Source organism: Hesperophylax consimilis, chromosome 26 (genome assembly GCF_061612785.1).
Source record: "Hesperophylax consimilis isolate HC1 chromosome 26, BYU_Hcon_1.0, whole genome shotgun sequence".
Classification (NCBI taxonomy): Eukaryota; Metazoa; Arthropoda; class Insecta; order Trichoptera; family Limnephilidae; genus Hesperophylax; species Hesperophylax consimilis.
This window is the reverse complement of record NC_142861.1, coordinates 16716766-16788854: the sequence shown is the minus strand read 5'-3', so window position 1 is coordinate 16788854 and position 72089 is coordinate 16716766. Positions and strand designations below refer to the sequence as shown.

The following is a 72089-nucleotide window of genomic DNA, read 5'->3' as shown; positions in this document are numbered from 1 at the left end:
TTTAATTTTTTTTGGAACTTAAAATCTTAAGGAGTTAAAGAGAAACTTGTTATAAATTGGTAAAAATTGGGTATGCGGTAGAGGTGAGGCGTATTTATCGTACCCAATAAAAGTAATGGGTATTTTTATGCGATACTTTGTACTTGTGACAAATATAAGAATTACCTGGTTTCAATATACTCACAAGTATTTTATACAGGGACTAAATATTTTTAATAGGTACTTTTACAAGGTATTTTTGGTAGGTATTTTTGATAGGAAAAATAGGGGAATCTTTCGACAGGGAATTTCGCAGCCCCATGGATTTCGAATAATTATTGGGGGAATCAAGTTTAGGTAAGAAAATTTGTTTGGATTCTGTGGGTAGAATTTATGTGAGTCCAGTTTAGAAATTACTTATTTTTAATCAATCTTCAGGTCGGTATTAAATACTTGAGTATTTTGTCACCGGTATTATTTTGTACCTGTACTCATTGTACCCAGTAACGAAAAGTAGTTACAGGACCCGCCTCTAGTATGCGGGGGCTTAAGTAACCATCACACAACAGGAAGAAAGGACGGACTGTCAAACATATTTGTCTCTAAAAATATTGATGAAACGGAAACAAGATATCGTTAGATGAGCTTTTCACAACGTTTGGAGACTTAGCAGCATTGCCCGGGTTTATGGGGTGAGGTTTATCCAGGTCTTGACGGCGGAGGCATCTGACCACCAGCTGCGTGACAAGTAGGATCGGGTGAGGATGCTTGAGGGAGTAAGTTTTTGACGTATTCGCAGTGTCACTCCTCGACATCCTGACCCTCAGATTCAAACTCACGCCTCATACAATATTGCTTCCCAAAATTTGTTATGCTTCCTTTCCTTAAAAAGCCCTGCCACATGTCATAGCATCCCCAAAGACAACATAGGCCCTGGAAGAAATTATTTTCCTCAGGGTTCATACTCCTGTGCGGGGTTAATGTAAAAAGGGTAATTTTTGGCTTAACTAAGAGCTTGCTTAGTTTTTTTGGCGAAGTGGTAATTTTTTTGCTAACATACAGGGTGTATCGGCACTTACCCGACAAACTTTAACCAGCTATTCCTTAGCATATTTGGAGTAAAAAATCTTATGTGCACTTTGCTGTCCGGTAACGTTTTTTTTTTAATAAAAAAAATATTATTCATATTTTCACCACATGTCACCACTGTTTTATCCTTTGTCAAAGTTTGAAAACCCATCTGGCAATATTTTATTCGAATTCCGTTGAATAATGCACGTGTGTACCTATATTGGCGCACTTTTACAATCACAACGAAATGGCACGGCACCATTCGTCTCATTTTTAACTATTATTATTTAGTGTGTGCGAAAGAGCGAAGACGCTTTTCGACATACTTGCTTATAACAGCTGTTGAATACGAAAAGCAATGCCAATGACAGTGATGTAGTGTGGAAATTTTTATGTTTTTAATTGAAAAAAAATTGCTACCGGACAGCAAAGTGCCCATAACATTTTTTACTCCAAATGTGCTAAGGAATAGCTGGTTAAAGTTTGTCGGGTTAGTGCCGATACACCCTGTATATTATCGAATATATAGCAACACAAGAAGTCATTGACCCATCGAAGGATAGTTCTTCTGTTCTAGATAGGCATGTAATAAATATTTACATTCTAGAACAGCTGGCAAATATCCAATTATTTAAATTTGACACATACATGTACTGGTTTAACAACTTTTAGGTAGACGATTAGATACAATTATGTAAGAAGTTATTTAAATATTTAACATTACTTTTAACATTATTAGGCTCGTCCACGTGACTTGCCACACTAGCAAAAGGGCAAAATAAATTATACGTATTTAAGTATTAAATAACTTATTGCTAATTCTCGCGGTTCAACTCGTTATGTGGACCTCATACAGATAAAAGCGACATACTTTATATTGACGTTAATTTAATTGTTTTATTAAAATTCACTCTTTGCCAGTTATGCTCTAAAATATTAGGATGAATTAGTTATTTGCGCCCGTGTACATGTAATGTGAATATGAATAAATAGTTTTGTCCGTATAAAAGCTCAATTCTTTCAAAAGAGGCATACAAAAAAATTGTCTTGCTAAGGATTGTACCTTTCTTTCCTAGGGACTAGAGTCAGCCTCGTTAATATCTTCGTCAAATATGATTATTTTCTATATTAACGGCTGTTTAGTATTGAAACAGTTTTTTTGATATTACCTACCATTTTTCCCATCATATACTATCCATCTCCTTCCCTAAAAACAGCCTTACCCACATCGGAGATAATGAAGATTTATGTTGCACTAATTGTCGCAAGTCAGTCAAATTCGTGTCGTATAACAAGAAGGTGCCACCTTAGTTTCTTCGTTGTATTATTCACATACAAATATCAAAATTCACTCGTTTTCTCGTTTATCTCGTTGTGGAGGAAATTTCACCCACTGCAAGTGCATCGAGAGCCCTTATTGCATTTATTCATTACACTTTTCCCGTGATTTATTCAGAACCAATTGAATGAGCTCTCTACTGTCGTTTTTTAATATAAATTTGATTTACAGTTCACTTTAATGTGTAATAGAACACGTTACAACGGCTGTAATTTCATTCGATTTTAGAAAAATGCTGACAATGTCCGCGTATTCGTACGCGATTGCCGCCAAATATCACCAATTATCATCGACAACGAGTCTACCTGCCAAGTTACAGTTCGATCGGATGTCGAGAAGTGGGTCAATTTCCACTTCACGCATTCATTAGCTCCCGAAAACAAAAATTAAAATTAATCGAAAAAGATATACCTGCCGTAAGTAACACTTAAAAACAAACTGATTTCATTTTCTTCCAAATCCAGAGATGTTTCCTTTTCGCTATGGCCGATTGGCAAGAAATGTTTCCCAGTATCTGCAAAGTATTGACTATGTATCCACCAGGCATAGTCGATAAGACTTAACGTAAAAATAATTTCTGCAAGCTGCCCGGGCGGGCAGAACAAGTCTTAGCATGTGACATTCCTACCGGACCTACTACTGCAATCTGAATATATGCTATCTACTTACTATGCATACATAAATATATACACACTTCTAACTTATTATTTAATACACTTACCGGGGGAAGGCCCGTCCTAATACTATGTAAAAACCAGTGTTAAAGGCACAAATTTAATGTTATTAATATTTAAATTAGCATACAATTAGTTTCAATTTTGAAGCAAATTTTAGTTAATTGCACCAGATTTCACATTTAACTTAGTAATATTTCACAACCACGCACAGGTAACCGAAATTAGTATGTTTGACTAGCGCAGACCCATGAAAAATCACGGGATATTATCTATAATTGTAGGATTTTTGAAGCTGAAAGTGTATAAAATATTGCCCTCAGCATCACATTGACTATCGAACACTTAAAAAAAAAAATTGTCAATTTTCCGTAGAATATAAATAATATGACGTATTTTTATTTATTCTAATGAACACAATAGTAAATTTTACAAAACATTAGTGATTCAGATTAAGATCTAGCAAAACAAAAGAAATACACATTTTAAGAATAGAATTATAATTATAGTGTTTTAAATAAAATAATTTTAATTTTATAAATAGATAATTAATACATAACTGGCGCAGACCCGTGAAAAATCACGGGATACGTGGATTTTGTCTACGTCTTTCAGAATGAAAAGCATCATATATGTGTTGTGTGTGGCAAATCAATAAGAGATTTGTCAAATATAGTAAAAAAATATATATATGTTAGCGAAGGTAATCGATTCCCGATTTTTAGCGATTGCTTGGCAACTATGCTATTGTGATAACGGCGGCATAAATATTGGTTACATGTACTGAAAAGAATATATTTTTTAAATCTTAGAATGTTACGTATCGAAGAAATCCGAAATTATATTATTTACGTATCCGAAATTATATTATTTGAGTATTTTTGATTTCAACAAAATACGCTTAGTTTTCATCAAAAATACTATTTTCGGTTGTGTGTCTGTACTGCGTAACTCTGGTTCAATGAACACATAATTGCTTTGAATTTAAGTGTCATTTTCAAAATTGGAACCCATTGTGTGAAGGATTCAGACAAGCGATAGTGTATCTAGGAACCTACCTGTAATATGATATTTCAACAGAAAATTATTTTGATCGTCTTTTTCAAAATTGAAACTGATTTGTCAAAAAATATTGGTGTGTGCTTGCAAAAGAGCGTGGTGTTCATACACCAGGGCGATACTAAGAGTATCTATCTCATCGTAAGCCACCAGATGAAGCAGTGATATTTCAGGAAAATAATAATGGAAAACGTAATGGAGGAAAGTTGCAGCATTTCCTGACTTCGGAAGTGACTGGTTCGAGTACAGTTCCGCAAGTTCATGATAAACAAACCCTGATGTGAGATATTATGGTACCAGAAAAGGAAGAAGACGACTGAATTCCAACAATAGGAATCAAATTTAACAAAAAAAATGAAAACCAATAAAACTAATGAGTTAACTAACAAATTGTTCAGGTTTTTAATTAATTCCTAAGATATCCATCGTACGTTTCGAAATGTATATCTTGTTCATGTCCAGAGCAAATAAATCAGTAATGGGTCACCGAACTTATAAAAATAAGAGTAAGTATAAGTGGAGGTTCAAGAAGTCGGGGTCGTCTGACCGGTTTGGGAAGATATAGGAGATTTAGAAAGAGGGAATGTGGAGAGATGAAACAAAACATAGGCGCGAATGCAAAGAATGTGGAGATGCTGCAACATGTAACCACACGCGAGAAAATAATATCTTACCCACATATTTATTTAATAGGCGTTATAAGAAGCGTGGTTAACGTTACTTGCACCAACGCCGAAAAATCGCCTCATCTGTATTAAGCCTTATTTTAAACTAGACTAGTGAAAATGTTTGTGAAGTGAAATTATTAGGATTTCTGAAGTTGAAAGCATTTAGAAAAAAAAACATTTGCCTTAAGAATAAACAATGTCAATTTTAGAGACGATCAGAAATTTAGCTTTCGAATGAATACCGTTAGTAAACGTGAAAAAATGAAATGTAATACACTTATAGTGATTTGTTTTGGGGGTATTATGCCGTGTTGCGCTAGCTCCTTAAGAGCCAACGTTTCGGATGTAATAATGTAATACACATTTCATATGTAGAATTATTAATCAATTTTAATTTTGAAATAATTTTAGCACCTACTTTATTGCTAGTCTGAATCGTTCACACAGTCAGTTCCAATTTTTTAATTGAATTCAAAGCAAGTCCATATTCGAGAGTTCATAGAACCGGAGTTACAAACAGAATCACAACAGAATTTAATATTTTTGTAATAACTTTTACAGAGGAACTCGTGGAATATTTTATCTACATATAAAAATCACATGTCGCTGTGTTCGTAAACGCTAATCTCCGAAACCGCCTAACCGATTTCAATGAAATTTTGTGAATGTGTTTGGTTGGTTTAGGATAGTTTTGGACCCGATAGGCTAATCCCCAAAAAATGCAAAAAAATTTTAACTTCCCTGTAAAGAAAGCGATTTGTTCGCAAAACCGAACAAAAATGTTCGGTTTTGTATTCACACAAACTGTCTCGTAAACCATAAAAAAAAGGTTTTGCTGTCATAGATATCTCATAACCCACACAGATGCATTGCTTTCGTACAGTATATCTCAAACTTGTTTTTAGATAAAAATCCAGTGAAGTTTAAAACAATTCATTTTTTTAATACATATAGTAAAAAAGATAAAAGTAGATTGAATGCTGTTGAAATGAGATCCCTGAGACGTATGTGTGGTAAAACCATGTTTGATCGTGTGAGGAATGTGGAGATCCGCAAAGAGGGCAAGGCTGATTTAAGTGTAATGAGTAAGATTAAGAAAGGGACGCTTAGATGGTTTGGGCATGTAGAGCAAATGAGCGAAGAAAGGAGTGTAAGGAGGATATATGATACAAATGCGAATGGTAGCATTTATAAGTCGGGGACGCCCGAGGAAGACATGGCACGATCAAGTGAATCAGATACTCGAGTCGGGCCATGTCAAATGTCAGAATAATAGAAGAGTATGTATGAGACGATGTGTGAATGTGAATGAGGCAAGGAGTGTGTGCCAAGACCGAGTTTTTGGGCGGTCCGTCCTCTCTGCCTACCCCTGCGGGGAAAGGCGTGATGGTTAGTTAGTTAGTTAGTTAGTTATAGTAAAAATGGGCGCCCTGTAAAACTTTTCAAATAGTCAAATACATCAACTTTTAAGTACACTCATTGTCCGTAAAAACACAAAGTACGGTTAACAAGGCAAAAGGCTGTTTCTCAGTGACGCGTACAAGTGTACAATCTAAGTTTGTGATGTTTGGATCAATTATAATTGCGCCAACGTCAACTAATAACCTTACACAGTTTCGTAATCGACTTTCCAAAGTTCTTTTTCTTTTTTCTATTTATTTTTATTATGATATTGTAAAATTTGTAAAATAAAATAAGATTCTTTTCTTACTTGAATAGGCAATTTCAACTGGCTTGAAGAGTGCGTGATTTCTCCCAAATTTCAAGGTCATTTCTGAAGCACCTTAGTTTAAATGTAAGATCAAAAAATTACCATTACGCCACATAGGTCATCTTGAGATGATTTTTCACAAAAAAAACAGCGCAATATAACTCATTCAAATATAATTATTATTATTTGTCTTTCCCAGTAAACAAAAATTGGTTGAAAATGCCATAGCACTAAACACTTTTACGTATTCCAAATATTTATGAACACATCAATTATTATCAAATTTACACATCACGATTTGACGATGAATTTCAAAAAACCTTCTGGAAGCCAGTGGAAAGGGAACGGATGATAATTACAACTGTGAAATAATATTGTGAGGTAAAGTTGATGACCACTTCACAAACAAAATATTATCTAGACTGTTTGCAGATTTGAAAAAACGTCCTTGTCGCCAATTAACGTAACACATATTGACTAAGGTGCGTGAATTTGATTATTGATGATGATTATTTTATTTTACAAACTATGTATACCGTTAAAAATGCGTGGAAGATTAAGTGAATTTTTCTGATTGTGATTATCGTACTAAAAATATATAATTTTTACATATTCATTTATAATTACTAATGTTATCCAAATTGACCCTGGTAATAAATTACATCTTTGCGATTCTTTCAAGGATAAAGAAACCATCTTGTCACTTCGAATGCAATCAACAATGTTCTCAAAATTTGTTTTGACAGCATCGCCATTCCATTGTAAGAATATTATTTATTTTTATTTATTTATTTATTTAACGCCCAGAGGGCTTTTACATGTAGGTGGTACAATTTTAATGACAGTTTTGATATATGAGAAAGAAATATTAAAAAATACAGCGATTTGAATGGCTTACAAAAATATAACTTCCATTTAGGAATAGTGTTTAAATAAGTCTTTTACGTAATCCACAAAATTCGTAAAGTTAATATTAAATATATCGACATCACCTAAGTATTGGTTTCCCATAGTGTGAAACCGTTGTATCGGGGAGTTCGCAATGTAATTGCGCTTATGTGTGTTGCAGTGGAATAGTGTATTTTTTCGTGTTGTTATTGTAGGTATTCGTAAGTTTATGAGTTGCAGAAGTTCGCAACAGTCGAATTTAGAATTTTTAATTATTTACTAAATACACAATTTGGCTGTCCTGAAACGGGGATCCTTCCCAGTTGGACAGACAAAGGTTCATTTTGTTTTGTATTGTTTTTAATTTATATATATATTATATTATTTTTTTAATAATAAACTAATGTTTTTAAGACAAGGTTTTGTATGCATGGCACAAAGGATAACAAATTATTACAATTACAATAATATCAATACAAATTGAAAATATAATAAGCAGTAAGTGTTGATTGACGCACTAGTACATATTGAATTATTTGGCGTGTTGGAAATAAGTCGACGTAGCTCAGTGGTCCAGAGCACCTGACCAGACATCAGAAGGTGCGTATTCAATTCCCGTCGGCGGCATTTATTTTTACTCGGGAGATATTTTCAATTTGTATTGATATTTCAGGCGGCGAATTATTGCTTATAATTATTATTACATTACGAAACGATTCCAACTGGCTACATCTTTATGATATAGAAAACGCCAATACCTGGTAAGACGGCTGTCACCAACGTTGCTTGCATGACGTCAATACCGCCGAATTCACGAATAAAAACGAACATGTCGTTTTGGCGGCAAATCAAAATCAAAATCAAATGACAAATTTTAAATCCTTATAGAAAATTTTATTTTTATTTTGTATTTTTTTTTCGAGATTAAAAAAATAGTAAAATACCCTAAATTGTAACAGAATTAAGAGATCAAATTAATTTTAATTCGGACACACATACACACAATAACACACTTCAATAAGTTTATATCTCTTCGTGGTTTTCTTTATACAAAGGTTTAGAATCAATTACATTCAAATCGTGATAGAAGACAGAAAAAGTTTTAGATCTAGTAAATAAATATCGATGCACATACGGGAAAACACAATATCAAATAATAGGTGCCAACGAACAACGAACTTGTATTTTCCGCAAATTAGACGACTGTTCAAAACCATTGAGCTTTCGAGACAACCAACAACCGCGCCGTAAAAATATCATAAAATGGTAATAATTCCGGTAATTTTTTGACACAAAATCCCTGCTAGGATGCTTCTATGAAATCGTTTCAAATTAATATGCAAATTTTGTTGTGCAATATAGGTTATTTATCCAGTTTCAGTACAAGGATTCTTATTATCAAATTGCTAGAATATCTGTTCTGCCCTGTGGTATCATGAAAAAAGTTGTAGTGACGACTATGGCTAAAGTTTTCAGGCACGTTTAAGCCATATTATAGTGTTTTTACGTAAGATAAGCAGTGTTAATTGATTTTGTAATTATAATTATTTTATAGTTAAAACTGACTGCACCATAAATGGCAGTCACGCGTAAAATTGATGACGTTAATTTTTGTTAATGTTTCATCAGCATTATTCAAGATCCCAGCCAAAGTTCTCAATTGGCTACTGTTAGTTCAACAATTCTTTTCCTGTCCTCAAGCTTTCCCAATCTTCTTCCAAGCGTGGACCTCTTCGAGGAGGACCTCTCGTGCTTCTATTCACCTCCACAAAGACGAAGTCATTATATTCGGCGCCCTGTGATCAGCCATTCGTTTCACAAGTCCAGCCTCATCGCACAGAATCTTACGATGGTTATACATACAGGGTGTATCGGCAAGTACCCGACAAACTTTAACCAGCTATTCCTCAGCACATTTGGAGTAAAAAATGTTATGGGCGCTTTGCTGTCCGGTAACATTTTTTTCCATTAAAAACAAAAAATAAATAAAAAATCCACACTCCGTCACTGTCATTTGCATTGTTTCTCGCGTTCAACAGCTGTTATTAGCAAGTGTATCAAAAAGTGTCCTCGCTCTTTCGTACACACTAAATAATAATAGTTAAAAATGAGACGAATGGTGCCGTACCATTTCGTTGTGATTGTAAAAGCGCGCCAACGTAGCCTACGTACGTACATTATTCAACGAAACTCGAACAAAATATTGCCAGATGGGTTTTCAAACTTTGACAAAGGATAAAACATTGGTGACATGTGGTGAAAATATGAATAATAATTTTTTTATTAAAAAAAAAATGTTACCGGACAGCAAAGTGTCCATAACATTTTTTACTCCAAATGTGCTATAGTCCAGTCAGTGGGGAGTTTTACCTTGCAAAAGGTTAGGTAGTAGCGATTTTGATATATGTTGTTAAGATTGGGACTCTAAAGAAAAAAAAAAGTTTTCGACCTTGGGAGGGTCGAGCTCGATCCGCCATCTTGGATTGAAGGTGCCAAAATTTGTTTTTTTCAAAATAATTGTGAAGTGGTCGTTTTTACAACCAAATTGTTAAACGCAAACTTAAAGACAACTAAATTACCTACATTTTTTGTAGAAAGTTTTTTTTTGTAAGTCTAATAGGTAACGAGTTACAGTGGCGGAAATGTGAATATTTTTCAAAAAAGTGATGAAATTCCCAACTTTGTAATTTTTGCGGGTTATTCATTACATAATTATAATAATTTTGTTAACTCATTTCCACACCACCATGAGGTAGAGAACATTGCGCATTTTTTTTATTGTGGTATCCCCAGTAGGTCAACTCCACAGATATACCTGCGTTATGCTACAGTAAATTATGTTACATTACTGTGAATTATGTTACATTACTGTGAATTATGTTACTATAAATTATGTTACTTAATAACAGTCTTCGTCATCAATGTCATCATCTAACTCATTGCCTGTGATATTTGGGCTTCCATTGACAAAAGCTCTTCTTCTTCGTCCTCGACATCGATGTGAACCTCTGGTGAATTTCGGCATGTTTGACCATTACAGCACCCACATACAATAGAACACTTCAATCCAGCTTTCCTGCAGCCACATGCAACGCCGCATCCTTTTTTACAATTGCATGAAATAAATTTTAATAAAGTCTCGGGTGCTGGTTTCTTTGTCATTCTTACTGGAACAAGCCCGTTGATGTCACGTTTCCAGGCCCAGTTTTCTGGATTTTTTTGGATTCCATACCATTTTTGGACTTGATGGTACGTTCTAAATGCATGGTACCGTGTAGCGTCGTTCGTTAGTGGCAAAGAGGCAAGATTGAATTTGCTTTTTGTTGTCGACTTTGCGAAACGTTTGTAGAGGACTTCTTCCAAGGTTTCCTTATCCATGTCACCCCCGTATAAAGCAACAAGAAAGCGTGTTCCTGCAACTGCTATGTCTTCTGGTGTTGCATCATGTTGTTTGAAGATTCTTATCATGGCATTGAGTCTTGTGTCGTTTTGCACAAGCGAACAAAATTTATTTTTTCCTTGGTTGAAGAAGGACGATGTTGTATCGCAGCCGCTAAAGGCATGAAGAAACAGAATATTCTCAGCCGCCTCTTTGTATTTCACACTATTCGCGGAATACAATCTTTCAAAAGTTTTGCCTCTACCGGGTTTGCGAAGATATATACTATTTTTTTGTGGTGCTAATGCTGTCATGCTGTCAGCAGAACTAGGAGATCAACGTCTTCGCCAATAATGAAAACAGCGTCATATGATGAACACAAGGAAATCGCAGTATTGACAATCAACTCATCAGCATCTTCTTCAGCCTGCTTAACTGTAAAATCATCCTGTATAAATTGCTTTGTAAGCATCGAAATCAGACGGACTTTGTTATTTTCATTGGCTAAAAATCGTTCTTGTGAAACTTGAACTGGCATTGTTTCATCGAAAAGAACATCTGCAGACATGTGCTTCTTCGATCGGCGAAGTCTTTCTGCGGTTTTCGTATTTTTTTCACCATCATCAAGCGGATATCCATCGAAAACAATGACTGCATATGATCCATAGTGATTTCTTACATAGTGAACGTACTTCTCGCAAATTGACCCAAAATAATCATTCCGATTCCATACAACTTTATGTAAAAGATATCCTCCATCTACAACATTAATTTTGCTACCTTCAAGTTGCACGCCTTCTGGAAGTTGTTCGAAAACACCATAAAATGATGATTTCGTACCTTTGCGCACGAGCACACTGAGTGACCGAGCATCCAGGCAACGTCCTGTAACCACCCCGACTCAATCAGTGTTGCCAAGTCAGCTGTAGACTAGGATCCCACTATAACAAATCAACGTCATCGAGCACACGGATGATGCTATATAAGTATATTGTAACGTAGAAATACGTTAAAATGATATTGTGTAATATGTTCGTACAAAATTTATCAAGAAAACTGGAGTTTTACAATTTTTTGTCAAAATTTTCTTCTTTCAACCGCTGTAACTCGTTACCTATTAGACTTACAAAAAAAAACTTTCTACAAAAAATGTAGGTAATTTAGTTGTCTTTAAGTTTGCGTTCAACAATTTGGTTGTAAAAACGACCACTTCACAATTATTTTGAAAAAAACAAATTTTGGCACCTTCAATCCAAGATGGCGGATCGAGCTCGACCCTCCCAAGGTCGAAAACTTTTTTTTTTCTTTAGAGTCCCAATCTTAACAACATATGTGAAAATCGCTACTACCTAACCTTTTGCAAGGTGGAGCCCTTTTTTATCCCCCACTGACTGGACTACTAAGGAATAGCTGGTTAAAGTTTGTCGGGTACGTGCCGATACACCCTGTATATTAAATTTAGAAAAATTTGGTTTAAAGTTGACCAGTATCTTATGTGATTATCAGATTGCCAATAAACATAAGCATTTTTGTTAGAAATCTTTGAATGAATGAAAACAACCGTTAAGTCGTTTGCATATCCTGTTTGACTTTATCGCTAATAAATATTTATACATTTTTAAGCATTCTGACGTCGCGTCGCTACGTCTTGAGTTCGTATAACACTTTAAAAGTTCCCAATAAAAGAGATATTTTACAGTTTTTGTCTTTGTTCTGAGATGTTTTCTATCGCTTTGATTAAACGCAATCAATCCTTCCATTATTTTCTCATATAGTAGTAAAATCACGTAGTAGGGGAAGGGAGGGCAAGATGGAAGGCTTAACGTTAAGATGTAAAAAAAATATAACAACATAATATCAATAATTTATTTTAATAAGTCTTCAGAGAGATCTTACATGCTTATAAAATTGAGTTATTAAAAATAATTAAAATTGAGTGTAAAATCTGTTACGACCCATAAAACAAAAACAGAAAATATTCCATCTTGCCCTAACCCTGAGGGCAGGATGGAAAGCTTATAAGGGCAAGATGAAATGAATAGGATATCCTTACATTTTACAGTTGACACATAAAAGACAACCGTTTTCTATGTCTGAACATAGTTCATGTGCCCAACCACAACACTGTGGAAACTGTACCAAGTCCTCTGTGGGCGGTTCCACATATGCTTCTCCACATAATACACACAACACATCGTCTTGTGTTGACTGCTCCGGATGTTGTAGTATGTTCTCATCTTTTTCTGTCATTTTCCCCTTTTTTTTACCCTTTCCTTTGCCCTTACCTTTGTTTTCCTTGCCATTGATGACCGGATTAAGGACTAATTTTGGTTTCGCTTTCAGCTCCTTATTTTTTTCAATAGTTTCTTGGAATGAAGAACTAGTTAGGGTTTCTGATTTTTTACATCTCAATTTTCGCTTCTTTATTGTAGGAGTAACTTTTGGTGATGGAAATATTTTAATTGGAGAAATTTAGTACGAGGTGGATGGTTGTTCCAAACTCTTATCAATAACACCTAAACTTGTTTTAAATATACTGTCTTCTCACATCGTATTCTGTGTATTATCAAAATTAAGTTGCACTTCTTCATCCTGTTTTTTTTCATAACCATCATGGACAGTAGATGTTTCATTGGTAATATTGTCTACAATATTGACGTTTATTGACGAATAATCATTTGTGTCGCCATTTTAGTCTCCCTCATCAGTCACAATGAGATTTTGTTCGCCTTCAATTACTGGAGCGTTTTCATAAAAAGTGGCCGATGCAAAGTCTAAATCTGTAAACAAAAGTCTATATATGGGAAGATGCCAGCCTTTCTGAACCCACTAGTAGCATTTTGCACAGTAGCACTTTTGTTCATAGGCGATGCATACTAGCCTAGCTATATCAAACTGATTTTATCTTCTTCCAGGATGATTCTTTTGAAAAGTGTCAGGGCTTGCTCAAAAGCCACTTTCAAGAGACGTCCAATGGTTGCAGCTTGTGGCTTAGTGGGGGGGGGAATACTGAGCATGAATATATATTTTTCTCGAGCTAAATTTAAAGCTTCTAGATTTTGATGAGTAACATGATTATCTGGAATTATTTAAACAAGTCTAACTGCTGTTGGTCTTGTTTTCTCAATAAATATTTGTAGCTGTAAGCTGCGCGTATTGTAGTAGTTACAGCTTCGTCCATCACTATCAGCATTGTTTCTTCAGTTCAAGATCCTATGTTTCTCTTTGTAATATACTTGAACACCATCTATAAAGAGAATCATTCTCAATTAGTTGAAAAAAATTAAAACAGAAATCAAAATAATTGCACGCGGGCAAAATGGAAACTATTCCATCTTGCCCTAAAATGCAATTTTCCATCTTGCCCACAAGCTAACTTCCAATAATAATATCAATTTCTTAGAAAATCCTTTAATTTTTTTCCTCTTTAAATATCGATTCATAAATCTATTCCTTATAGTTAGTGTTTATAAAAACAAAATGGTAGTATTACTTACTTTCTATGCGTAATCACATTTTTAAAGTCCACTGATTTTGTAAGAATTCGTCGCGAAAATACAAAACACGCGTGTAAGTCGCTTGGTGGCGCGAGCCGAACCGAGTCACCGGACATAAATACAACATGGCCGCTTATATCTGTGTGCGTAGAGACACGGGCACTTTGTCGCGTGGTTGGCGATAGGTAGATAGTTTCCATCTTGTCCGCTCCTTCCATCTTGCCCTCCCTTCCCCTAAGCAGAATTTAGAAATCAGAATCTTCGCAGATTTCGACGGTAGCGTTAAGCACTTTGCAGCTGGACCCAGAGATCCTTGGTTCAAAACCAAGTAATTTTACTTACATTTTTGTACAATTAAGAAATATCCTAAATCTTTCAAATATTAAAATGGTTTACTTTGCTCTTGTACAGTCAGTGTTGCAGTACGGAATAATCGCATGGGGAGGTATCTATAAGAATAATCTGTATTCGATAGTAACAACACAAAAAATGATAATCAAAGTCATTATTAAAAAACCAAGAATTTTTCCAACCAACGAACTTTTTGAAAAATTTAAGGTCCTACCGATTTCAAAACTATTTCAAAGAAATGCTATTTTAAAAGTTTTTAAATATTCTGAAAGGTCCTCAACGCGAAGTATAAGACCTAGAACATCTGGGAACATGTTCGTACATAGATGCAATACGACAGCTGCACAACACCATCATTAATATATAGGCCCAAAGTTATTTAACGATTTACCGGATACAATAAAATGTGAGAAAAATTATTTTTAATTTAAAAAAAAACTTTCGTTGTATTTTTACAGAGAAGATTGACTTACTTTTATCGATGATTTTCAGATACATTCTGTTGCTTATTTCTGTTGCTTATATTGTTGCTTATATTTTTGTTGATATTCTGTTTCTATAATTATATGTAATTTTCTTATTGTACAATATTTCGTAGTATTTTACAGTATTTTTGAAAATATTATTTTTCCATTTTTGTAACTATACATATTATTATATATATATATATATAAGCACATAGACTAGCTCCCCAGTTTGACTCGAGAATATTTCTCTACAAATTGGGTAAACAAAAAAAGTGATGTCTGATATGAAATGTAATATATTTTTATCTCTTGTGAATATTTACTTTTTTTCTAAATAAATAAATAAATAAAAAATATATATTTTTGTAGTGTATTGCCGTGTTGCGCTTCTTCCTGTATTGATCAACGTTTCACCTACATCTGCACTGATTATGAACACTGTAACGCTGTCCGTTACGTTGGTTAAAAGAGTAATTGCAATACGGTATAATAGCCCAAAAATTAATCACGATAATACTATTGGCAGTAAAAAATTACAAATCAAAGACAAGTGAAGGGCAAAAATTGAACAATTCATCAATTTTCAAAGTTGATATTCAAATTCTGTGAAAATCCTATTCGAGTTCTGTTATTATTAACTAGCTGATGTTTTTCCGGCGTTGCTGGGAGTTATCCTTGGCGACTTTTCTTTAGGCCTTTTTAAGATATACAATTCCGTAGTAGATTATTTTAATGTATCTCATAAGGTTTAGCCAGCTTTAGCAATGTAAGCGCCCAAAGTAAACATGGACTTTTATCTACTTTTTATAAATATAATATGCATGTTTTAAGGAAGAAATTCTCTATATGATAGTGAAAATTTTATCAAAATCTATTGCGTAGTTAAGAAGAACTAAACCCACAAACAGACAGACGCGGGAAGCGACTTTATTTCATACTATTTAGAGAAGTACTGCGAAACAATAAGCCCATGATTGAATAATAACAAAAGTTGCATAGAACTTGAATATCAACTTTGAAAATTGATTAATTGTTCAAATTCTGCGAAATAACCGGTCCCCTATGCATGTGACATTTTTCAGGTTGACCACGAATGATTGAAAGAAAATTTGATTTAGGTGGCTATATATGGTAAGTGACTAAAAAGGAATAGCGAGGTAATATCGTACCTTCATTCAGCCTGACAATATTCCCCATAAAATATGCATGGGTACCATCGGTACCATAGTTCAAGTGTCAAATTCAAGAATTGTGAAGACGTCATCCTAAAGACAAATACGTCAAACACACATTATGTTTCATCCATCCTGAAAAATACAGATTAAAATTTGTTTATATAATTTTTGTTCTGCCATTTGAATAAGGATAAAGACAAAGAGGGTAATTTTAAAAAAAAACAGTTATCTGAGCAGGCAGAATAGCTACACACTTCAGAGTCCCATTTCAATGGTTGGCAATATAATAAAAAAAATAACATGATTTCTTATTGTTGCTGATTTCTAAGGTCAAATTTCACGTATATGAGAGAAAAAAATACTTAATGATGATTAATGATTAACAAGTTAGCAATTTTGGTAAATTCGTAATTTAAGCACAGAACTTTTTCAATAATTTTGTTGCATTAAAACTTGAACATTTTTTTTACAGGAAATCGTAATAAAGTAGATAATTTCTGTTAGTTAATTTATTGATTTGTTAACCTTATAACGTAGTTTTGTTGAACATATTTCTATTTCATTATACATAATTTTAAAATATTTTAACTATTTTGCATGAATTCGGATTCCAAATTGCAACGAAAAATCGGATGACAACGAATTGAAAGACTGATTCCATCGAAATACGAATAAATTCTATCATCAGGAATTTTAACCTCGTTACGACCGTGTTGTTAAAAACAAGTTGATGATGACATTAACATATAACATATAGATGTACAAAAATATTAGTAAATTTCTTTTTTAAATTAAATTATATGCGTGGCTCTAATGACTCTATGAAAGAATTTAAATGTATTATTATATCGATATCTCTATTTCGATTACCTTACGCTATTTACCTAGCCCGGTAGTCGATAAAAACTTTTGTACTAAAACATTTGCATGAATTAAGAAAAATATATTTAAAAAAGCTCGTTACAGCCGTGGAATCCTCTAAACCGCGTTCATTATAACGGGGTTCCACTGTAATCCCATATAGATCAGTTTAAATAAAAATAAATTTACCTCTCTAACGCGTCTCCCAACGGCTCGGACAGATCAGCTTTGACCGTTTCTCCCAAGTCCTCGATCTCGAGTTCCTTCTTATTCCCTCTCATGAACAGTTTCACGGTCTTGTAGAAGAACAACACTGATATAGGATTATTGCCCGACTTTTTGTATTTACCTTTGGCCTGCTTAGCCTCCGGTACACCGATTTTGTCCATTTTAAACTCGTCAATTGGACTCGACATGGTCGCGACTTGTCTCGGAACTCGCAGGCCATACACTGACTCTGCGCTGACAAGAGAGCGTTCAAATGGATGCTGCGTTTGCCGCCGAAATTAAACCGGTGCTGCCAGCGAGAAAAAAAATCATTGATAAGAGAAAATATATTTACGTAGGTACCGATAAATCGGTAGCTTTTAGATTTTTTACCTTCGTCAAGTAGATTTCTGGTAGGAACCCCGACAACGCCGATTAATCAATTTATTGGGTAGGTACCATAGACATATGAATATTAGTAGACCTGCCCTAAGTGATTAAAAGCGTATTATCCCCACTCCCCATACCGGTTCCATTGGAGCCGGCTGTGCTCGCGTATGGCCTCAAGTGAAATTTGAAAACGTGACGTCATCATTCTTGTGCGAACTATGGTCGAGGCATCATCGGTTCATTTTACGAAATAACACGGCAAAATGTTGACTTGTACTATGAAAACTTGTAAAAATAGATTTGAAAAAGAGAATAAAGCCAATTGTCGTATTACATTCCATATATAAGCATTATTTTACTTTATTTTAAGCATATTCACATCGTATAATATAGATCAGTTTTAGAAACATATACTATCACATCGAGAAACGTCTGGACGCGAAACACAAAGCTGGTTGGTTGCTGGGAAGTAAATTATGAACATTTATAAAAGTGTCTTAACTAAATACTTAAACGAAATATTCGACTCTGCAAATAGAACCGAATTTTTTTGCCGAATTTGGACTTCGCAAATTTGTTCATAACGTGGCGAGTAATTTGCGCTCCCATGTAAAAATGTCTATTCATTCAAAAGCAGATTTTACGTTTAAGAAGTAAATGGTGATATTATAATGCGAGATGCCTATTTACTGTCAGATTGATTTATTGACGAATCACAGTCAGCCTTACTCCCTTCGTTCTTCAACAGTTGATTTTACCCCTCGCCATTATCTTCTCGTCTATTAATTCCTATGTCTGTGGTAGGTACGCATAAATACTGAAAATTCCTGCCCTAATAGTTAAGATAAGTGAAGTGAAAAAAAAACACACACAACCAGAATATAATCTATTATTTTATCATGTTCTGTTTCATCCGGTTACCTGATTATTTTTTTTTATTTATTATTTTTTATTTATTATTTTTTATTTATCAATATAAAGTTTTATTACATAAATTTTTCTACATCTGTCTCACTAGAGTACACCTGTGTCGAGACAGACGTATTCGGGTACTTATAGATTACTTACAAAGGGGCTATTATAAAATTATTGAATCTATTATTTTATTTTGTATGTGAATTGTTGTTACTCTCTACGTGTAATTTGGTTTACATATTTTTGTGATAGTGGGACGCCCAATACTTGTTTATCCATTTCTTTATTTCATGTTTGAATTTGGTCATTGACGCTATTCGTCTAATGGTGTCTGGTAGTATATTGTATAGTTTGCAAGCTCTGTATTTAAAATGTCTTTGCCCAAAGGTGGTTTTAGCAAAAGGAGTTTGAAGAAGTTTTTTGTTTTTGGCTCGGGTATTGTGTATCGTTTGAGTTGGTTTGTATAGTGTTTTGGTGTAAATTAATCAAGATGGATCTTGCAAAGAGCTGTTTTATGTCCATAACGTTGATAGTATTGAAGATAGTATCAGTGCTGGTCAGTGGCGGATTAACCCTAAGGCAAAGTAGGCACGTGCCTAGGGGCGCCAGTTACAAAGGGGCGCCGGCAGGCGCCCCTAGAATTAAAAAAAAATATATATATAAACTTAATTTTGTAAGTTAGTATGCACCTGCTTACACAATATAAAAGATTATTTACTTCTGTAGAGATGCAGAGCTTCCAAAGCATACTCGCCTTCTTGATTATTCCTCCATGCCTCCATCGCATGATTTTTTAATAGAAGACCGCTCGCTCGTGGATTCGTTCGCGGGCGTTGCTAGATTGCAGGGCAAAGGGCGCAGCGGGGGCAGGGGCTAAGCGGCCGGCACCGGACTTCCGAACGGATGACGGGGTGACAGTCACACTCATCACTTTCAGCTTGGATGTCGCCGGTTACGCGCGCTTCTATTGATTACGTACTCGCAGCGGTATTTGTGTGAATTAATTAGTACATTGCGTTTTAGTTCATTACCCAAATAATGAGTGAATTGAAGAAGAAACCTAGTGGTGCAGCTTATAAAAGGAAGGCTAAGGAAAAAGAAGAAAAAAATCAAAATATTATAAAGCATACGAAACATATTGAGACATTTTTTTCTAAATTAAAAAGTGATGATTCGGAATTTTCTAACGCAATTCACAGTGCGTCTTCTACCGAGTCTATTCAATGTGAAATTCCTACTAGTTCTAAACAACACGATTTGTCCATGCTGCCTACTCCGTCAGCCGTAGAAGTTGTGAGGCAGTCGCAAAATAGACTGTTTATCGTGGGATGTGACCCAGTCAAGTGGGATATCAATAACGAAACACAAGAATACATTGCAATTAATGGATTTAATCAAAATCAAAATGCAGATTTTTCATTGAGTAAGAGAATATATGAAGATAAAATCTCACGTTTTTTAACAAAAACAATGTTTGAAAGAAAGTTGTTAAATAGAGAAAAACTTCCAAGGAAATGGCTTATTTACTCTCCGAGCACAGGTAAAGTTTATTGTGGACCTTGTTTATTATTCGGTGGTGGAACTAGTTTTGGAAAACAAGATGTTGGTTTTAATGATTGGAAGAACGCATCGAATAGATTAGAAAGCCACGAAAACTCATGTGAACATAAAACATGTATTTTGAGCTTGCAACGTAGATCTAACATTGACGGTCGTGTCGATCATGAGCTCGCCACTCAATTTCTAGAAGAGATGACTTATTGGCGTGAAGTTTTAAAACGAGTGGTTGCCACTGTAAAATCTTTAGCATCGCGTGGTTTACCTTTTAGAGGACATGACGAAAAACTTGGCTCTCTTCATAACGGAAATTACTTAATGACGCTGGAACTCATAGCGGAGTTTGATCCGTTTTTAAGTAAACATATTGCTCAATATGGCGGCAAGGGAAAGGGATATACCAATTACTTAAGTTCTACAACGTGTGACGAATTTATTGAATTGATGGCAAACAAAATATTAACACAAATAAAACATGAAATCAAGATATCAAAATATTATTCAATAATATTGGATTCAACACCAGATATTTCCCACATTGACCAATTAACTTTCGTGATCCGATACATTCAAACCGACGGTACGCCCGTTGAACGTTTTCTTAAGTTTATCGCAAATGTCGGTCACAAATCACAAGACATAGCAAATGCTATTATTAAAACATTGGACATGATTGAAATTAATATATTAGACTGTAGAGGCCAGTCGTATGATAATGCCGCAAATATGTCAGGCATTTACAATGGATTACAGGCCAAAATAAAAGAACTATGTCCCCTAGCAGAATATATACCCTGCTCTGCACATTCGCTTAACCTAGTGGGTGAATGTGCCGCTGAATGCGCTCAAGAAGCTTGTTGGTTCTTTGGTCTCCTTCAAGAAATCTACACATTTTTTACAGCTTCAACTCAAAGATGGCAAACTCTACAAGCACAAATAATCCTAGGTAATGATAAAAAAAATAAAACTACTGTCAAAAATCCATCTGACACACGCTGGTCAGCTCAAGCAGATGCTTGCAAAAGTTTGAAAGAGTCATTTCCAGAAATTTGCAATGCTTTAATTGCTATCGAGAGCAATACAGAGCAAAAACGTTCTGTTGTATGTGAAGCTAAAGGCATAAGATTGAAATTAGAACGACTAGAAACTGCTTTCATGATCGTGTTTTGGGGTTTTATTTTAGTTCACATGAATAAAACCAATAAAAAATTACAGTCCGTTGATATTGATATTTGTACAGTTATTCAAATGTATGACAGTCTGATTCTAATAATTTCTTCAGAAAGGGAAAATTTTAATAAATATGAAGAGCAAGCCTTAGAATTCGTATTAGTCAGAGAATATGAAAACGACATCAAGAGGATACGGAAGAGAAAACTCACAGCAGATGAATCTGCCGAAGATATTACTTTTTCATTATCTGGTCGGGAAACATTTAGAGTGACAGTATATTTAGTAATTATAGACAGACTTGTCGTTAAACTTCAAAAGAGACGAGAAGCGTACAGCAATTTTTATACCAATTTTTCGTTTTTAAGCAATTTGGTCAATTTGAACACCGAAGAAGTTCAAAATAGTGGTAGTATGTTACTAACAGTGTTGCCAACGAGGGCGATATATCGCCATTTAGGCTACTCAGAACGAGACAACAGAAACAATTCTCTAGCCACCCCCCCCCCCCCATGAATTTTTTTTTTCGGGACAAATTTTATTTTCTTGAAATTCTCTAGCCACCCCCCCCCCCCCCCTCCCACGAAATTTTTATTTTCACGTAAAACCCACCTAACTACAAATTCGGCTACTTTAGGTACTTGTTAAAATTTATAATATGTGGTCGCTAGAGGGGCGCCGATGAGGTGCTTGCCTAGGGCGCTCTCAACAGTTAATCCGCCTCTGGTGCTGGTAGAAAGAGGAAGTTTGAGAATTATTTTAATGATTAATTTTTGTGCTTTAATAATGGGGTCGAGGGCACTAGTTAATAGTCCCAACTGCTGGCCACTGTCTGGAGCCAGAGAGACTATGATCTTACCGATATTTAAGGTATGTTGTGAGGCTGAAGGTAGTGTGGAGGGGAAAGGTATAGGGAAGGAGAAGGCGGGTAAGTATTTGGATATTCAGATCTGGTCACCAAACACGGCGAAAGTCATTTCAAGCAATGTTTCTATTCTGAATGGCGATCTTTAACCAGGGGGATAATGATAGTTTCCCATAATGCGTAATCAATTTATCAAATAAAAAAATATTTGTGCACGCCGGGCTTTGAGCCTGGATTCGTTACCACTAACCACGGAGGGCGTATATTGTACCTGTTTGTCACCGTATTACAAATACAAAACTGACGTAAGCGTAATGAATAAGATTAGAAAGGGAACACTTAGATTGCTTTGACATTAAAGTGGATGAACGAGGAAAGGAGTGAAAGGAGAAAAAACGACCCGAAATTTAATGTCAGAACAAGTCAAAGACGACCTTAGAAACAAATGGCATGCATGAACAAGTGTATCAAATACTGGAATCGGGTCATATCAGGTGACAGAAGAGTACTTATGAAACGATCTATGAATGTAAATGAAGCAGGGAGTGTATGTTAATATGAGTTGTGCGGCAGCCTATCCTCTCTGTTAACCCCTGCGGAAAGCGGATTGATGGTAAGCTAGTTAATTAGTTAGACTTATAATAGATTATTCTATTGTGACTAGTTTGAGAAAAACATATTTGTATCAATCGATTATTTTATAAAATTATTGAAGACAATATTAGCGATTTCTAAACGAAAATCTGAAACAGGAAAATCAGAAAAGGATACGGTCACATCTAGGATTCGAACCCAGGGCCCTTGCCTTGCCGGGGCACCGCTCTACCACTGAGCTAATGGGACCCTATCCCCTTCGGTCACTTTTAACTGTATCATACTTCGAATAAGAACTACCAACAATGTCTTCATTTTTTCAACGCACATTATTTATTGGCAACTATCTTTATGTATGATCGCAAGATTCAACCCGAACTAAATGCAATCTAGACAGCGTCTTTTAGATAAACCTATCTTATTTTTTTTTTTATTTTAATGTGCGACATCTATTGACTTTTCTGCAAGTCTATGATGAATATTTATTTTTTGAAATAACTTTATAGAGGAAACATACATAATTTATCAGTTAAGTTTTGAGTATGTGAGGTCTTTTTATGATACAATTTCCGTAGAAATATTGATGCATCTCATAAGATTTAGCAAGTGTTGGCAATGTAAGCGCCCGAAAAAATATTTTTTTCCGAAAACTTGATTACAAAACATCGATTTTTCTTTACTTTTTATAAATATAATATGCATGTATTGTACATAAACCTTCCGGTAGAAATTCTCTAAACATTAGTGAAAATCCTATTGAAATCGGTTGCGTAGTTTAGAAGAACAAAGCGCACAGACAGATGAGGATAGCGACTTTGTTTCATAATCTTTAGAAATAATCCAGCGCCTATTTACTGCAACCGCTATAGCATGAAAGTAAAATTGACGTCGAGTCAGCGAGTTCGGGCGCAATATTTATTATAATAATTATTTATTTTTGATAATATGGAGAAAACAAGCGCCTTAAATCCGTTATTATATCTTATAACTAACGCCAACAAAAGAAATCGTCAGTCCCAAACATTCTAAATATTTATGAGGAGTGCACCTTCCTCCCCAGGGACTGGAGTCAATCGCGCTAACAACTGAGCCAATATTAACCGTATTATATTAGCACCAAAACACCACCTTGATAGACTGAATTTTTATCGACAACGAGTCTATCTACAAAGTTTCAGCTCGATCGGATGTAGTTAAATTTCCACTGTCACCGTGTGCATTCATTAATTCACGAAAACATAATCGAATTCAAATACCTAGAGGTATTTGAATTTGAAAAATAACGGAGGAAACACAATTTTACCACACAAAAGCGAATCAGAATGACATCATAAATATTAAATATACCAAAATTTAAAACTGTTTTTGAAAAATAATCTTCAAATGCCTCTACACTCTACACCAGGGGTTCCCAACCTTTTTGTACTCTAGAGCACATTCTAAAATATCGGTAGGGTGGTGGGCACCACCTTTTTTTAATCGATAAAATCGGGGCAGCAATCGCAATCAAAATGACAACAACGCGGTTCCAGGCGGGGAATGCTATTTGCACATCACTCCTTGTACACGCCGAAAACCCGAAGTGAGCCGATGATCGCCGAACCGATCGGGACGGTACGAGCACTACTGTTAGTTTGGCTGTCGGGGCCATGCTTATTGCTTTCACTGACAGACAGAGCTAGCAGAGTCATGTGCCATGTATTTTGGCGCTTTCGGCGTTCATCTGCTCAGTTCGTGGCGTTCGTTCACTTCAGATTTTCTGCGTGTACTTGGAGTGATGTGTAAATAGAACTCTTCTTTCCAGGCTAGCGTGAAGAGTGCAGTCTGGCTTGCCGCTAGACAGGTTGCGACACGTACTGTCAATAAAGGAACCACTCATACATACAATATCGCAAACATACGAACGTATTTAATAAACCTAGGCACTCAAAATATTAAAACTCTAACAAATAAATAAAAATAATTCACGTATTTAATTAATGTTTATGAAAAAATTATTTCACTGTCGAATAGTGGCGGGCACATACGAATCGTTCCGCGGGCGACATGGTGCCCGCGGGCGCGGGGTTGGGAACCCCTGCTCTACACCAAGCTCTATAATTCACTTCCAACAACTTCATGCGAATGAAAAAAAAAATAAAACAAATTAAAGTCTGACTTAGAAATCAAAGAAGACGAATTATACAACATTTTGATAAAACCGACGTAGGATCTGAAAGAAACAGAATTATAAAACATGAGTATAATTTAAGTATATATTAAATTTGTTTCACAGTCCTCCTCAGAACAGAAAACCCTAGTGAGGAGGACTGTGAAACAAATTGAATTTATACTTAAGTTTTATAATTTGTTTGTTTCAGATCCTATAAATAGTCGTAGGATCTGAAACAAACATAAATATAAAACTTAATCCACCGCAGCACAAGAACAGGAACAGCGAGGACTAATATTTTATCCTCATAATTTGTTATTATGCAATCAAAACTAAGTACATATATATTGAAACTAAATATGTAAATGTTAAAATGAATGAAAAAAAATACGATGGTTAAGTACAGGGTTTTCCAATAAGAGGTGTTATTTTGATATTCAATCGTAAAAGATCAATGGTCTCGTTGCTTGTGTGGCACGTAGCGCCGTCTTGTAAAAATTAAACGTTGTTCAGATCAATACCATCTAATTCCGGCCATAAAAAATCATTTATCATCTCTCGATAGTGATCCATTCACCGTAACTGTTGCTCCAGCCTCATTTTCGAAAGTAAGGCCCAATGACTCCGCCGGACCATAAACCGCACCAAACAGTCACACGTTGAGGATAGAGAGACTTTTCAACAATAACTGTTGGGTTTTCCGAGCCCCAGATAATTAAAGAGCTCCGAGCGACAATTTTGCTTGTTGACGAAGCCACCGAGGTGGAAATGGGCCTCATCACTCAAGATGATTTGCATTTGATTCACTCAAGTGAATTTTAATAATTTCAATACGTTGTTAAAGCGTGTACCATTTTTTATTAATGGCGTAGTTTCTACTTGTCAAATCTCAAAAAATGACAGCTTCAAAAGTAACATCTACCGAAATAGCGGGCTATTCAAAATAACACCTCTTATTGGAAAACCCTGTATAAAATCAATTTGTTTCAGTCCTCCTCACTAGGGTTTTCTGTTCTGAGGAGGAATGTGAAACAAATTGAGTTTATACTTGTATTATACTCATGTTTTATAAGTATATATTCAATTTGTTTCATAGTCCTCCTCATTAGGGTTTTCTGTCCTGAGGCGGCCTGTAGTTTTTAAACTTTTGTATTTTGTTTTAAGTTGTCTTTACATCGCCTTCATAAGGTTTTTAAGTTGAATATCAATTTGTTCTCTCAGCCGTTATTTTACTTTGGTTTTAAATATTTTCATTTACGTTATTTTTTTGTTTGATTTGGTAGAGCATGATTTGTGATGAGTGTTTCTTACTTGCCACATTTTATCATAATTTTGTGAGACAATAGATGTATTGTAACGTCATTGGTTTCATTGCTAAGTTTAGTGAATGACTACAATAAGGTTTTCATTTCATAAATGGTAATTTGATGAGTGTTGCGATGTAACTATCTGATGATGATTTATTGGTTTTTTTTAATATCTATTGCATGTAATTCAACAGTAAGAATGTCATTGACATAGATTAAATAGTTTTCAAGATTGTAATTTATCGTATTTATGGTACTCTAATCGACTTTGTCATCATATTTGATTTATATAATATATTTTTTGAAATTATGTAATATTTCTGTAGTTTAAAAAACGTTTTCGAACCAGGTTTATGCTTCGATGCATTTTAAAAGTCATTAAATAGCTGATAATAAAACCATAGCGGGCGATTTTTTCAATTTTTTTTTCCATTTACTACTTAAGGCGAAATAGGTAGACTTGACCTGAAATTTGGCATTTTTGAGGCCACTTTTAGAAGTATGGACACTTTTCTTGAAAAAAACACAAATTGATTTCGAAAGATCGTTATTTTATCTTGTAAAGTAAGATGTAAAATTTTGAAAAATAATATTATTTTCATATCATAATAAAGTGTTACCGTTGGACGATGCGCAGATTTGTTGCATTTTCAAAGGTGAAGTTGTATTATACAACAAATATTTCAAATCATATAATAATAATAAACAATCAATAAATTATCTATCATATGTATGTATAAGAATTTTGTTTCTATTTCAAATAAAATTACTAATAAATAAATCCGAGCACGCGTTTTGTGACGAAAATCCCTCAATTGGACTATTTATTTATGGTCTTACAAATTGGTATAGTTCAGATTTTTTTAGGAAAATAATTTACCAAGACATTATTGAAACATTAGAAATAATTTATGACCAAAAAATATATTCTTAAAGTATATAATAGTAATTAATTTCGATTCGCGTTTGTTGTTTGTGATTACCCCGGCGCAAGCCGAAATTTTATCATTCCCCGCTGCGACAGGGCGGCGAGCGGACGTTTATTCCACGCCAGTCTACTTGATAACATTTTAAAGAAATTCCTCGCTTAAAAATGAGGAGGAAAATACCCTCGAAAAAAAGTTTTATTAGATAGCACAAATTACGACATCAAAAACGTACGTGGGAGATATATTTTCAGAAAAAATAAAGGTTAGTGATATTTAATTATCCGTGTACATTGTACGTACTTAAATGGTACAGAGTCGTTCGAAAGAATCAGTCAGAATAAGCACATATTTTTTATAACATTTGGCGATAATTTTTTGTTGTTTAATTTCCAGGGAAAAGAATCAACTATGGACAGGAGTTTATGTCTGCCATCGTTTTTTCATGTATAAATGTTAAAACTTATGCCAAAGTACGTGAAACTGTTTGTGATTGGTAGTCAAAAAGTGACACGAACCAAATGAATTTCGATTCGTGATGTGCGATTCAAATCATTTTTTTGTTCATAATTTCTCTTTTATTGTCCAATTCACTATTACATTGGTATAATTCAACATATTTAATATTTTTTGTGTTACTTTTTGTCAGTTTAATAATGTCATATTGTGAATTGAGCTTCTTGTTTTAGGAAAAAAAACAAGGTTATTTTTGACATACTAACCTATAATTTTTCAATCGAAATTTACTCGTAAATTTAATTACATTTCGAAAATTAGACGAGACAGGTCGCTCCGTTAATCATGAAAACAAATACATGAAAGCGATACAATTTTATGCAATCACATAACTACATATGCGGGTAGGTACCGTAGAATATAGTTGGAAATAAAACTTAGTTTTAATATATATATTACTTCAGTTGTAAGGAATAAACCCTCTTTTCAATGTCATACATATCAAATCAAGTAATACTTTAAAGATAAGTATTAGAAATAAAACATACTGGTAATACCTTTCGGACAAACGAATAAATAAGTAAAACAAAAGATTTTTACTCACCTTTGGAAAACTCGTGTAAAATATTTAAAAAAACAAATTAAACAAATATTTGAAAATTTTTTTAAATGTATATTCATATACCTACATATTTTATATCTACCATGTCAACAAACTGCATTTGTATTTATTTATGTTTACGCACTCCGACGTATAATTTACAAATATGTAACTACTTATTAGGAAGAAAGCTACAACCAAGAATTAAACAACAATAATTGTTATTTCATCGGAACCATGCTGTAGTTTTCACTGCCGCGCGAGTGTACGGCTCGCAGCGGAATGAATTCGGTATTTCTGTCTCGGTCTAAAAAAACGTCCGATCGCGAGATCGTCTTTTAACGAAATTTGAATTCTCGTCCGCTGGTTAAACCACCTTAAGTTTGTATTAAAAATTTTAAGATTTAAAAAATATATAATGTTTGTCTCTAAAAAATGAAAGCATATTTTATCACCTTTCAAAAACAGTTTTTAGTTTTTGGATATGTTCAGAAATATTTCATTTAGAGTATGCCAGGGGTCTAAGGGGTTAATTATTATGCACGGAATTATACTGTATAGAATTTATAGATAACCATAAACAAAATGTATTCATAACTTGCCAAAATTTATGCTTCTTGTTTAAAAGACTATAAAATACTATTAAAAGACAATATCTATCGTGTCACAAAAAACTTAAACCGTTAAAGAGTCATAAATTTATCATTGCAATATCTATTGTGTCGAAAAAACTCAAGGAGTTAAAGAGTCATGCATTTATTATTGCAATATCTAATGTGTCAAAATCTTAAAGAGTCATAAATTTATTATTTGAATATCTATCGTGTCAAAATAACCTTAAAGACTGTTGATATAAAATAGTACGCATAAAAATATATTCCTGTACTTTATTGAGAAATAAATTTATTATTTTTAATTTTAACATAAAGGTATCTAATTCCGAAACCAAAGTGCATATGACATCGCGGCCCGTAATGTAGGTACCTATCTAATTTAGTAATAATAATTGGACGAATATAAAATCTTTGTGGATTTGTCCGGTAGCTACCTTAGTCATGTATCTAATAACATGAGGAAATCATTAATTTGAACAAAGCTACACTTTTGGCAATGTGCGCAGACAGACACGTAACTAAATTAAACGCACATTTGCTTCAGTATTTGGCAATCCGAAAATAGTTACGTACTGAAAGCGGTGAAGGGATTCGTCACAACGCACATTTGTTTTATATACTTTAGATTCAATCGAAAGAAACGGAACATACGTGAAAATATTGAATTATTTTTGCAAGTTATACAATATCAAGAAAAATTATTTACATACGCAACATGAATATGAATAAAAAGTTTTGCCCGTACACAAACTCAATTCTTTCAAGAAAGGCATACGAGTAATACAATATTGGATTAAATCACCGATACAATATTGTACAGGGTTTTCCAATAAGAGGTGTTATTTTGAATAGCCCGCTATTTCGGTAGATGTTACTTTTGAAGCTGTCATTTTTGACATTTGATAAGTAGAAACTACGTCATTAATAAAAATGGAACGATACACGCTTCGACAATGCATTGAAATTATTAAAATTCACTTGAGTGAATTAAATGCAAATCATCTTGAGTGATGAGGCCCATTTCCACCTCGGTGGCTTCGTCAACAAGCAAAATTGTCGCATCTGGGGCTCGGAAAACCCAAGAATTATTGTTTAAAAGCCTCTCTATCCTCAACGTGTGACTGTTTGGTGCGATTTATGGTCTGGCGGAATCATTGGACCTTTCTTTTTCGAAAATGAAGCTGGAGCAACAGTTACGGTGAATGGATTGCGCTATCGAGAGATGATTAATGATTTTTTCTGGCCGGAATTGGATGGTATTGATCTGGATAACGTTTACTTTCAACAAGACGGCGCTACGTGCCACACAAGCAACGAAACCATTGATATTTTACGATTGAATATCAAAATAACACCTCTTATTGGTAAACCCTGTATATATATGCTTTTCTTTAAATAATTGTGTTTTTATACGGACAAATTTTACCCTCGAACGGCTGCGGGGCATTTGTCATACAACATAACCTAACCAAATAGAATATTATAAATCAAAAGGTACACATAGCAAACATATACGACGAACGGGCGCCATTTTGTTGACTTGATTTTTTCTTGAAATTTTGTGTCAATCTTTAATCGCGTTTAAAAAAATTGCCCTGAATATTAAAAATTGCCTCAAAATTATGAATATCGAATTCCATGTCCTATATTTTATAATTTAGAAAACATCAATAAAAATAGCTTACATAGGTACCTCGTATATATTTGCTAAACAGTAATTTAAATTCTTACAGTAATTTAATTTATTTCATAAAACAAATAGCACCAAGTTATTGTATTAGGTTAACTTTCTTTGACAAAATTTAAAAAAATAAATATATATTTAGTGTAGACCAAGTTATCGCTATATTTGTTTGACTATGTTTTCAAAGTCACTGTAATTCAAAACCACTCGATGGATTTGAATAAAGTTTATACGTTATAAGTTTATATAGTTTATTGAAATCATAAATAACTAGTGGTTGATCAAAGGATTTTAATTTTTTATTATTAAAACTTCTGTTTTAGGTTCACTAGGTCAACTGTTAATAATGATTTTTTTTTAAATTGATTTTAGCTAAAATGTTAGGAGGGTTAAATGTTGACTGATTTTAGCTAAAATGTTAAATGTTAACTTGTGGGACGGGGTCCAACCAATATGGCGATAACTTGGTCTACAATAAATATATGTGTTTTTGGTTTGAAAATTTGTTCGCCTAGAAATGTTTCAGATGCTTTAATTAAATACTACGAGTAGAATACATGTTGGCCTTTGAAATGATCGAGTATTTTTTAGATAAGTCTTTTTATAAGCCCATAAAAAAATTATGTATAAGGCCTATGAAAACTGCTTTAAAGTTCGAAATCTCCCACTTACGAACCCATTTTCGGTTATGATTTTATTGTATAATGTGGCAAATTAAGTTATTTATAAAATGATCGAAAAAAAAAATAATATTTATGCCTGAACATCCACAAAATAAAATAAAAAGTTTTAAAAAAAAAAATTTTGGCCATGTTTTTTTCTTGCATAAATCAAAACAGGCGGATGGTGTTAAGCGGGAATTTAAACCTTATCGCCATCTACGTAAGGGTTGTTATTGATAGCGGCTCAATTTAAAATATTACACGACGTAGTGCATCGCCTTAAGCCAACGTTTCGGACAGCATTGCAGTGTACATTATCAGATGTGTATGTTTAATCAATCCTTTCAAAATCAAACCTCTATCGGTTTATGTCTTAATTGGGTTCGATGCATCAAGCCTATCCAGCGCAACTATTTATCATGGTTTTTTATATAAAAAGGCAGAATAAATAATGTATTAAATTTTGTGATAGTAAGAAGCTGAAGAAAATTAAAAATCAAGAAATTCTTTAAAAAACATCTTTTCTAACGCAGTTCCGGACTGAAAAATATTTTTATTTCTTCTGTCACGTGTTTTCGACAAGTATTTCGTATTGAATTAATAACACTATATTATGAGTGGCTATATTTTTTATCAATGCAAAAACAATAAAAATAAAATACAGCAATTTAAAAAATATATATGCTCGAGGAAAACGATAAATTATAAATTGATTTTATGATGCGTGAAAATGAAAACTATTGGAAAACGATTTTCTTTATTTATTTAAGTAACAAGTGAAATTCGTAAGCATTTTTAGATGTGCATAATTATTTATTTTTTAAATTGACGATTTAATTATAGACAGCCCTGATTTATTGAGCCTAATCACCTTCAACAAACCAACTAGAACTACTCGATCAACAATTTAAGGACCGAGTCATTTAGATACTCGCTTGTACCTAGATTGCATGCAGTTGGCTTAGGTGTGTTCAACTACATGGAATACAAAATCAGTTAAAAGAAGACTATAATAACATACCTCAAAAGTATTTTTTTATTATTAAATAATTAATCAATTTACAGAGTATAATCAATATTGTTAACTAAAATAATTCATACATTTAGTTTTCACTGCTTTTGATTTTTTAATGTTCCTCTTCTATAGAAGCTGGCGCTTGTGTCTAGAAGAGTGGTGAGTATCAAGATGAAGAATATTAAGTGTTTGTTTGAATATTAAAATTTATAATTAATTAAAAAGATAGTTTCATAATTTTGGTATTTTTACATTGAACTTCTTTTTAAGGCAATGCCATACGTAGTAATGCAAAATCATGTGTTTTTGGTTTGAAAATCTGGTCGCCTAGAAATGTTTCAGATGCTTTAATTAAATACTGCGAGTAGAATACATCTTGGCCTTTAAAATGATCGAGTATTTTTTAGATAAGTCTTTTTATAAGCCCAGAAAAAAATAATGTATAAGGCATATAAAAAATGCTTTAAAGATCAAAATCTCCTACTTACGAACCAATTTTCGGTTGTAATTTTATCGTATAGTGTGGAAAATTAAGTTATTTATAAAATGATCGAAAAAAAATTAAATATTTATGCCTGAACATCCACAAAATAAAATAAAAGGCACTTTTTGGCAATGTTTTTATCTTGCATAAATCAAAACAGGCGGATGGTGTTAACCGGGAATTTGAACCTTATCGCCATCTAAGTAAGGGTTGTTATTGATAGCGGTTCAATTTTAAAAAAATACACGACGTAGTGCATCGCCTTAATTGCTTTTAGTAGGTGTTTATCGTTTTTTATTGTTCTGATATTTTCGGGTAGGCTGTTGAAGTATTTTTTCCCTAGATATATGATGTTGAACAACAGTGGTGTTACATTTTCGTGTTGGAAATATATGTTTTTGATGAATACGACTTTCAGTTAAAAAGGTGTGATTTCGTTTTTCTTTTATTATTTGAATTATTATATTTTTTTGGACAAGATCATAATTCATTTTATTTTAGTTGAGTTGAATTTCTATGCAGTTAGTTGAATCTATACTGTGTTATAATATTGATACAATGTTGTTGTATTTGTTATGAATATTACGATACCACTGTTTTTATTGATGTTTAGTTTGTATATAAGTATAATCACATAAATTATACGGCGGAGCGTCACTATCTGAATACGTTTCCGTTAACACTATAACGCCCGGCTTTACTTGTAGATTATTTAAATTGAGAATACATTCTTCTATATTTTTTTGAAGGCTCCGTATATTTAGATGAAGTATTTCTATACCGGAGAAACTTTCAGTAATGACTTCGTTGCACTCTTTTGCACTTAGACTCTTGAATTCGTTGATTTTGAAGCTGTTTTCCAGATGCATTTTGCTGTACATATTATATTGTATATGGGTATAGAAACGATACTTTGTTTATTAATTAATGTAAGCATAATATTTTGTATCGACATGACTGAAGTCGTGAACTCCGTCAAAACCTTATTGCTATCTCGACTTGACATTATCTCCATTGTTTTTGTGCTCTATTTTTGTCATAGCATATATTTTATTGTAAGATTACACCTTGTATTAACTTCGTTTAGTATGTAATGTGTTAGTTGGACTTGGTCCATTAATAATTAAATCCATAAATAATACTATTCTTCTGCATGGGTTCTATATAATTTTAATAGCAAATTTTACTTCATGATTACTGTACCAAATTATTGTGGGGGTACGTCATCAAATCACATGTTTGTAAAAGCTCGTAGGGGCGTATAGTATAAATAAATAAATGAAATAGTTATTTTAATTAAAAATATCACCGGGCAGAAAAATTACATGCACATTTTTTTTTCCTTATAAGCTTTGGAATCGCTGGTTTAAAGATCAATGTGTCGGGAATACGTACATACACCCTGAATAATCATTTATAATGAAAAATAAACAGCTTTTATATCAAAATTTAGGTTACAGCAACTATTTCAGAGTTATCATTTTGAAGTATCTATAATGATCGGTCGGTGGCTGAGTTGACATCGCGTTTGGGTTTTACCGAGGCGTAGTGAGTTGAATTTCTCGGCTGGCTAAGTCCTCCATCACAACACAAGCAACATTTTCCGCTTATTGTGGTGGTAGTAGGAGATTTTAAAATTTGTCTGGTTAGTCGTAACTCGGAAATGTTTGTCTTTCTTTTCAAAAAAATAAAAATTAAAAACAATGGTAAGACGTTATGTACTTTCGTAGACGCCATATTTTTTAACAATACGTCAAAAAAAATTCTACAACAATTGTTGATAGTTATAATATAAAACATAGTGAAAGAATATAATGATAATTTTTTATAGCATTATTATTAACTTCAATTTTACGATATTATTCGTCGATTGCATTGATTTCGTGAAACTTTATAATTTGCTTTACCTACCTACCTACAAAAAATATTATTATCTGAATATAAAATAAATTTTATATTTAATTCTCCTTTAAAAAATTCAGTCAATAGCAATAATAAAAATACACATTTATTTTTACTATCGATTACCCACAAGTCAATATAAGATGGTTATTCAAATAATTAATTAATTTTTAACAATAATAATGAACCTCTACTTACAAACAATAAATTTGAATTTGAGGGAGCGAAATAAAAACTGAATTTGAAATGTTCTAAAAGGATTATTTGAAAGTCACAAAAATTTGAAAAGAGAACATTATAATGTTGGCTTACTTTTGAAGTTGATTTCCGAGCGCTTCTGAGAGATTCTCGTTCAAATTAGTTCCGCAATCCTCAATTGTGATGCTTTTTCTCATTCCCCTCAACAGAACCGGGATTGGCCAAATGAAAAACAAATACACGAATGGATTAACGCGACCATTTTTAAATTTATTTTTACATTCGTCCAACTCGGGAATATTGTACACGACCCCCGATTTGCAGACATTGCGACGATTTAAGATGCCCGCCATCGGAGAGGCGCCGTTTTGAACTGGCGGGAGAATTTGCCAGGTAATGTCAAAGCATTGCATAGAAGCGGCTAAATCCTCACCTTGAAACTAATTCTGCACATGAAAATGAATCTTACTCTTTGAACACAAGGGTGATTTTAGCATGTTAGCACAAAATGGAGAGAAAAATGTCGGGTATTATTATTTTAAGAATTATTATCAACTTTTGTAATATTTTAATTTGCATAATGTTTTTGCAATATAATTATGAACCGTGAATCCTTGGAGTAAGTGCAAGAGTTTGTGTTTGTGAAAGATGGAATGGCTGATAAGGACATTGATGAAATTAATGCAATAAAAATTGAATTCAGTAGGTACCTAATCACGATTACCAATGAAAAACTTGTCCAAAGAAGCGAAACTAGTAGTTCACAATGGAGTGCTGATATCAACCCTAATGTATATTGTCCACCAATGAAAAACTCTGAAAGCCTATGGAATAAACTTTCAGAGTTTTTCATTGGTGTATAGCAGGAGTCACCAATTACTTTCATTAGGGGTCCGTTTTTTTAAAATACATGACCGTCGCGGTCCAGAAGGGAAAAAGCCTAACAACCCTCCCCCTCCCCCTCCCCCCGGCTTAACAATTGAAATAATAAAGTGTACTTTACAGGAAGAAAGTTTATTATTTTCATCACTTCTTGCATTATTTTCTCGAGATTAGGATTGAGTTTGCAGCAAAGGACAGTTTGATGAATGATTCAGTGGTAAGAAATCAAATTTTCATTACATTTTGCATTGGTTCTCAATAGGTGTCTAGTCTAGTCTTACCCGACGACTGACGATCTTGCGTTTTACGCCCGCACATCCGTTGGTGAATTGACGGCAGCAAAGACAAAGAGCGGGAAAAATTATCAAAATAGGTCAGCGGTCCGGATCCGGACAGAAAATGCCCGAAGATATCGATCTATTTAAATACAAACTTAATAATATTTGCTTAGCAACTGTTACATCTATTAAAGACCTTGGTGTCTTTTTTGATAGCAAGCTTTCTTTTCGGGATCACATAACTGCAATCGTTAATAAATCCCTCAAACTACTTGGTTTCATCACTAGAATCACTTTGGACTTCAAAAACGTAAATACCCTTAGAACTCTTTACTGCTCATTGGTTCGCCCCCATCTTGAATATGCTTGTGTCATTTGGTCTCCTTTTTATGCTGTCCACATTCGAAGCATTGAATCTGTTCAACATCGGTTCTTAAGAGGGATTGCTAGGAGGCTAGGTTTAGAAAAAGGCAAATACTCATATGATGAAATTGAACTAACTCTAAACCTCTCTCCTTTGGAAGTCCGTCAGGAAAGAAATGACCTCATTTGCTTCTTCAAAATTATAAATGGTATTATTGATTCACCTACTCTACTGCAACTCATTCCCTTCAATATCCCCTCGCAAAGACTCAGAAATAATGAACTGCTCTTCCTCAACCATCATTCGACAAATTATGGATATTATTCACCATTGTCCAGAATGTGTAGACTGGTCAACTCAAGTCAAAACCTTAACTTTTTTGGGATAAGTCTGAATGATTTTTGCCAGTCGCTAAACAAGTGACGGAATATTATAAGTGTCCTGTGGTCCTGACCCACAGCGTATTCTTGACTTGATTCGACTTGTCACTTTATTTTCTTATATTATATCTACCATATGTTCTTGCTTTCATGTACCTTTGTCTACTCCTGTATTTTTCATTTTACTTTATTCGTGTTATTATTTTGTAATTTGGACGATGTCTGTTAATAAATAAATAAAGATCTAGTGACTGGTTTAAGGTTTATTTTTGTTGAGAACTTTGAGGCAAGACGTGTCGTAAAACCATGTTTTACCTGGAGGTGATCCAAAATGCATGCGATGCTGATTGAAATTAACACATGGATAGTTTGGTAACATTCAGCGGATGAATATAAAAAAAGGAAGAGAAGAAGTCGTTGGGGTCCCAGTAACACATCTGTAACTGGGTTCTCAGCGAACCTGATGACCTGAGCAAGTAAAAGTAAGGACATTATTTGAAGAGTTGAACCAATCAATGAAGGAGTATAGAAATTGGGAAGGGAATGGGAAATTCTTCGACGTACACTACTTTTTAAAAGAAACTACATTTAAATTATAAAAACAACTCAAAATTCTCCAATGTCCCTGCATACTTCTAGACAAGCATTATCAGGGCAGGCTATGAGCCAAACTTTGCATGGCGCTAGTATAAACCTCAAGGGCTCTGTTGTAGGTGTTGCCATAGCTTCTTTGTGGGATGAAGTGGTTATTCAGTAAGTCAATGGCATCTGGAGTAACTTGGTTCAGCTCGACTCCTCGGGATCACATCAGCGCCCTGGCCCCGGCTATCATTCCAGGCCAGCGCGCATAGACCCTGCGACACCTTCGCCGGCCTACATTTCCCGTACATCTGCCGACCAGGTTTATCGCACCTTCGGCAAATTTGTTCACGCTGGAGTACCCGGAAGACTCCACGTCTTCACCAGTGCTGAACACATTCACGAGTCCGGTCTCCACCAACGCAGTGTCGACTCACTGATCACCGCTTCTACCACTCCATCGCCGCCTACACCTGGTGTCATCGTCATCGGTCCAAAGTAATCTCCCAACTGCGCAATTCTACTGACTCATCTTTCATTGTCTCCTTACCAGGTCCCCAAAGATATGCCAATATATAGACAATAAAATTATCATTCGGAGCCTACTTATTATACTATACACCAATGAAAAGCTCTGAAAGTTTATTCCATAGACTTTCAGAGTTTGTCATTGGTGGATTTTGTTAGGCGATCATATGACGTAACAATATTTCGGTTCAAATTTTCGATCGGAGTTATACTGGGTTGCCTCTAGGAAACTAAAGAGAATGTTCTTCAACAATGTGTTCTGTTGTTTGTATATATCCCCACATTCACACAATTCAAAATATTATTTGTGTCTTCCGATGGATAAAGAACCCTTAAAGTTTAACAGTTGGGTTAGTTAGTTAAGACGAGAGAATAAATAACTGCAAAGTAAAATGAACTGGGGAAATAGGGGAAAAATAATTGTTGCAAAAAACCATAGATTTTAGTACAAGTTTTTATTTTAAAATATAATTAAATACAGACAATATTATGAATACATTTGAAACAAACAATATCAAATAGGTACTTACAAGTTGACTAAATAAATTGTTTTTAAAAAGTGACAAAATCCACAATGTTATAAAGGTATATTGTATCAAGGCGGGTCTCCTGCGCACAAAAGGATTTGGTTTTTAAAAATATTTACATAAAACACCCTTGCGAAAAATGTTTTCCATCGGCCATGGAAAACAAAAAAAATTGTATGAATATACAAATGTGTATGGCCACACCCCAATGTTTCATGTTTTTAGTAAATGTTTAAAAAAAAATACATTTTGTGTGCAGGTCCGCCTATATAATGGCACAAATACACCTATATAATGGCACAGACAGAAAAAAAATGAAGTCCATTAAATAAAAATAGTTTCTTTAAATAAATGGATTAATATATAGGGGGTTAGGGGGTAATGTGCACTAACGGGAGGTGATTCTACATGATAAGATTAATGATAAGTAAAAAAGATTAATAAATTTTTCCAAAATCGCAACAATTTTTTTCCCATACAAAAATACATACCTACTAAAAATCCTTAGTGTGAGGTACAAACTTACCTGATAAAAAAACAGCGCAAAATAATAATGCCAGACCCACACGGCGGGTCGATTTAACGTTTTTACCTGAAAAGTACCCTAAAAGTTGGAATTTCCATAAAAAGTCATTCATCCTTTTTACTTGTATACTATCACTTAGAACTTAGAATCACCCCTCTCAAAGTTAGTGCACTTTACCCCCGGACACCCTGTAGATTTGAACAACATTGTTAGAAGCAAATACATATAAATAAACAAAAAGCCACAAAAAAACTATATATTATTTAACTAATTTTATTATGAATAGAACAATTTTTTCTTTTTGGTACTGACGTAGATAATGATGTAAAAAAATATTATGATTTAGAGCAAAAAATGCAAAGTACGAAATTTAATCAATTGTTCTTACAGAATATGAAATCAATGACTTTTTTGGACTAGAATAAAATAACTGGAATGATTTTAGCATTTTTTATAAACTTATTAACAATAAGATAACAACTTAACCTAATGGAAACATAAGTATAATATACCAGCAATATGCCGCGATGTTTTTTCAATTAAAAATAATTGGTAAGTACGATCCAAATGTAATTAATACGAATTATCAGTAGTTACTTATACTACCATAATGCAGGCAATGTGAAAAAAAATCTATTTTGGCACATTAGAAAATTTATTAGGTACCTACCTTAAGTTCTTATTCAAGATGGCACAAAATTTAACAATAATTGCGTAAAGTACCTACTCTATCTACACCAAGCACATCTAGTTTTGAAAAAGGAATGCAAAAATTTGCGGGATATTTGTTATTTTCTATGGTTTATAATTTGACAGTCTTTTAATACAGATGGGCACATCAATCAATTCGATGGAAGGGCGTAATTCTAACAGTCATTTGCAAAATACTCATATAACCAAAAATTAATGTTTAAAATCAATTGCTATGTAATAATTTTGAAAAAAACACTCAAATTTAGTGACGAAACTCAAAAACTAAAATAAAATTTGGAGTTTCTTATAAAAGGATTGGAGAATCGACAAATCACTAGTACCTATATACTAATGCAGACCTGTAAAATATCAAAATATTATAATTGTTTGATTTCTAAAGCTAGTTTATAAGTAAAGAATATATCAGAACAAGGAAAATTGCTGCAGAATGATCTACAAAACATATTTAAGAAAATGTACTAATTTATAGGTAGGTACTTTATCACTTGTCTGAATTCTTGGCGTATTATCAGTTCCGATATTGAAAATGAGAATTAAAATAATTTTCTGTTAAAATATTAATCACATGAATGTTTTTGTTTTTTCTTTTATATAAATACAATGATATTATCATTAAATTTACAAAAAAACAGTTTATTTATAAACATGTTCTGTTGTGTAATTATTATGTATTACCAGTGACGGCTGTTTCGCCCTCTGAATGCATCATCAAACTGCGGCATAAAGAAACCACTCACTAGATCGATATCTTCGGGCTTTTTGTATGAAACAAATTGGTCTAAAAACCATAGATATGCCAATATATAGACGGTAAAATTCTCATTCGGAGCCTACTTATTATACTATACACCAATGAAAAACTCTGAAAGTTTATTCCATAGACTTTCAGAGTTTTTCATTGGTGGATATAGTTAGGCAATCATATACGTCACAATATTTCAGTTCCAATTTTCGATCGGAGTTATATCCCCCTGAACTGCGGTGAAGCCAATCATAGACGATAAATTTATATTATTTTCAGTAGGTACTTACAACGAAAACAAATAGATTTCATTTTTATTACCTACGCCATTATTGATTTCCAAGTAAATATCAGAAAATATTAACGGTTATTACCCACAAAAGTTTCCTTTTTAAGTTGTTTATTAATTTGGAAACACCGATCTTTATTCAAATTTAAACAAAACAATAACAGGACAGACACACAACGGGAATTAGTAAAAAAAAAAAAAATTTAGTAGTGATTTAAGACTATGGAATGAATTAATTAGATTCAATTAGGTACCTATTTCAGAGTTGAAATGTTTTGAATAAATTTTATACGACAATTAAATTTTGAAAGTGAGAAATTTGATTGTTGAAATGTTCAACTGTTTCAAAATGAATGGCTCAATTATGCCCATCACTACGTAAATAATATTCTGTGACAATTGAATTTTTTTGGCAAGAAAATATTAGAAAACATACATTGTTGCTTGAGGCAAGAAAGCGTGCATTAATACCTACATTTAAAAAATACAACAATAAAATTTTGGGCTGTTGATTACCCCAGTCTATTTAATAAAAAATATAAAAAAATAAAAATTTAAAATTATTAGTTGACATTTGGCAACATTAAAGTACAAATTCTAAATCCACTGAAGAGATAAAACGATGTAAGTGTCTGGAGAGCATAAAATAAGGTCAAATTTACCTTAATTTTTTTTTTGGAGATAATCAATTTCATGTTCCATTCTTTTTTTATCGATGTGAATACTGCACAAGAGTCTCAACTGATCTCGACTTACTGGAGCCAGTGGGACAATGGCGTAATTGGGGAAGTACCTTGCTAATCAGAATGGTGATCTTTCGCTAGGGCGATAATTGATCTACCATTCTCGGTAAATTGATGAGAAATCGGTTTTCTTTTAAATCGGTGCACATAGACTGATCACATTTCTAGGGATTATGCATCTCTTCAGTGTGTAAAGCAAATTGAATCTCATAAGACTTGTTCCCTACAGCAGTCCAGCAGGATGCGCGGGGGCCCACAGGTCCGACACAGTGGCAGCCAGCCGCCGGGCATGCCCTAGGGCTGTTCCCGCAGGGAGCAGACCCAGGTGTACGCAGTAGAGCTCCAGGCAGCGCACGCCCCTGGAAGACGGAGCTGCAGAGCCGGGGAAACAGGCAGACGTCAGCTTGCTGGAAGATAAGACAAGACAGAAAGATAGGTTAGCAAAAATACCCTAGAATATTAATAACCACTCCGGCGATAGCTACACAAAATTGGGTAGGCGATTTTTACGAATTAAAATGAAATACAAATTATATGATTTTTTAGAAGTATTTTATAAAAGCACACAATATGGGATAAGCAATGAAATCTAGGAGGATTCATTGGCTTTAAACCGCAGTAAGCAATTTATTTCCATATTAATATTTGGTGGTATGATATTAATTAAATCGAAAACCAAACACCCAGAAGTCTTCATCGCTCAAGTGGATAGTAAATACGTCCAACTCCAGTAAAATATTGGCAGCATTTATTTGTATTGGCTCGCAATTCTGGCTGCTAGAGGCGCTAGTGTAGCATGGTATAATCATGCATAAAATCCATTAAAATTCATGAAAGAAAACCAAGCCTCACAACTCGTGCCTGTAGGCAGCGCCAGTGTAATATACTGCCATCAGAATCTATGGGAAATGTCAGAAGTTGGAGGTATTACAACTATTCTACAGTATTTGGTTAGTGTGATATATTAGTTATTGGTTGGCTGAGCTAAACACAGATGGCACTAGTAGCATTAATTCAAAGCTACCGATATTACAGAGAACTACAGGGTTATATTATGTCACTGGAATGTAGGAGAAGAGGACGCAGAAAGGAAACCGATAGACATCCTCGATATGTAGTGCTAATGAAGAATGTTCAGGATTCCATGGACAGCCAGGTGCACAATAAGCTATCAACTGCCTCTGCCTACAACTTATCTTAACACACTTCCGGTGGTAAGGGTAGTTCTACCTTTTACCCATAAATATAATACAAGAAGGCATTGCAAAAAAGTGCATTACCTTTGCACAATGATTTCATCTCTCACCCTGCATGCCGCTTGAAGTCCCGTAAACCCTTCTGGGTGGAAGCAGAAAGGCTCCTCTGAATACCTTTCACTCCAGAAGATAGGTAGAAACTTGTGTGGCAATCGGCTGATGTGGGAAATGCCCATCTCGTACACAATCCACTAACTGACAGACTGGGTTCTCACAGCCTCCTAAATTCTGGTCTGCCATCAATAGGAGAAGGTGCTCACACAGATGCTGTGCCCATATAATTCAAAGGTGGGTGCCTTAAAGAGTCGGCGATGTGTGAATGTGGTGCGGTGCAAACCACCGAACATATGGTCAACGAATGCCCGCTCCATTCATTCCCCGGCGGGATTGATGAAGTCCACAGGGCGACACCTGAGGCCCTAGACTGGCTGACAGACCTAGATATTCCCCTCTAATCTCCATACGAAAGAAGAAGACTCACCTGTAGTACTGCATTGGCGTGTGGTTGTTGGTGGGCAGCACGGGGGTAGTTAGGGGTTTGGGCTTGAGGGGAGCACCACACGCGTCCTCCCACCATAGCAAGTGCGCGTAATGTAGGGACCCATCCTTCCACATGGTGGCCAGATGGCCGGCGCGCACGTTTGCGCAGCCCCGCTCCACCATCTGCCAGATCTAACATAATTTTTGAGGTTAGGTAAGCGTAAATACAGGGTTTTCCAATAAGAAGTGTTATTTTGAATAGCCCGCTATTTCGGTAGATGTTACTTTTGAAGCTGTCATTTTTTAACATTTGACAAGTAGAAACTACGCCATTAATAAAAATGGAACGATACACGCTTCAACAACGCATTGAAATTATTAAAATTCACTTGAGTGAATCAAATGCAAATCATCTTGAGTGATGAGGCCCATTTCCACTTCGGTGGCTTTGTCAACAAGCAAAATTGTCGCATCTGGGGCTCGGAAAACCCAAGAGTTATTGTTGAAAAGCCTCTCTATTTTCAACGTGTGACTGTTTGGTGCGGTTTATGGTCCGGCGGAGTCATTGGACCTTACTTTTTCGAAAATGAGTATGTTCGAAGTACAGTTACGGTGAATGGATTGCGCTATCGAGAGATGATTAATGATTTTTTATGGCTGGAATTGGATGGTATTGATCTGGACAACGTTTACTTTCAACAAGACGGCGCTACGTGCCATACAAGCAACGAAACCATTGATCTTTTACGATTGAATATCAAAATAACACCTCTTATTGGAAAACCCTGTACTATGTGACTGATATAGAACAGAAAACTATCTCTCTCTCTCTCTCTTAGAAAGTGTTTGACAATATTAAACCGCATCCAGTGCAGTCATAACAGTTATACTTATATGATGTAAAAATGGCGACTTGGTCTTTGCACTTGGAATGGTTTACACCAAGAGCACATTGTAGAAGAGTGCCCACCAATTACTCGGGTCATACGTTGGCTATTATTAAGGCAAACGTCACCCCAATACAATTAAGCTTGAAATAATGGGTTAGTTTATGTTATCCAATTTGGAGGAATTTTATCCGATTTACAATTTGGGAGGCGGGTTTGGGTATCGCCGCTTCGAGAACTATTTATTGGATAAAAAACACCTCTGCCATAGGTCAAGTGGTTCGCCACGTTTGGTGATTAAGCAGGGGTGCCCAGGTTCATTGGGTGAGGTGTGTTCAGGGTGCGCCTTCCTAGGAGCTACGTGGCGTGCCGGACCGGGAGAGGTTGGTTTGTCACTCCTGAACCCACTGATCTCTAGATTCCTACCCGTCGCTCATACCTTTTTCCTTCTGAGAACTTTCTTTCCTTCCTTTCCTTTAAAAAACCCTCCAAACAGCATTCCCATAGATGAAATAGACCCTGGAGGGGAAATTATTTTCCTCGAGGCCTCCTGTGTGGGTTGAAAGAAGAAAAAAAATACAGGAAATTTACAGGTCAAAGGCTAAGAAATACCTAGGAATTTTAGCTATTTAGTAAGGCTACATTATAATTGTGGAGATGGATGCAATAACAACTTAAACGCCCAAAAGCTGTTTTTGCTCTCATTACCTTTTCGGTATCTCCAATCCCTTCTTTATCCGCTGTGTAAATATTAATTTTGTAGGTTAGGGGCCGTTCAAGTATTACGTAAGCAGATTTATTACAATTATTTACCACCTCTTCCCCCTTGTCACCAAAAGTAAGCAAAGCTCTTACCCCCCCCCCCCCCTCCCATGCTTACGTAAAAATTAGTACCTATATGCATTTTTCTGTTAATGTATTCTGTTTTTTAAGTGAGTACCTAAACGTATTAATTATTTGTGGGAATCCCCGAATATGTATTCGGTTTTCAAACATAGACAATGTGTGGGTTGTGAGATGTCTCTTCCTTTCACCCTTTGAATTTAATTTTTTTTTGTAATACCTAAGTGACCTTAGGCCACCGGCATTAAAATATCCTCAGAACTCTTTCTCCCTTCGGTAGCTACGAAGGCTACTCATGGTTCTCAAGTAATATATATACATTTATATAACGACAAATGTACTTAGTTAATTAATACGCCGGTTACGACCTTCAACGTAACTCCCTCGTATTTAGTTGTAATTAAATCCCACCAAACGTTGTGTGATTTTTTGCTTTATGGTATCGGGTTTTAATTACTTTGTTTGGTAACCCCTAGTTCTCTTTAGGACAGGGGTGAGGTCAGAGTTGTTAATTTCAAAGTTAACGAATCGAAATTGGATCAAAATACCTAAAACCCCCGCTTTCTCTATACTGTCTACCTTCCCTAATCTGATCTCCTTAGAAGTTCTACTAGGCCGTCCTACCGACCTGTCATAAAACCTTAATACACAAAACGAAAGTCAAACATAATTTGTTAGTACATTACAATCATAATTTGTCCTCCGGGACCTCTGGATCGCCGACCTCTCCTACTAGATGGGATAACATGGGACTAATTTCAAGCGTGTTAGTACGATTCGGTTATTGCATATATGACGAACTCGGAATATTACTTTGCTAGCAAAAATCTGGCTCCTTCCTCCTGCAAGACGTGAAAATGATCCGTATCGGTCTGGGTTTGGCATGATCACTCGACCCAATCTCCTAGTTGGTGCCTAAGTCACCGTGTCCTAGTTGACCATTCCTGTGGTCGTCACATACTACGTCCAAATCTCAACAGGGTCTCACGCTCCCAGATTCCAACTCCTCCGAGAATTACGTCTACTTAGTACGAACCGGTTTCGTTCTATATGCAAAAATATACTTGCGGTCTTTGTGGAGAGCAGTTTCCTAGGCTGCTTCCCATCCTGTGAGAGGGCGTGTATGCAGCCGTAGTGTATCATCACGATAGTTACCAGACCACATACATCCCCCCTGCAGACAGTACATATCAAGAAATATATATAAATTTACTTTGTTTTGTTTTTATAATCTGCAATGTACTATTTATACAGTACATTCCAGACCAAGCATCGCCGAGAAGGAGTTGTGAATTCCAACCAGTTCGCTTGATACATAAATACTAATATAAATGCTAATAATTACGATACACAAATTGCTTAGCAACGCTAGTTTAGGCATATACTTTGCATTTGCTCTCTGATTATTTTTTGTAATATCAGATAGAAAAGAATTAGCTTTGATCCCAAAAAATATAAATATTTAAAGAAGAGTACCTATATCAGATAACGCATTAAATAAACTGCCAGTAAGCCATAGGATATTTAGGTAAATAAATAGGATTTAAAAAAAAAATTATTTGAGGACCCCAGTAACCAAGGTAAACAACAATATTTGACATTCATTTGAAAAAAATAAAAATATATTTTTATGTTGATAACGTTTTTCTGGAATATAATATATCATAGATTCGTAATGTTGAAAGGTAGTTGAATTAGAAATTATAGATTTGTTATGTCGAAAGGTAGTTTGATTAGAATATTTAATTTGGTCACATTGAAAATTATTTATTGATTTGGTTACTGGAATGTAGTAGTAAAGATACAATCATCTCCAAGTTGTTTTGCAAAATGACAACAATGTCATTTGCAACCAACGTAGATGAACAGGGGATTATTATGTCATCTGTACAGATGAACATGGATAGTCTAAGACCCCAAAAAACAAAAGCAGGTATTCCTAGACAGCGTATGAAATGGACGAACGATGTCAATATGTTCATTGTTCGTTCATATTTTTATGTAACCAAAGTAGAAACAGATATGTTGTTATATAGGAAAAAATTACATTTACTTTTCTCACAAAATTATCCGATTGCCCAAGTAAGCGAACAAAGATTAGCAGACCAAAAGCGAGCTATTTTCAAAAATAATTTAATTTCTGTAGTCACATTAGAACAGATTAAAAGAGAAGTAGCAGATAGATTGCAAAGGGGAAATAATTTAGAACAAATTAACACAAGTAACAATGTCATATCAGATGCATTGAATGTAGATAGTTTGGATAATATTCTAGTCGAAATGTCCAATGATATTACAGTAGATTCAAATAACTTAGCCGTTATTTATAATCTTAGGGAAATCAACATTGCAAATTTAAACTTTGTTGATGAAAATGTAGTAGAATTAGCTAACTTACTTCATAATAATATAAACAGATATATAGATGTAGAGCCAACAGTTAGACCAAAATTACCGAAATTGCATACGTCAAAGAAATTATCTAAATTAATTTTTGAATTAAATAACATAATTTTACCAAAAATCATATTTGACGAAATTAGTTTTTTAGATCTTCATACAATAGTATACGCTAGTGCGATTACTGTTTGTAATAAGTTAGGAATTAAATTATCATCCTCTGACGATAGATCATATAGTTATAGTAAACCAGAATGGCAGATCAGATTAGAAAATGATGTAGTATTTTTAAGAAGTAACATAGCTAGAGTAATAGAATATAAAAATGGAAATAGAAGTAGGAAAATTTTGAGACATGTAGATGAAATTTGTAGAAAATTTGGTTATAACATTGATAGTCATAATAATGAAAATATAATCAATGATTTATTGGATTTATTAAAACAAAAATTAGGCGTAAAAGCTAGTAGATTAAAAAGATATAATTATACGTATAATAAAAAAAATAATAATAGATTATTTCAGAAAAATGAAAAAATATTTTATTCCAAACTTGACGATAAACAAAATATTATTTCGAATAATAATATTCCGTTACCATCTGAATCAGATATGCGCGATTTTTGGACTAAAATTTGGAGTAAAGATATAAAACATAACGAGTCAACTCCATGGATAGAAAATGAAGAACTCAATTTTTCAGGTATTGAACAAATGAGTTTTTCTAATATATCGGTTGAATTGTTAACCAAAATTATTAAAAATACTCATAATTGGAAAGCCACGGGTTGCGATTGGATACATAATTTTTGGTACAAACGTCTGACTACTTTACATCCTCTTTTGGCAAAAAATCTTTCAAAATTTGTCAGTCAACCTCAAAATTTTCCAAATTTTCTAACTAAGGGTATTACTTATATGTTACCCAAAAGCGAAAATATTAATAATCCTTCTCAGTACAGACCCATTACATGTTTACCGACAATATACAAAATTTTAACCTCTTGTTTAACAGATTTAATATATACTCATTTAGATGAAAAAAATATTTTATCTGAACAACAAAAAGGTTGTCGCAGAAAACATATGGGATGTAAAGAACAATTAGTTATCGATTCTGTAATTCTAAAACAGATTCAAACTCGAAAACGTAATTTACATACTTGCTATATAGACTACCAAAAGGCTTTCGATAGTGTCCCGCACTCGTGGCTGATCAAAGTATTAAAAATATATAAAATTAACCCCATTATTATTAGCTTTTTGGAAAATATTATGTCCTTTTGGAATACCAATTTACTTATCAATTTAAAAGGTAAGAAAATAGTAATACCGGGCATTTCAATTAAAAGAGGGATTTTTCAAGGAGACTCATTGAGTCCTCTTTGGTTTTGCTTAGCATTGAATCCTCTATCTAAAATGTTAATTAAAAGCAAGTTTGGAATAAAAGTTAAGGGTAATACAAGGGAGAGTAGTACAATTTCGCATTTATTATTTATGGATGATATAAAATTATTTTCGAATTCTGAACAAAATTTAGAGAAAATGATCGAGGTAGTTAAAAACTTTTCAGATGATATCAAAATGACATTTGGTTTAGATAAATATTTTAGATAAATATTTTAGATAAATAGTCCTTTTATTTTTAAAATTGTCAATGGTATTATAGACAGCCCTGATATATTAAGCCTAATTACCTTCCATATACCCACTAGAACCACTCGATCCAAAATTCTTTTTAATTTCAATAACAATATCAGGACTGAGTCATTTAGAAACTCGCTTATACCTAGATTGCATGCAGTTGGCAATGCTTTCTCAGAAGTAGTAGATGTGTTCAACTGCACGGAATATAGCTATAAGAAGGCTATAATAACATACCTCTCTCGTAATTATCAATGTTATTAGGCATAATACCATTCTATTCATAAGTTATCACAGAACCTAAACTATGCACTTACATCAGATATCAGACAGAAGAGTGTTATCTAATAATTTTATATACTTAATCAAAACTATAATTTTTTCCAAAATTGTTATGAGATGTCTTACTGACAGCCCTGTTTCAATAGAGCTAACTCTTAGTTCTCAGCAAATTCAACCAAATTCAATATTGAAGGTAACAATAACCTCAATACTAAACTACTGTACGGATTGAAAATAAAAATGCTATTGTACCTATGTATACCAGATGTTATTCTTGTTTAATTTTCAACATAATTTCTCAGTAATTATTCTGTTTAACATAATACTGTTTCGCTCCTGTGAACCACTGTAAACATAAATCATGTATATTGTAAAAGCCTTTTACGGCGTCTAAATAAATAAATAAATAAATAAATAAATAAATAAATGTAGAACGATCCATATAGAGAAAGGCAAAATTGTAGATGGGGACGAGAGTATATTTAGAAATTTCCAAATTACTAGTATGAAAAGGGATGAGGTTTATAAGTATTTAGGATACCCACAATCAAATAGATTAGACCATAGTAGTATTAAAAATGATATTAGGATTAAATTTCAAACTAGGATAAGGAAAATTTTAAAATGCAATCTATCTGCTAAAAATTTAGTAAAAGCAATAAATACTTGGGCAATACCTCTATTAACGTACTCATTTGGCATAATTAAATGGTCTAATACAGATTTAGATAACTTAGAAAGATTAATTAGAACTACGCTAACAAAGTTTAATTGCCATCATCCAAATTCAGCTATAGAACGAGTTAATTTACCTAGAAATTTAGGAGGTAGAGGTATAGTCAAAATAACTTCTTTGAAACATAATCAGGTAGAAATGCTAAGAACTTTTTTCCATAGGAAAGCTCATAGCTCAGAAATGCACAAAATAATTTGCAAGGCAGATAGAAATATTACACCTTTAAATTTATACGATGAGAATGCCAACATTTTTATAAATCCCAACCAGGAATTATTAGATTCCTGGTCAAATAAAATTTTACACGCAAAACACTTCAATTATCTCAACCAAACGTATGTTGACAAAATTAAGTCAAACAAATGGTTGAGTATTGGAGAGTTGAGCGCAGAAATAGAAGGATTTATGCTTGCAATTCAGGATAGAGTCATTAATACTAAAAATTATAGAAAGCATATAATCAAAGATACAAATCAAATTGATGATTTGTGTAGAAAATGTTTGGCTTTTCCGGAAACTATAGAACATATTATATCGGGATGTTCTATATTAGCACCGTCCGAGTATACATTTAGGCACAATCAAGTTTTAAAAATAATTCACCAAAATTTGGTAATTAAACATAACTTGATTGACTGCCGTAATGTAGTACCATATTATGAATACGAACCAAATTCATTTTTAGAAAACGAATTTTATAAAATATATTATGATAAAACTATACTAACAGACCGAGCGATTAGTCATAATAGACCCGATATAGTTTTACATGACAAAATTAAAAAAATAACTTATATCATTGATGTTGCTATTCCAAATTCCTGTAATATTCAAAAATCTGTTAGTGAAAAAATAAGAAAATACACAGATTTAGGAAATGAAATAAAAAGAATTTGGCATTCTCAGACTATAAAAATATTACCATTCGTTATTTCGGCTACTGGCATTATACCTAGCTCTCTAATTAAAAATTTAGGCGTATTAGATCTATCAAAAAATTTATATATAAAGATGCAAAAGTCGGTCATTTTGAATACATGTAGGATAACAAAAGATTTTTTAAATATTTATGTTGAGGGATCAGTAGGATTTATAGGCCCTGTTAGAAGTTCTACCGAGCCGAACCCTCTGATATGAAAATATCTGGAGACGGTGAATTTTTTTTTTTCCCATTTGATATCTGGTGATTTGACGTGTTGTTGTTCTTGTATTGTTTTGTATTTATTTTACTTATATAATGCACTTACATAGTGTTGATTGACTAGCTGATCATTTGTGGAAAAGTGAGTGGAAGGGTTAAGTTTTTCCTTTGGGGAAGACTTAACCCGGACAACTAAATCGGAAGTTTTAAAAAAAAAAAATATATTACGGTTTTGTTTGTTTGATGATTTTATTTATAGAGATCACCAACTCAGATATGACCTTTGGCCATGTCCCCAGTCTCCCCTTTCTCCTGGCTGCCACCCTGCTTATTCAAATTTTCCCACAGGCACCACCTGATCTTGGGATCCTCCCGCTAAGTGAATTTAGCTATGTTCGTAGACTTCCAATCGCAACTCAAAATTTACTTCGATTATCCCTCAGGCACTGTCTGATTTTGGGATACTCCCGTCAAATGAATTTAGCTATGTTCGTAGACCCTCGATTGCTGCTCAAAATTACTTCAATTATTCTCAGACACTAGCTGATTTTTTTTTGCTCCACCCGTTAAATGAATTTAGCTATGTTCGTAGACTTTCAATTGCTGCTCATAATTACTTCAATTATTCTCAGACACTAGCTGATTTTTTTTTGATCCTCCCGTTGAATGACTTTAGTTATGTACGTATCCTCGAAGCAAACCTTTATTACCCAAGTAGCCATTCATTCAGCCGCCGTATTTTTTTTTGAAACCAACTCCGCATTCCAGAGCTGTTTCTAATGTCTCAGTTAATCTTCAAGGCCGTCTGCCCCTGCAGACCCTAATAAATCAACCTGTTTTTCAGCACAACTCGAGTCAATGCCCTATCCATTTTAAAGCCGGTTTGAAATGAATTTTTTTTTTCTTTTGTATTATCGTGTTACAAAAGTCGGTTCGGTCGACCCACTTATTTGAATTATCCCCACGATAAATAGGTACTTTACCTACAATGAACTATAATGACAAATTCCGGTTACGTCCCTAGTCCATAGAATAATTGATAATTGTTTTGTCATGGAATAAATGATATTTATTTTATCAGCTTATGCATTCATTCGTACATACACATACATATGTTATTTGATAATACGTACATAATTACGGTCCCAACTGGCGCCTTCAAAATAACTGCCGGATTAGCAGCCTCCATCTTTGTCCTGCAAATATATTATATTCGTGCAATTTACTTACCTGAGCCCCTCTCCTCTAATCCACCGGGATAGCGACGGCAAAACAACCTGTTCTTATACTTCCATCCGCCTATCAATAATTCCTCTATCAGATTGTAAATGCCTAATTTAAACGCGCGCCCTGATTATCTCACTGAATTGAGTCCTCTAATCTCAGTAATAACTTTTTTTTGTTCTTACTATTTGCTATAACGAGGTATGGTTATTATTTAGCGCACGAAGTGGAGTACGCGATTTAATTTTCCCTTTTCATACCAGTACTAAAGTATTATTATTATTTCTATCATTTTCGATTGAATTCGCGGGTTGGCGTGAACACTGAATCTGAATAATTCTCCGAGGTCCGAAATTCTCTGAATCCGATATTGATTATTTTATCTTTAATTATTGTTGTTATCATTTTCCTAGCTTAAATTTCTGGCAACGAAAGATCGCGTTAACCTCGAATTATAGCCGTCTCCCCTCTCCCTTTCAACACTTCGTATTAACAACTCGGCTTATAACGCGACACCGTAGTGTCGTTTCTAATCTTTTTTTTTTCACTGAATTTAAATTAATTAAATTTTTTCAACCTTAATTTATTATTACGCCAAATACTGTGTTTAACTATTTCTTTGAAATTCTAAAATCCTCTAAGGTCCGATGCTAATATTATTTTTTTTTCCAAACACTGAATCTAACTGTACGTTTTTGACTAGAGAATTTTCCTAAGTCCACAAATAATTACCAAGCAGCGCGACGTGTTTGAACGGTTCCCGGCGATTTTCAACTCTCTTAAAATTCACGAAAGGACTTCCCGTTTTTTCTAAAATCAGCCCTTTTATAGTCCCGTTTCCTCATTAATCACGTCAAATACATGCTATTCTAACCTTTATCGACTCGTATGTTCTTTCCTATTTAGTCCATAGTCGCATCATGCTAATTAGGCCATTCTGATCATTCCAAGAGAGTTAACACCTTGGCATTCGTCTCATGTGACAGAAAGATCAGACGCGGACTGGGAAGCGGTCCCGTATTCCCATACGGCGTTTTCTATATTACGCTCTAGTGCGAGCTGTCTTTTTGTAATGTGAATTCCGGCCTTTTTAATTTTAAATGCTATCGTGTCCGCACAATTTATTTAATGGCCGTCGTTTATGATGTGATACGCTTTGTTTTTAACGCTTTCACGAACTTAGTTTTGATCTTCTTCCCTATGCCTTCGACAATTTAGACGGTGTACACGTCCGTTTCCCCCTCTACCTTCCAAACCAATTCCTCCCGACAATTCAAACGGTGTACACGTCCGTTTCCCCCTCTCAGTGTGTTAAATCTCCCGCGTACGATCGTCTCCTACTTCTAACATTTAGTTCTCTTCCCTTACAACCGGTCTAATATAGCTATTCTATTTTTTTTTTCGATTATTTCTATTTTAGGCTCCCATCGATACTTGCTTTTAGTTAAGACGTCCCAGTTTACATCGTCGTTTATGTTTTTGTCCCCCGTCCTAGATCGCATCGGTTTGATATCCTGTCTATTCTTTCGGTCAGTTTTTTTTTTTCAAGAATTATTACTGGATTTTCGCGACCCCTTCCTGTAATTTTGGGCGTCGCCTCGGTTGGTACCTCTATACGCCCATCTCCTGTCCTTTTCTCCTACTTCATCTCGCATCGATCAGAGGCCTTAATCACCTGTCACAACAAACCCGAACGTACTCTCTCATAATTTCCCCACTAATTGTTTATACATTAATTTTAATGTATTTTCGTCTCCATAAGACGCGGGTTAATTTTATCACCTCGTTGGATCGTTATTAGCGTCCTAATGGCCCAAAACCATGTCCGTATTTTTTTTCAAAATCAGCGCTTTCAAGTGTCTGACATCGCCAACCTTTTTTCCCTTGGTATCCCTCTCGCAACTAACTTCGCGCCATCATTCTCCTGTAACCTCAACGCTGTTTCTTTGCGGTTCCACGTCATGCTTACGATAGAAGTTCAATGTTTGCTTTTTTTTCCACTTTTCTTACGTAATTTGCCTGTTTTTCCCTTATTTCTGTTGTTTTCTTTTAATTGACGCGTGTAACTGCCCTCTCCCCCAATGATTTCCACTCCCGGTACGTCTTAACGTAGGATTCTACCAATTTCTCTCAGTTCCCAGTTCGTTTCGCGTTATGTCCCTTACCCTTCTTGAAACACGTCCCCCTCGTTCGTCGATGGTTTACGATCCCGTTTCCGCCACACCCTTGCATTCCAAACCCATGACGTCATCGCACTACCCTCTACCAAGGTTCCCGTTTTTCCTGTAATAAATCGAGATAGCCCCTCCCGGTTCAAAGTCCATTCCTTTGTCTGCTTCGGTAAACCACTCCCACTGGCCGCCCCGCATCCTCTGGATCCTCTTGATTGGTGGGAGATTAAATCGAGGCCTACGATTGGTCCATCTCTCTACCTCACAGAGACATCTGCCTTCTACCCTGTAAAGCTTCATCCACCCATCCATTTGATCGTAATTACTTATTTTTCGACTCTGCCGCTAGAGGTCTCCGCCTGTATTATCTCAGTAAAAGTGCATCATATCACAGTTGCCAATGTGTAAAAAAAAATAACTACTGCTGAGCAGTGCTGACATAATCACTATCTCGACCCCCCTACCCCCCCATGTCATCAAAAATAAGCAAAGCAAAGACCCCCCTGCCCCCCTATAGTACTTACATAATACTTAAACGGCCCCTTACACACAGACAGAGCTACGCGAAAAAGTTTGAACAGTAGTTAAAGCGAATACTACGCATTTAAAACAACTACAACTATTAGTAGTTATTGCATCCAGCTCCTCAAATGTAGATATAAGAAAAATAGCATGGGTACTCTAGAAGCATCAACAGAACAAGAAGTGACTTTGAAATTACCTTTCTCCTGGACAGCATGTGGCTGCAGTCCAGCAGTGAGGGTGCGGTGAGGCGGTGGGTGCTCCGGTCCACGTACAGGAAGTGCACCAGCCCCGGGAACTCCTCAACGAACTTGCTCATCATCGGAGACGTGGCCAGCGTTAAGGATCTGATACTTGGAAGTTGGCACAGGCATACAAACACATGAGATGATCATAAAATCAGTGTAGTCACATTTTGAACAATATGATTTATTTTTTTATGAAAACCATGAGGACAAGAAGACATCTTATGCTTTTGGCTTAAGAACAGTTGCTTTGAGGGGAAGAAGTCATTAATTGTACAAAATGTAATTTTATTAAAACAGAAATCATCAGGTTACTTTTTGACTTTATATATTTTTTTAATGATACTTAATGACTTCTTGCGCTACACTGACGAAGAGACAATATGGAATTCCAGTCTTCCAACTTCCAACTCAAATACCAGGATAAATTTTGATTTCGTAGTTAAAATAATTTTTAAAACTTGCATTTTTCAAAGCCTGCCAAAACGTACTAGGGCGGGGTATGCGTGACATCATATGTTCCTTGGTTTTGTCGGTTAACAGTGAGGTCAATCCCACTTGAGTCCGTATGAAATCAACAAATCCCAATTTAAATATTTAACAAGTTTTCCAAAAAGCATTAATTCTTTTGAAATAATTTGTATACCGCTGTGGTGAATTGTGTGAGTCTACGCAGTGCAAAATTGTCCGCATTCTTAGTGCACGCGGCTGGTCGACCAGTGAGGTATCAGTGTAAGTTCTGTGAGAACCCGCCAATCAATCACTTTTCATAAGTGTTGAATTGCCACTGTTTGGAGTTGTCCGGTTACCATATAAGGATGCTCATATTTTGCTGATTGATAACTCAATACAGGATAATCAAGCAAACAGAGAGATTTCTAAGTAACTTTTGGCGCTTGAATATTATTAGGTAAAAATTTGGCAAAGGTTTATAAAAGTCCTAAAAAGCCACAGTAAAATGTTTACATATAAATATATAGATATCAGTAAAAGGATATGATCCCAGCGTAAAGTTGGTCATCGCTTTAACCCTGAGGAAGTCGTAGAGTGGTCCCAGCCTCGAATGCACCGCATCAAAAGCTGCTGAAGTCTCTCCAATGGAGGGAGCGAATCCTTCGCACTGCAGCTGGTACGCAGTCCTCAGTGCGAGGCGCAGCGGACAGAGGGCCGCCTCTGCCCCCATCCAGCTGACACTCGGCGAGCTTGCACGTGTTATGTCAGAAGTCTTCTTCTTCAGAGATTCCCAGTGCGTTTGGAGCTTGCGCTGCGGAGAGTCGGGTTGGTTTTTACTCTTCTTCAGACAGTCAAGGACCTGAAAGTATTAAGAATTATCATATTATTACATCACGTAACCTAATTTATTGATATTATTGATTAATTATGGATCTTATTTATATTTGACCTACAGAAAAGACAATCATATTACACGTATCAATTAATTGACAGATGTTTTGCTTTCTGAAGACATTGAACTGAAGGCTGGTGACGGCAAGGTTTACTGTCCAGAATGGAAGATATGTACCCTCAGTATGACCCTGGTGAAAGACCGCCATTCAGAATCCCAACGTTGCTTGCCTCACTTTCCTCTTTCTCATCTCCTTTCCCTCCCCACTATGAGAGATAAAACCGGTGTATTACATTTCGTCCAAAAAATCAAATATTTAAAATAATATTTTTCATTCTGTATTTGATTATGTTCATACTCGTAAAAAATGAATTGAATGGCACTAAAATATAATTTTTCGAATAATTGTCACATTCGCAGTATTGCATACCAAATGACGATATACCAATCTGAAGATGGTCATAACAGCATGAAAAAATTTCTGTAAAATTAAAATGTTATGTAATATATATAACACATTACAAATGTTTTATTTCATTTGCTGCACCTTCTTCATGGCGGTCTCCAGCCTGGCCAGTTCTGGCCGAAGCGCTTGGACCTGATCCTGCGCCAGCGGAACGGCAAGACCAGCCAGCGCCACCAGTGCAGCGTGCAGCGCTGGGGCGGCCGGCCCGGCACCGCCCAGCAGCAGCACCAGAGTGGCGCCCGGGGCGAGGCGGCGCAGCAGCAGGGTCCACGGGCTGCCGCCGCCCAGCATCACGGTCCACGAGAGGGTCTGCCCGAATTCTCCACACTGCACTGGAATGGAGGTTTTGTTACTTATATACTCGTTGCTGTACTACAAAAACAATGTCGTAAATTTTTTTTTTTATAGTGAATACCTCACAAGAGTCCCAACTGCTCCCGTCTGGAGCCAGTGAGACTATGGCATCCCCAATTGGGGGATGTTGTGAGGCTGAAGGTAAGTGGGGAAGGGAAAGAGGAAGGTGGGGAAGTAAATATTAATGTTATTAGTTTTGATTGTCATAAGTCACTAGCTATTTTTTAACATTGTCCACAAATGGCTAATCAGCTCCATTTTGTTTTTTTGACATTTGAAAGGACGCCGTTAAAAGTCGATTCTAGGTCTATTTAGCTTTTTAATAAATTATGGTCACCAAAATGTGTCAATACTATAGCGTTTTTATGTTAGCTTTTTTGTTTCCCAGAGTCCCAACTGCTCCCAACCGTCTGGAGCCAGTCTGACTATGATATCACCAATTGGGATGTGTTAGGAGGCTGAAGATAATGGGGAGGGGAAGGAGATGGGAAAGAAGAAGGTGGGGAAGTATCTGGGTATTCGGATCTGGTTACCTAACACTGCCAAAGCCATTTCAAGCAACTTTTTGAATGGTGGTCTAACACCAGGGCGATACTGAGAGTATCTTCCACGCTAGAACGTGCCTCAAATATACTATGAATTATTTTAAATGATTAAATTGTGAAATGACATAAAATAATCAATAAAATTTACTTGTGCACGCCGGGATTTGAACCCGCAACCTCCAGCTTGTCAGTCGAGAGCCTTGCCCCTCGACCACGGAGGCCTGATAGATATTTTTCACTGGCTCCGGACAGTCGGAAGCAGTTAAGACCCGTGTGTGGTATTCACATAAAAAAACGGTATGTACCACAGACATATGAATATTAATAGACTAGAACCTAAAGGTGAGGGGTAAAACCATCAGTTGCGGGACGCAGAGGGGAAAGCTGACTGTGATTCGTCAATAAATCAATCTGACAGTATATAGGCATCTCGCATTATAATATCACCATTTAGTTCTTAAAAGTAAAATCTGCTTTTGAATGAATAGACATTTTTACAAGGGAGCGCAAATTACTCGCCACATTATGAACAAATTTGCGAAGTCCAAATTCGCCAAAGTAAATTTCTTCTATTTTCAGAGCCGAATATTTTGTTGACGTATTTAGTTGAGACACTTTTATAAATGTTTCATAATTTACTATATTAAGTGTTGTTTATGAGTTGTGTAAAATTCAAAACTCGTTTAGTAATAACGCCATTAAAGTGGAATAAATTTAAAAATGATTGGTTTATTATCCTTTATTAATACGACGGAGTTCCAAATGATACTATTATGTATTTTATCAAAGCGCAAAAGGCGAAGGCACATCCCTGATTCTTGTGCACGGCTTTGTGTTTCGCGTCCATCGCGTGATAGTATATGTTTCTAAAACTGATCCATATTATACGATGCGAATAAGCTTAAAACAAAGTAAAATAATGCTTACCTATGGAATGTAATACGACAATTGGGTTTATTCTCTTTTTCACTTCTATTTTTACAAGTTTTCATAGCGCAATCCACCATTTTGCCGTGTTATTTCGTAAAATGAACTCGACCATAGCTTGACGCTAGTTCGCACAAGAATGATGACGTCACATTCTCAAGATTCACGGGAGGCCATACGCGAGCCCAGCCGGCTCCAATGGAACCAGTATGGGGAGTGGGGAATAATACGCTTTTAATCACTTAGGGCAGGTCTACTAATATTCATATGTCTATGGTATGTACTTAATTTGATTTGAATGAAATATGAGATATTATATGGAATGTGTGGGGATCGCACTACACTCCACATCTCGGAAATAATATTTAACTATTATAATTCAACAATCTAGCCTACCTATATCCTCTTCATGAGTGGGACTGGGAGAGCGGCTGCCATCACTACTGGGCGGTCTCCTGTCCCACTGGTTCTGCGCCCCGCAGCACATCACGCCCAGGAACATCAGCTCCATGGGCAACAAGTCTTCTGTTCCTCGGCTGCAGAATTAAATAATTACTAATGTACTAAAATTCATGAGGTTATCAGGACAAATGGTTTAATTATTAATTATATATATTATCATAGTATTAAACTCTACAATAAAATACCACTCACACTCAAAAACCTCAACACTTTAACATTTAAATCTCAAATAAAAAGCTGGATACTTAACATAGGGAGATCTGGAATAGAAAATTTACTGAGATCAAACACAGACTTAAACAGAATCAACTGAACTATACCAAAAAACACTATCTTATTATTTAAAAAAAATAAATTATACCATTACATGAAATATGTTCATAATTAAATTCATATGTAACTTTGATGTAATATTAATTTTCTTATAATTAAATTATACATAATAGGTAAATGAAATCCTCAGCACGGGAGATCCCAGTGAGGATATCATTATATCTATTTGTTACAAAAAAAAATATATAATAAAACACTATTATTATTATTAATTCTTGCACTGGCTGATGTATAACAAGCATTGTTCAGGGGTTATGAACGGTTTGCAGCATGGTGTTTAGAGGTTGTGAATTCTATTAGACTGGGTGTAGTTTTATGGTGGAAATAATATTATCGAATATTATTACTTTGTAGCTTAACATTACATAAATGATTTTTTTTTAAACTTTGTTAACGACTTTATTTAAGTTATATAGGTTGACCGGTTTCAGTTGCACTCAACCTTCTTCAGGAAAATGTAAAGTTTAAGGACGGGTTGTTTCGGAGAATTTTAACAATTCATCAAATTTCAAGGGTTAATATTGGCCGTGCAGGCGGCGTGGATTTGATTTTTATTCAAAGCTATAATTTTATTCCAAGATTGAATGAAATTTTGCACACTTGACCTCCAAAACAAGAGGAAGGTCACTGTCTACATTAGATTTTGAAAAACTCTGCGTTAAGCCTGGGCAACACTAGTACACTAAAATTAAACTGCCACCTCAGGAGACACACACAGCTGTTGGGAGTAGAAAGCACCAATAGCTATAGGAAATGTGAAGAGGATGAAGAATACCTTCATGGGAAGAAGGCTCAGATACCTGGGTAGCTAAATACTCGTACTATATCGTGGAAGGAATAAACTTCGCCAAACGTCTAACGAAAAGAGACTGTCAGCGTCAACAATGTGGCGACAGTGACGGGTTTTGAAGTTTTTACTAGGGAAAATAATGAGCTTACATTATTGTTTGATTTAAGTGCAAAAGAATACAAAAACACAACAAAAAAAGAATACTTTGAACAGAAATTGCAAATCTTTCACAAGGGATTGGGACATTCTTTGATTATATTTTAGTTTTACTGAATAAAATTTATAAGAGAAAGACAAGACAACTAGGTCAGTGATTACGTAATGACTGGATTCCACTGGCGATAGCATCGCGGCTCTCGGAAGTGATCTGCGCCTCAGTAATGCTGCGTCAGTTTATCGTTCGTTTACAGTTCGGAGAATTTGAACAATTCATCAAATTTCAAGGATTAATTTTCAAGTTCTGTGAAAGATTTTTCAAGTTCTGTAAAGCAACTAACAGAACTTGAATAGGACTTTTACAGAACCCGAAAATGAATGTTGAAATTTGACGAATTGTTCAAATTCTCCGAAACAACCCGTCCTTATAGTTTATATTTCCATTGTCCTGAAGATATAAACAAAGTTCAAAAAATTACATTTACGAAAATAATATTTTTGTGAAGAAGTGAAAAGTTAAATTTTTTCAAATATTTTATTCACTCGACCGTGCGATGTCTTCCTCAGGCGTCCTCGACTACTTCTACCATTCAATTCCACTTCATCCATTCTCCACACATCCCTTTTTTCTTTCATCACATACTAATCATTTTATCATACATAAGTATTTGATTTACTTGAACATGCCATGTTTTCCTCGGGCATCCTCGACTTTTTCAATCACTAACTAATATATACCGCATTTGATACTGTTAAAAAAACTACATTATAATGACTTCAATTGTCTTTCGCTGCCAGCTGGACATGGCTGGGTCCTGGTTCCCTTTTCATTACATAAGGAAGAGCCCACCTGGAGTACAGCGCCAGAAGCTTGTTCTTGACGAATATGACGGCATGTCTGGGGCGGTGGGCGGGGGTGAGCAGCTGCGCAGAGGCCTTGAGCGCGCCGAGCGTGGTGGCCGCCACGTCGCTGCCCGTCACCAGCGTCTGCGTGGCGCCCAGCAGCACGGCTTGGTCGCGGCCAAACAGTCGTTGCCAGCTGGACATGGCCAGGTTAACGCCGGCCCGCTGCTTCTCGTGCTTTAGGCTGGAAGACAAGGAAACAAGAAATTCACCCATTTTGCAGCGATTCTATAATGGCGCAAATTCCAAAGTGCTTACTATTGAGTATGATAGGAAAGGAAATCACTGATGGAGCTACGACTATTAACAAAGATAATATCAAAAACAGACAGATAAAGAAAAAAAAAGGTAACGGTTGCAACTGGACTTACATTTACTCCACAAAGGAGGCCCTGAGGAAGATAATTTCCCTCAAGGCCTTTGTCATCTTTGGAGATGCTGGGTGGAGGGTCATTTTGTGGAAAGGAAGGAGTGAACCTGGATCTTGAATAGACAGATTGCTACCGAGGTTGCTATAGGCCAAGATTGCTACCTTATTACATTCCATCACTTAAATCAATCTCATACCTTCCATTTTGGAATTAGCAACAATACATATATTCAATAATTATTTCACATAGAGGATCTGGGTTCGAGTCCCTTTTGCAACTGTCACCTTTTTTATTTTCCGTGTTTCATATTTCCACAGAGAGTTGTTGATATTATCTTCGTCAATGATTAAATATTAAAACGAGATTTATAAGCACTTCAATAAGTTACAGCTAATCAATATATATTATAAAAGTAAGTGTACAATGTGCGTGCCGCTAAAACTTAGAAACAAGTCCCGATACGTTCCCACGTCCATGAAGAACGTTTTTACACGAAGGGCGTGCATTTGAAGGGCTGGAAGTTTCGCCCTCTAGAAATTCTAGAACAGTCCAGAACATTCGAGAGTATTCGAGAGCATTTTCGGAAATAGTTGGAACCTCCGCGAACATCCCGTAACATCCCAGATCATAATGAACTAGAAACGGGATTACAGGCAGTTTACTGATAAACCTGTAGTATAAAACAAAGTAGAATCCGAGTCTGTCTGTTTGTGCGCTTAGTTCTTATAAACTTTGCATCGGAGTTTGATAGGGTTTTCACTATAATTTAGAGAATTTCTTCCGGAAGGTTTACATATATATGTAAGAGGATTATTGTTTTATAATATTGTAAGTCAACATCTTATATTGTCCGATTCCTTGTATAGGGAAAGAGTTTTCCATAAACATAATACAAGATTCACCCAAAATGAAGGATTGGTGGTCCCGAAATGTACCAATAAATACAGTGAAAGAACCCTAAACTTTATTGTACCCAGAATATTTAATAAACTACCAATGACAATTAAAAATTTAAACGTTTTTACAGCCAAAGTCAAATATAATCTAAGGAAATGGCTATTAGATACTGAGGATTTATATTGATGCACTACTGAAGACCTTGTTTTCCTAATTGGAATTCACATTCTAGGGAAATGGAAAATCGTTATAAATTTGTATTACCTTATGTATATTAAAACCATAGAAGTACTTGTTGATTATATTCATTTGTTCATATTAAATTCATTTGTGCTTGTTTGTTATATGAGGCTTATACTGCTTCTTACATATTTATATTTATACAATTCTGTAATTTAACCAACTTGTCATTTATTGTTAATTTATCATCAACATTATACATACCTACATACTGTTTTACCATTGTACCATGTTATTGCAAAAATGTTGTCATTATGTACCTGCGGACAAACTACATAAGTAGTTTAGCAGGTTTGAATGTTAATAAATAGATAAAAAAATACATGGGTATTATATTTATTGAAATTAGCGAAAAGTTGAGCAAGGCCGGGTACACGTCAGCTAGTAAAATATAAAGAAGTCTGTGTTGGCCGTGCAGGAGGCGTGTATTTGATTTTTATTCAAAGCTATAGTTTTATTCCAAGATTGATGATATTTTGCACACTTGACCTCCAAAACAAGAGGAAGGTCACTGTCTACATTAGATTTTGAAAAACTCTGCGTTAAGCCTGGGCAACACTAGTACACTAAAATTAAACTGCCACCTCAGGAGACACACACAGCTGTTGGGAGTAGAAAGCACCAATAGCTATAGGAAATGTGAAGAGGATGAAGAATACCTTCATGGGAAGAAGGCTCAGATACCTGGGTAGCTAAATACTCGTACTATATCGTGGAAGGAATAAACTTCGCCAAACTTCTAACGAAAAGAGACTGTCAGCGTCAACAACGTGGCGACAGTGACGGGTTTTGAAGTTTTCACTAGGGGAAATAATGAGTTTACATTATTGTTTGATTTAAGTGCAAAAGAATACAAAAACACAACAACAAAAGAATACTTTGAACAAAAATTGCAAATCTTTCACAAGGGATTGGGACATTCTTTTATTATATTTTAGTTTTACTGAATAAAATTTATAAGAGAAAGACAAGACAACTAGGTCAGTGATTACGTAATGACTGGATTCCACTGGCGATAGCATTGCGGCTCTCGGAAGTGATCTGCGCCTCGGTAATACTGCGTCAGTTTATATTTATGGCAGTTTTCATATTTATGGCAGCGTCACTGTCGCTACTGTCACTGACCTCAGAAGTCGGTGAAAAACGGTAGATAGCTTAACCGCTTAATGCTTTTGAACGAGTCACGCTCGCGTGCTAAATGCGTTTCAATTTCTGCTAACCCGAGTGACGCTCGCCGGTTTCGACTCGCAGAGTTCTATTTTTAGCTAACGCTAGTAAGGCTTGTCAAAGTTAGCGATGTATAGGGTTTTCCAATAAGAGGTGTTATTTTATTATGTACATAAATTAAAATTTTATTTATTTTATATACATAAACACACACTTGCCACAAACTACACATCACTTCTTATCACTTATCACTTTCTTATCACTTCTTTTATTTTATTATGTATATAAATTAAAAATGACAGCTTCAAATGTAACATCTACCGAAATAGCGGGCTATTCAAAATAACACCTCTTATTGGAAAACCCTATTTTTTACGCAGTTTGAATTTGCCTGCAGTTTGCCTCAGCGATCGGTCGTGTTTTTGAGCTGCTTATTTCGTTTTTACTATATTGTTTTCGCATTTTCGTGTATGTATGAATGCATCGTTTTATTAAACCTGATTTTTTTTTAACAGTTTTAAAAAAAAAACCCTAGCATTAATAAAGACCAATGATTTGAGTGCTTATGGAATCTATCCAGATCCTTTCTATATCTGTAATATATTCAAGAAGGGTATGGGATATATTTTGTGCTTAACCGCTTGCGAGCCGACTTTGCCTATCAGCATGGTAAAAATTTTATCCGTTGAACCTTTGCCTATCGACAACATCAAAACATACTTTACTTTCGTGGAATTTTGTACCTTAAAAAATTCTCTTAGCATATTAAAATATAGTTTATTCCCTTGGCAAGGAAATGATATATATTAATATTTTATCGTATTATTTTGACTTCAACATATTTATTTTATCTGTGAACAAGTGCGCTGCTATTGTGGAAGCATCATCAACCTTACAGAGGTCTTCTTGTGTGTATTTATGACATATTACTGTATTTATTTACAATCATTGCTCCTTACAATAGATATATACAATGTTTATAAATATATAAACACATTATCTGATAAGACAGTACAATTTAGAAAAAATTACGTATATAAAATCAGCGGGCCGAGCAATAATTGGCACACGATGGATGTATTTTGGGGGAGCTCGGCATTCCAAGAGTTAAAAAATTTTCACTTACAATGAGGGATCAGGGCCGCAGAAGAACTGTATGATAGAGATACACGTGGCTAGAGTCCTCTGCATTTGGCAAACACTGTCTCTGCTAATGTGCACCAGTAGGTACCCCACATACTAGAAACATTTACACTAAATATAATACATTTATTATACACAGCCATTTTATTATTCGAAGGCATTATCAAACAGTTACATATTTAATTGCATATGTAATTATGAAGCTCTACAAATGGCAGTACCACTAAAAAAAGGAAATTAGTAACGAAACTAAAAAAAAAACAGGCGAGGTTAGTGAGTTAGTTAGTTGTAACTCCGAGTTTGTCTCACAACTCTTTAAATAAACCTTCGGGGTCAACAAAAAGCTTTTGACTTTATGAAGCTCAATCAGCTCTGATGGCTTATTTTAGAAGGCGGTAGGAATTTTTCTGGGCCTCGACCTTGAGGTTCCAATACAATAATCCGCAAGATTATATTTAGCGCCCTGGCCTTGTATATTTGTTCTGGCCTGTGCTCACCACGCGCCTAGACCCTGCGACATCTTTGCCGGTCTGCGCCTCGGCGCTGCGACATCTTGGTCAGCCTGCATCTCCCGTGCATCCAGCCGACCAGGTCAATTATAACTTCGGCTATCCTGCTTCACACTGGAGTACCTGGAAGACTCAACGTCATCCTTAGTACTGAACACATCCACAAGTCTTGACTCCACCAGCGCGGTGTCGAGCCACCGACTTTATCGCCTCGACCACTCCACATCGCCGCTTACACCTGGTGTCATCGTGATCGGTCCGGAGTCAAATCACAACTGTGCTACTGACTCAAATAAACGCTGTGACCACACACCCTACATCTTTCATTGTCTCTTTACTACATCCCCAAATACGTATTGGCAGTTCGGTGAAATCGTTAGTGCTACGGTTGTAACAGTGGAAAAGATGGAGGAGTCGAGTAGATTTAACAGGGACATAGACTTTTATAACACTTAACATTTGAGAGCAGTCTATGAAGTTATTCAGATTTTTAAAAGAGGATATGAATAGCATTAAACATTCTCAGACACTAGGTTTGGTTTGAATAATGTCGGTTAAGTCTTACATGACAAAGTGATCATATTTTATGAATTAACTCCTCAGACCTCGGCCATATTTTCACAGGAGGTCTAAGTATTTTCGCTTATAATAAAATCCAAATAAATGGAATATTTCTGAACATATCGTTTTTTGAATGGTGATGAAATACGCTTTCAAATATTATTATTAGAAATAAAGATTTATTTTTTGAAATATTAATATTTTGAATGGAAACATAAAAAATAAATAAAAATGGCACACTTTACTTTTTTGTAACTAAAATTACCGATAACATTTTATTAGACAAATGTATTACAAACGTTTCTGTCAACTCACTTTTTTGTTGTTTGATATAAAAATTATTCATTAAAAAATCATGAAGTTTCATTCGAATTGCGTTCGAATCTTTGGTTTCATAGAGGTGTACTTTTTAATTCTTCTGTGGTTAACTTCTAGATTTGAATATATGGCACGATGTTTTCTCTTTCTAATACCGTTAAGATTATATTTCTCACCATGACAATAAAGGAGATACAACAATTTCTATGAGACCCATGTGAGTTAGAAGCCTGAAGGGTTAGGAAGATAAAATTCACCGTATTGATGGTAAAATCTTTTCACTTGAACAATTCAGCTGGAACAAAATATATTTCTAATTTCATTAACTTCACACAATTTAGTACAAGTTATCTAAGGCTCTTACGACCATCAGAGAAGGCGCATGTTGAGGAGCTGTACCAAATTGATCAAACTCATGAAGCCAGTGCCAACCAGTATACTGATTTATAGAATTATCTGGGTGACGAATGGTGGCGACCTATCAACATGGATGAAGGAATTTCCCAAGACTGCTGACTAAGCTGTCGAGTTCAATGGAGGGCGATGGAGTTTAGAACGTAAAAAGTAATAAAACAAGCAGTACATACCTCATCAAACACAATGTTGGTCCCATCACGACATTGGACAGAAGTGTAAGAGTTTCCAAACTGGCAGCTCATGATTTTCTGTGATGTAATGATGGGAGAGAATATCTGAATTACAATATCAGGATTCAGTTCGCCTACATACCCGCCCTGGTTCTGCTCTGCCTGGGAAAATAAATTACACATTATTTATATCTTATATAACATCAACAGCGTGTTATTCCCCTCCAGCAGAATTGTGCTGTCGATCTAACAGCATTTCTAGTCAGTCCAACCATGGATTTTGAAGAGGAAGCACTTGTCATTGTTCTCTTGTTGATGTAGGAAGCGCCGCAATTGCTGGATTATCCTATTTTGGAATAGCAAAAACACATGGATATAGTTGTACCTAGGGAATGCAATCCCGGTATACCGGGATCCCGAAATACCGAGATTCTGCAGACATTTTGCGGGACTAATCTCGGTCGAAAATTTTGCGGGATCCCGCTGGACTGGCGGGATTACAGAGAAGCTTCTACAACTGCATCGACGTCCAGTTCTTCCACATCGGCTCATTGTGAACCTTAACCATCAACTTTGGCAAAGAAGCATAAAATCACTGACCATTTTTCAAACGAAAACAATACCGTCGAAAAGAGGGTATCACGAATGGTGTCTAAAGATGGTTTACCATCCCGAGTTTTCTGTACCTCGTCGGATTTGCGAGATCTTTTTAAAGCCGGGGGTTTTAACTTACCAACATCGTCTAATTCTATCAAATTAATGGTTATGAATTACGGCAAGACACTAAAAATGATGGTTATTCAAGATCTTTTAAAGCTGAAAGAGAGCAACTACAGATTTACCCTCACTTACTCTGAATTACTTCGAGTCCGGTGGATTAAAAGGCACATACCTTCAATTCACTTACAATGCGCTAATGACTATTGTGCCAACCAGCGTGGAAGCTGAAGGAGCTTTTTCAACCGCTGCAGGCTACCATGTGTCCAATATCTGAAGCCGTTTATCAGATGACACAATTAATACTTTAACTTTTTTACGAAGCTATTTCCAAAATAATGTTTAATTAAACATATGATGTTCATTGTACAAGAATATTGTTTATCATGTGAACGTTATTATTTAAATTTAAGTTTCAGTTCAGTTTCAGTGCCGGCAATCCGGGCGTTTATTTTATTTTCATTTGTGTACACAGATTTCTTTTACCCACCTCACTAGACAAAGTCTGTTCCGAGGCGGGTATGTTATGTAAATTTATGTCTTATCTTATTCTTTGCCAATTTATGACTTAAACTTTACCTATGTCTAACTAAAGGTATACCTATTAATAAATCATTTAAAATGTCCCAAAGAACTTGTTTTATTATAGGTATAAATTTAAAAGTCTAAAAACAAGGTTGGTAGATTGAGGTATTAGGTCTTTATTATACGATTGATTAGATATTTAAGTCCACTCTGCTGGATCCCGCAAATACCTGGATCCAGCGGGACTAAGATTGTTCAGTCCCGCAAATACCTGGATTGACATTTTCTTGCGGGATTGCATTCCCTAGTTGTACCTTATTTCCATAACTTATGCCCCTAGTACACGCTGGCTCAATGTGTACAGACAATTGGCATTTATTGGCCGTTGCGCAAGTTGGCCACCAACTTTGCCTGGTAAACATGATTATTTTTAGTTTCCAAAGAAATCGTTTTACAAGGGAAATTTTGAACTTTGAATAAAAATGTAAACTTAATACATCTTTAACCATCTCTTCCGAAATAAATTGTTGTTTCTTGTAGAAATTAAGTTGAAACGAAGTGTAACTTCCATGATCTGTATCTATTAAAAGTGAGGCGACTAGATAAATATTTACCCAGAATTTTGCATGGCGGCTGAAGATATTCTGATAAAGGAAATACTGAACTTTGAGAAAAACTTAACTTTTGCATGAATCTTTTATCATCTTCCCCCGACGTAAACAATTGTTTTTGATGAAGTGTTATTTAAATAATTTATGCATAGAAGTAGACAGAGCAAGGAAACATCACCACAACTTCTATCAACTTTAACTAATATTCATGTTTTGTGGCTTCTTGCTGAGAAAAACATTTTTTTATTACAAAAAACGCGTAAATATCTTCGATATTCATTAGTTATAACGATTGACTTAATAGATTAACTCGAATTATGTACAACATCTAATAAAGTGGTTTCAAAATAAAGTAGATTGCTTACCTTTTCGTCAGATATTAAACCTTGTCCCTTCGCCAGATTCAGTACGTGTTTGACAAATATATGATTCCATTTCCAGTAAATGAGATCGTTCATATTATTAAACACCAAAATAGCCCTCATATTGCACAAAATGTTAAAATTTACACAAACAACACTAGAATATTATCAAATTTCGACCATCTGTCAACGTTTTTGACGTCTGCGCAAAACCATAGAAGCATAAATAAGCCATTCTCCATAGAAGCGATTTGTGTTTAGATGATATGAAGCCTACGGAGGATTAAAGGGCTTGCCAACGCATAAGTTCTAAAATAACTACGATATAATGTTCAAATTCCCCACAAGTTCCTTTACCTACAAAATTCTATTGAAATTAGCAATTTTTAAGTCGTTTTAGAATTTTCTCTTTTGTTCAGGCTTTAAATATTGAAATTTGTTTAAATATTTGCTGCGAAAGAAAACGAAATAATAATACGTCTTTACAATTATTGTAAAGATTATTTTTCAATATGTTTGGATAGTTAAGAAATGCCCATAATCCCCACATTTTCCCAACAAAATGGTTCTCCCCGCTAAATACTCAATTCTTGAAAAATTCCCCTCAATTTCCCTTCCTGGCGTACATACGCGTGAGACATGGTGTCACTACCGAACTTGCTCGATGGAACGACTTCGAATTAAATATAATGACGCCTATAGAATCATATTTGGATACCGAAGATACAGCAGCGCATCGACAATGTTCACGGAATTATGACTAAATGGATTTGCCCGCCTGATGAGACACCGGGTCACTGGAGCCAGGATGCGGCTAATGGCTTCCACCAATACGTTGGTAACTATATGGGTCGTGTGGGATTGCACTAACCTCCCCACATCCTGGAATAAAAAATATTATGGCTTTAGCCGTGTTTGGTGACCATATCTGAATAGGCAGGTACTCCCCCCCACCTTCCTCTTCCCCATCTCTTTCCCCTCTCCACTTTCTTCGTCTTCACAACATACTCCGATTGGGGATGCTATAGTCTCGCTGGCTCCAGAAGGTTGGGAGCTGTTGGGACTCTTGTGCGGTATTCACATTGAAAACGAAGATTAAATCGCCAAGGGTGAACATGTTCTTTTTTTATTTTCGTAAAAACTTGTAATTATGAAAGGATATTTAGTTTATTTTTAAGTTAACGAATAAATTTTCTATGACGATTTTAAATGTGCCAGTTTGATTTGTCGCCTTAACGGCATGACCGTTTTTAACCGGCCAACGTTGGCCCGAACGTTGGTCTGAACATGGTCTGAACGTTGGCCGTCGCCAACGTAGGGGCCAACGTGGACTGGGCCCTTAATATCTAGGGAGTTTTTCGCACTTCAAATGCAAATAAAAAATAAAAAAAAACAGTTCCTACTGAAGGCTTGCGAATTTTTTAAATAGTTCAATAATTTTACACTATTACAAATTTACTTTCGTATATATTCCTAAATCAAAATTCATTTACACAATAAATTTGCTGAATCTCATTTTGACAGTTTATCTAAATTAAAAGTAATAAAATCTATGGTAAAAATCGGTTAATTGTTTTTTTTTAATTCAATAATTTAAAAAAAATGGCAAAATATTTGAAATGTCAATGTCCACTGAAACTGTACGTTAATTAATTTTTTTTATCATTGTAGAAGGAAGTATTTAAAGCTATAAACATTGAAAAGACCATGACACAACACCGGAACAAATTTCATGCTTCTTCACATTTATGGCTTAAATATTGGTTCAACTTGTCGAATTCCGCTGAAAATAACACTAAAAAATAACACTGGGTTTCAATATTACTACAAAATAACTATTTATGTGGTGAGAGGTGGTAATAGTTCCGTTTTTTCTCAATCAAAGTTCAGTTTGGAGGTTAGGAAATATGCATAAATTATTAAAATAACCCAAACTAACACGCTAAAAATATATTGTGTGCATGTTTACTTAAGGCGATGCCATACGTAGTAATGCAAAATCACGTGTTTTTGGTTTGAAAATTTGGTCGCCTAGAAATGTTTCAGATACTTTAATTAAATATTGCGAGTAGAATACATCTTGACCCTTGAAATAATCGAGTATTTTCTATATAAGTCTTTTTATAAGCACAGAAAAAAATAATGTATATTGTTATATTATATGCATAATATATGTATATTATATGTATATGGCCTATGAAAACTGCTTTAAAGTTCAAAATCTCCTACTTGCGAACCCATTTTCGGTTATGATTTTTTGTATAATGTGGCAAATTAAGTTATTTATAAAATGATCGAAAAAAAAAATATTTATGACTGAACATCCATAAAATAAAATAAAAGCCACTTTTTAGCCATGTTTTTTTCTTTCTTGCATAAATCAAAACAGGCGGATGGTGTTAAGCGGGAATTTAAACCTTATCGCCATCTACGTAAGGGTTGTTATTGATAGTGGCTCAATTAAAAATACTACACGACGTAGTGCATCGCCAAACCCCGACTTGAGTAGTTGTCTTCATTAGATAATATTTAAGTTGAAATCAATTGTTATTTTTTTGAAGAGCCTTTGCATGCAGCGGAATTCGACAAGTTTACGAAA

The 72089-nt window shown here is 35.0% G+C and overlaps 3 protein-coding genes across 3 annotated transcripts in view; all 3 read right to left on the bottom strand.

Moving 5' to 3' along the window:
* LOC149411202 (ATP-binding cassette sub-family C member 4-like) overlaps positions 1 to 17557 on the bottom strand; it is a 125493-nt gene extending 107936 nt beyond the window's left edge. Inside the window, exon 1 of the mRNA XM_089647686.1 lies at positions 17309 to 17557. Within this exon, the coding sequence (XP_089503812.1) occupies positions 17309 to 17535 (227 nt within the window). The 5' untranslated portion in view covers positions 17536 to 17557. The remainder of the gene's footprint in view (positions 1 to 17308) is intronic.
* Positions 17558 to 41432: 23875 nt separating this feature from the next.
* On the bottom strand, positions 41433 to 55460 carry LOC149411201 (BLOC-3 complex member HPS1-like). Its single transcript, XM_089647643.1, has 3 exons — positions 55156 to 55460; positions 43108 to 43298; positions 41433 to 41777 (listed from the first exon to the last, which is right to left on the bottom strand). Exons 1-3 carry the CDS (start codon positions 55276 to 55278, stop codon positions 41594 to 41596), a joined length of 498 nt encoding a protein of 165 aa, XP_089503769.1. The 5' UTR covers positions 55279 to 55460; the 3' UTR covers positions 41433 to 41593.
* Positions 55461 to 56141: 681 nt separating this feature from the next.
* Positions 56142 to 69697, bottom strand: LOC149411200 (uncharacterized). The gene is made up of 7 exons (XM_089647655.1): positions 69494 to 69697; positions 67276 to 67437; positions 65284 to 65396; positions 61430 to 61666; positions 59235 to 59374; positions 57094 to 57344; positions 56142 to 56513 (listed from the first exon to the last, which is right to left on the bottom strand). The coding sequence occupies exons 1-7, from the start codon at positions 69611 to 69613 to the stop codon at positions 56142 to 56144; spliced, it is 1395 nt and encodes a 464-aa protein (XP_089503781.1). The 5' UTR covers positions 69614 to 69697.
* Positions 69698 to 72089: the final 2392 nt, after the last annotated feature.

Bases quoted from the DNA above. Each gene is read 5' to 3' on its own strand.
- LOC149411200 (XM_089647655.1), bottom strand. From the start codon at position 69,613: ATGAGGGCTATTTTGGTGTTTAATAATATGAACGATCTCATTTACTGG. The intron at 61,667-65,283 runs GTAAGTGAAAAT...CTTGTCTTCCAG, and splicing joins TGCGGCCCTGATCCCTCATT to CCTAAAGCACGAGAAGCAGC. The intron at 59,375-61,429 runs GTGGGCTCTTCC...TTAATTCTGCAG, and splicing joins CTTCTGGCGCTGTACTCCAG to CCGAGGAACAGAAGACTTGT.
- LOC149411201 (XM_089647643.1), bottom strand. From the start codon at position 55,278: ATGATGAGCAAGTTCGTTGAGGAGTTCCCGGGGCTGGTGCACTTCCTG. The intron at 43,299-55,155 runs GTAATTTCAAAG...AAATTATGTTAG, and splicing joins ACATGCTGTCCAGGAGAAAG to ATCTGGCAGATGGTGGAGCG. The intron at 41,778-43,107 runs GTGAGTCTTCTT...CTTATCTTCCAG, and splicing joins ACGCCAATGCAGTACTACAG to CAAGCTGACGTCTGCCTGTT.